The following is a 72,089-nucleotide window of genomic DNA, read 5'->3' on the forward strand; positions in this document are numbered from 1 at the left end:
ACCAGTTTTAACCCGCAAGAGCGTGATCAAAACATAATTTATATGAATTAAAATTTGGATAGAGTTTCGGTATAAAGATTACGCAAAACAAGGATTAAGAAGGAGTAGAAATACAGGATAATCCAAAGCGAGATGTTATCTCTTTCCTTAAGACAAATTGCCCCGCTACGGTACCCACGGTGAATGACACTTGTCTCCTAAGATACAATGGATTCACAACTTGTGATAACAGCACTTCAAACCACAAGAAACAGACAAACTTTTGACAGAACTTCCCCTCTACAAAGGAAATGTATGAAATGATATAGAATTAGAAAGAAGAAAATTGCAAGAGAAGAATGAATGCTCAATACAATTAGTGTATCCAAAATCATGTCCATAGGGTTCTATTTATAGATGTAGAGAGGGTGCAAATGAAGTAGTGTGAGCTAAAACATGCATCCTTTCAAAAAAGTTGCAACACTTGGCCAAAACCTGCACCTTTCGAAAAGTTGCAACACTTGGCCAAAACCTGCACCTTTCGAAAAGTTGCAACACTTCATTTCTTCCAATTTTGGTCCGAATTTCTCATTCATCCGGAATTGATTTCGAGATTCCAAATGTTCCACGACGATCTACTCAACGAGTAGAATAAGTTGATATATTTACTTTTATAATTTGACCATCGGATCAAGTCCTAATATTTGATCGAAGTTGACACGTAGTCACACCTTTTCATTTTCCATTTTTTACACACATTTTCATTTAATATTTGAACCAATTCCTACAAGAAGTGTGTGCCACCGTTGAAAGTCTTACTTTCCTGATTGGTTGTTGAGGTAGGCCAAACATGTCTTTTATGATGCTATTCTCTAGCTTCAGCGTTAGGCAATTATGCTAGATACTGAGTAATTATTACTCGCTTGTAATTGGTTCAAAATCAGATACTGATGCCATGGTTGCTACGTGTCATACTGGGAGTGGTTGGTCGCAAGGTGTGGGAAGTGTGGTAGTGATTAAAAATCGTGATGTCTCATAAATTACAACGACAATTGTCAAATCTAATTTCACTACTATGGTGTTTGATCTTGTAATTAGTACATGAATAGTTTTCTGAACTATTTATTTAAGAGGCACGATGTCAAACTTCAACATCTTTAATTAACAATACGTGCTCTACTTGATTAATGTTTACCAAGAGTTTTTTTTCACTTTGATCCCCAACATTTAAAAGTAATACTCACACCTCAACTTTAGGTCCTTCATGGATGATTTTACCATTTATTTTTAAAAATAAGAATATTGCGTGGTTTATATATATTTTTTAATATTTTGATAATATAACAAAGGAGAGGAAAGTGTTTTACCATTCATTCAATGACTAACAAAATGCAACATACATGAAACGTTGAGGATCTCCATTGCTATATTCCCAAAAGTAATTTGACTTCGTTATAAATGATTCACTGTATTTACTATTTACACATATATTATTAATAAATCATGACTTATGAGTTATGAGGTTACCTTGTCACATAACAAAATTGAAATAAATGGTAAGTTTGCAATATTTAAATTGCTCGATTTTTTATTTTTGTTCTAAATACTAACTAATAATATTTTTCTTCACCAAATTATCAATATTAAACCAACAACTTTAATTGCCGACTTCGACCATAAATAAAACACGTGCATTACACATCCAACCAACTGTTATTAATATGAGTCATACTACTTGTATAAAATTGGTTGACAAAGATGGTTTAAGAAACAACATCTATACCAATTATTTCAAAAACACTTTTTTGAATAATTTGAAATCAAATGTCAAGAATCTGCCAACACTTGTTTTCTCAACCATTTTTGTCAACTTGTTTTGTACGACTAGATTAATTGTATTAATACATGCAACAAAAAAGAGCTATTTTTTCATCATCTTTTCTCTCAATCACATTATAATTTTTTTAAAATTTTTTTTGAACAAGTATAAAAATTGAGAAAAAATATTTACTATTATTTACTTGTCAAATTACTAACTTTAACTATGTCGTTTAAGCAGCTTTATATCTATTTCATTTTATTTTTATCCATTTTGGTATTAAACAATATTTTTTATTTAATTTTTATCAGTCAATGACGTTTCTATTTCTGCAAATGCTTCTTCACCTACTACCGTTAGTTTTAAGTTCTAGTTGAGTCATGCTACACTTACAAAGTTAGATTACAAAGTTGGATTACAAAATAACATTCACACCAATCATTTCAAAAATAAATTTTTAAATCATTTCAAATCAGTGGCCTACATTTTGCCAACACACTTGGTATCTTCACTTTTGTAAAACTACTTTATAAGAGTAGCTTTATTCTAGTTTTAATGAGTCAGATTGTTTTACCTAATCAAAAGGGATGAAGAATGAATTTCGAGATAGATTCATGAATATTATTACATTATTATAAAATATTTATGTACCATTAAATCTAAGAGAGAGATCATATATCTATTAGATGGATAATTCAAATCAGGATTGTAGCTGTACATTAATCTCCTGTTTAATTCTCATTATTTTAAAACTCTTTCTTTCTATAGAATCATTTTAATCACACATTCATACAACATAATATTCTGTATATAAATCTAAAAAAATTTCTAACTTTTTAACCATACATCCTCTTAAAAAATACCATCCAAAACTCTTTAGAACAGAAATAATGACCACTAAACATGGGCTAAATTTGTTGGAACCGATATAATTGACAAGATTCGGAGAAATACGTGCCACACAAGTATAATAGGATTCTTCAATTTACAATATCTTAAGTGAAGAAATCCTCAAAAAGAGGAAAAAAGAAAAGAAAGAAGCACGCACCATAAAGTTTGGGTAGGAAAATTTGTTTTAGAATAACATTCTCCTTGAAATAATGAAATTCGAAAGATCAAATTCACTATAAAAGTGAGTTTTACACACGCCGATTGAACATAACCAGCCCAAACAACATTTTCTTAAATACAATGCGTACGAATTTTACTTGTGTTGACACATAAAAATTCAGCCCAAATTGAACAGCCCAGAGAATAAAACCCAATGGGAGGATCCCCAAATCAGATAGCCCAAAGAACGAAATCCAATTGAACGAATCAAGGTGAATGCCCAAATAAGGGGCCCAATAGTGCGGTAACGCCATCGTCCAAGTTTGCAAGTCGCTCAGAGTCTGAACGAATAGAGTGGCATACGGTCGTCCAAAGTCTCGCCCAAATGTTCAAGTCGCCCAAGGTATCAACAAACATAACGCATTATGATGCAGTTATTGAGACAGTTGCTAAAGTAACTTTATCACGTTCCACGACTCGAGGGGTTCAATCCAAAGCGGTTAAACGATGCAAGATAATGATAGCAGTTAAAAGGACAGTTGCATGACAAAATGGCCACTACAAAAAAAGTGGGTAGTTATAGGGCGATCAAGCAGTTTTTTAGAGCAGTTAATCACAAAGGGATCGCCTATGAAGTATAAAAGAGAGAAAGAACTTAGAAGAAAAGACCGAATCCAAAACTCTCGAACAGAGAATATGTAATTTTCATTCCTTTAGCTTTTAGACTTAAACATTTCCTTTTCTGTAACTCGTGTGCTTGCGCCCCTTGGAGGCACGTTGTTTTCTGTTTCCAATTGTAAAGTTCATCGCCAATAAAAAGAACACCCATTTTTGGGACTTTGTCTCAAGAGGTTTCGTCCCTTACACAATCGTCTGATTCTCTTTAATTGTTAGCGAATTAAACCGCGCGAAACAACTTGAAATAATTGTTCTTGACTATTACGAATGAATGAAGAAATTCAAGAAGGAAAGTTTCCCATCACAGAAGCCTCTTTTCATGCCAAGAAAAGGATAGCTTTTAAATACAAACTATTGTTTTCTTTATTTCCATTATTATTACACAATGAATAGAACTAACAATGGCCATTAACTGGCTTCCAACTTGTTTTACGGTCTTCCGTGTTCTTGTTTATAAGCCACCATTTCTTTTTAGGTTCTAATACTATTTTTCAATCTTGTTTGCAACTCAATCCATGTCTCTTTCTTAGTTTTTAAATATAAGTTGATTTATATACTAAAGAGTACAAATAATGAAATTTAAAATAACATTTGTTACGTGAAAGAGAAGATCAACAGTACGTTTTTCAGGCTCAATTCCTCTAATCAATTAACACCAAAATTAAAAACGTTCCAAAATCCATCAACCACTCTGCACTTATTGTTCATCTTTTAACTCGAGTAGATAGTAAATACTCGATTAATGTTCAAACTTATTATTCTTAGCACTTGTTTGGAAGAAATTTTCAACCAAATTATTATCGTTGGCAGCAGAATTCTTCTCGTTGACAGCCACTTTAATTGACTGATTGTGTCTTGTGTGAGATCCACTTTGAAAAAAAAGGTCAAAAAAGTAGGGACTGTTCTTTTCGTATTTCAATTTTGTAGTTTTGAGTATCTGTTTTGAAAATGCTGAAAATGCGTTTTTTTGTTGTTTTGGAATCATTTCCCGTGTTTTAAATTTTTTTGAATTTTGTACTGAAAACGCTCAAAGCGATTGCGTTTTCTTCACAATTTTTTTTTCGTTTTCGAAAACGAGAAAAAGAACGCGTTTTCACCGTTTTGAAAAATCGAAAACAGAAAACGGCTCGAAAACGACAAAGAGAATACACCCGTACTTTCTTGAATTTAGAAAATTACAACCAGACGACCTCTTTTAAATAGATATTGTTCAAGTACATACATCGACTTACTTATAAAATGGAAAAGAAAAAGAAGAAGAAGCGTAAACCGAAACCAACCGTGTATATTGTTTTCTTGGACGGTAAAAAAGGAGTCTTAAAGGTGCATCTCTATAGTTACATTGTTAGTTGCAATAGATACAGCTGTATCTATATTTATCATTAATATTTCAGGGTCTCTGTTTTTCCATCTCACACACGGAAAGCGATACCTGACGATATAACGAATCGTTGGGGTTTGTCGAAAAGCGAGGAAAATAACTCGAACTTGGGGTTGATCCGCTTCTCAACTCACCCCAGATTTGCTTTGATCCGAGAGGTGCAACTTTTGTTTTTTGTTTTTTGTTTTTTTTTGCTTTAATACTTATCTGGGAACTTTTGTTTTGATTTATTATAATAAGGGGTTTTGTCCAAATTTTCGTTTAGTTTGAATATCAATTGTCATTTTGGAAACTAGCCGTGCCGTTTAACGTGTTTTTATTATTATTATTATGGAAGAAATCTTGCAATGCTTTTGTAATTTCTTCTCATTTTAGTTATTTTGAAGCATTTTTATGATTTTTTTGGTGTTTTGGAAAAGTAAAGAGAAAGGGCTTTTGGATTTATTGTCGAATTAAGTGTCTTAGCTGCATTCAATATGTTGTGTTTATGATGCATTTCTCATTTTTCTGTCAATTTGAACGTATAGTTTCTGAATCACAAATTCATAATTTCCTTTCTCCGAAGTCCCACCCAAGGTATGAATTCATAGTATCGATAATTTATTATGATACAAATCATGTACCTTCACGGTTTCGATGATTTTTTCTTTGTTCTTTGCCACGGGAATTTGTAATACTAAACACTGTGACGCAAAATTTTTTGTCCAAATCTGCCTGTTCTTTTTGCTCACACTTTCTTTTTCTTTTTTCATTTTTTGTTTTTTGGTGAGAAATGAGGATTATGAATTTTACTGCTTGACATCCGGAGGTCAACAATTTCTTGGTTAATGTGATGTATATATTCCCAAAGCATACTGAAAACTATTGGTTGAGAAGAAATTTAATAGTGGGAGGAGAAGTTTTCCACTTTATCTATGTCATCTGAGTTTTTGAGAAATATTTGCTTAAAATTTCCACGTCTGAAGATCAGCCTCTAACAATTTTGAGTTAGGATTTGAAATATCTTCATTGACGGTTTTGAAAGATCTTTTAGGAATTCTTACTATAACATGTAATGTAATTTTAGCTATTTCCAACTTCATTGGGAATATTGTATTAAATAACTTACTCCGAAACTCTTCTATAGCATGCATTGTATTGTGGTGCTCTCCTTGTAGTCTAAAACAGGAAATTCACTATAAAGTTCAGAGGATTTATCACTCTCATTCAAAGATCACGCCTGTTGTATAGCTGGAAGTTTGTTTCCGTCCCCGCTAAACCTTTTTTTACACATTCTCCAGCCTCTTTAGCACTCTACGTCGTCTTATGATGCGTATGCAAAAAATTGGCTGTTTCTCCATAGCTTTCAATTTTCTTTACTATTCCTTGCACCTGCACATTCATGTGATTTTCATCTAAAACGGGCCTGACCGATCGGCAACTTTCATGAAAAGGAGACATCTATCAGCATATCCAATTACAGACGTCACTATTGAGTTCTGTAGTGCTGCATGCTTCTTCCTTTTTTTGCATAAATACAGAGAGACTATACCTCATATTTTAATAACAATGGATTGAAGTTCAGGCTGTTTCGTTAATACAATAAAGGAGATCATCTAAATCTCAGGATGAAGGCTCTAATTCTAGTTGGAGGGTTTGGTACTCGATTGAGGCCATTGACACTCAGTTACCCAAAGCCTCTTGTTGACTTTGCTAACAAGCCCATGATCTTGCATCAGGTATCATATTCCGGATCCATTTCTTTTTTCAGCTTTGCATATTTAATTGTATCTACTCCTTTTTATAGTCATCTTTTCATTTTCCCATTGACCTTGCTAAAGAATATATATTTTTATATGCATATTCCAGGTTTACTAATCCTGACTGTGAACAAATTTCAGCACAGTTTGCCAATTTAAACATGTTATATGTATATACTATAACAACCTATGTCTCCAGTTTCAAATTTTGTGAGTGAAATTACTTTCTCGAACCAGCTGCTAACAGAATCAGAGGTTAATCAATATCTTTAAAAATAGACTAATTTTCCAATTTTTTAAATTGTAGTATAATTTCTGGTTGAGAATTTTTGTGAAGAAACATGAATATTACTATAAACCTTTGGTCTGTGTCAATGATTTGGTGTCTGAGTTGTACATCCTGTTCTCGTGCAAGAACATTTTATGCCGAATCCCCTTCATCACCCCCACACCTAACTTTGTGTATGTCATGTTAGCTATTCTATTTTTCATTGAATTAGATAGAGGCTCTCGAGGCTATTGGAGTGACTGAAGTAGTCCTAGCTATAAGTTATCAGCCAGAGGTAAACTGCTTTACATTCTCATTCTCTTCTTGCACGTTCACTATAGCAATACTAATTATAGATCAGGTAAAAAAAGGAGTCGCCGTCTTCTTCTTTTGCAGGGTATGCTGAACTTCTTGAAAGAATTCGAGAAGAAACTTGGGATCAAGATTACATGCTCCCAAGAGACTGAGCCACTTGGAACTGCAGGTCCCCTTGCTCTGGCTAGGGATTATCTGGTAGATGGTTCGGGAGAGCCTTTTTTCGTTCTCAACAGTGATGTTATCAGTGAATACCCACTCAAACAGATGATTGAATTCCATAAATCCCATGGAGGTGAGGCTTCCATAATGGTGACCAAGGTAAGGTCCTGTTTAATATTAGTCCCTAGTTAAATTTTCTGAAGCGTTATTTTTGAAGTCAGATTTAGTTGAAGTTAAAACCTGTTAATGATATAGGTGGACGAGCCTTCAAAATATGGTGTTGTTGTTTTGGAAGAATCAACTGGGCAAGTAGAGAGGTTTGTTGAGAAGCCAAAATTATTTGTGGGTAACAAGATCAATGCTGGCATTTACTTGCTCGATCCTTCTGTTCTTGATCGTATTGAATTACGCCCCACATCAATTGAGAAAGAGGTGTTCCCAAAAATCGCAAAAGAAAAGAAGCTTTATGCAATGGTCCTTCCCGGGTTTTGGATGGATATTGGACAACCAAGGGATTACATCACTGGCCTGAGACTATACTTGGACTCCTTGAAGAAGAAATCTTCTCCTAAGTTGGCCTTTGGACCTCATATTATTGGCAATGTTCTGGTAGATGAGAGTGCCACAATTGGGGAGGGATGCTTGATTGGACCTGATGTCGCAATCGGGCCCGGGTGTGTTGTTGAATCGGGTGTTAGACTGTCTCGATGCACGGTAATGCGTGGGGTCCGCATCAAGAAACACGCGTGCGTTTCGAGTAGCATCATCGGCTGGCACTCAACTGTTGGGCAGTGGGCTCGAGTGGAAAACATGACAATCCTTGGAGAAGATGTTCATGTTGGTGATGAAATTTACACCAACGGAGGCGTGGTTTTGCCTCACAAAGAAATAAAATCTAGCATTTTGAAGCCAGAGATTGTAATGTGAAAAGTTTGTCTTAGTAATTTAAGATATTCTGTATTTGGGATGGTTTGCTCTTTTTTCCAATTTTCCTCAACAATTGTAAGGTATGAAATTGCAAGGAACTCTTGAGCCATAAGACTGCAGGCAGTTATGTATATACAGTCACTGGCGTGGATCGTTTAACCTTTTTTAGATGTGACTTGTGAGAATAAATCACGAGTTGATTTATTTTGGAATTTGCCGATTAATATTTTTTTTTAAAAAGTGAAATTTTCAGATTTATTTCCTCATTTGATAGGTATGAAATATTATCTATTAATAGAAGAAAAAGAACCCAGAAAGCTGTGTACGGAATTTTTTTTCATAGAATGAAAAATCTTGAAAATGAAGCTCAACTCCTATTCATGATGAGTGACTGAGGACGCCAAGCCTATGTTTGGCTATGTTAATAAATACTCAAATAATTTTTTATTCATACATTTTAAGAAATGCACAAGTATTATTCATTTATTTATCACATAAGCATGATGAAACATCTTGAGACGAGGATGAATGTTATAATTGAACAACAAAAGTAGATTGTACAAGCAATCATCCTCAATGACCGGATTGTAGAAATGATAAATCCATACGTACAGGGTGGGTTTTCACAGGATGTTCACAAGTCACCCACATGAGAGGTGGGTCCCACGTTGGACCCCATGTAATAGAAAATTGCCAAAAAAAAATAAAAAAATGCTAACACATTCTATCGTGTGAAGCCTGTAGAGATTCTGTACAAAAAATTCTGACATTGTAGTAGCCTCCTCATATAAATTCTTTTGATTTATTTGTTCAATTTATTTCTAGTTCTACCAAAAGATTCAAGACAACTAAATATTTTACTATATACCATCTTTGCTTTGGTCGATCCTAAGAATTTATCATTAAGAGCTGACTTTGGATTGGATGAGGATGAGATATCACATGACAAAGTACTTTCATACTTAATACGTATCATGTCACTTAATAATTTAGCCCTATTTGATTTTGGTAAAAAGTTAGATTTTTAGTAGATTTTAGTAAAAGTTGATGAAATATGTAATTAAAAAATTGATAAAATTTTTGGATCCCATATAATATCGAGTGAAAATGAGTCTTAATAAATGGAGCAAATGGGGTTTAATTAGGTTTTCATATTGACCTCATTGCTTTCCTTCTACAAGTCGAAATTCCTACAAAAAACAGCAGAGGTAAATTTTATTTTATTTTTTTTCGTTTTCAAATTATCCATTTAGAGCCAAGTTTTTCCTAATTATTTCTTTGTCTATTAATAAAGAGCGCTAAAAAAAATTGTGGGATCTGGCCCTTGCCCTTGCCATATAATTTGAAAAAGATAATAAATTTTGTTATGATATGACCACAAAAACATCAAATTATGCCACTATTTATAAAAAATTGTATTTTTAGTTCTCAATCTTTTTTAAGCGTAATTCATCCATAACCTTTCAATTATTTAGCAAAACTCACAATCCCTTCATTTTGGCCATTTAATGACGAATTTTTCAATCTCATTAAATAAACAAAAATAAAAGAAAGTAGCTGTTTCGCGCGGGTTAGTCGCTAACAATTAAAAGGGATCAGACGATTGTGTAAGGGACAAATCTCTTGAAACAAAGTCTCAAAAAGGGGTGTTCTTTTATTGGCGATGACTTTACAATTGGAAATTAAAAACAAAGTGCCTTCAAGGGGCGCAAGCACACGAGTTACTGAAAAAAGTGTTTAAGTCTAAGTTAAGGAAATTAAAATTACATGTTCTCTATTCGAGAGTTTTTGATTCGGTCCTTTTCTCTATGTCTTTTCTCTCTTTTATACTCCATGGATGATCTCTTTGTGATCAACCGCCTAAAAACTGCTTGATTGTTTTACAACTGCCCACTTTCCTCGTAATGACCATCTTGTCATTAAACTGCATTTTTTAACTATTGCCATTACTTTTCGTCGTTCAACCGTTTTCGATTGACTTCCTCGTAATGACCATCTTGTCATGAAACTGTATTTTTTAACTATTGTCATTACTCTTCGTCGTTCAACCGTTTTCGATTGACTTCCTTGAATCGTGGAACGTGATAGGGTTGCTTTAATAACTACTTTGATAACTGCACTTCTTGATAACCACAACACTTTACGTTTGCTAAGACCTTGGGCGACTTGAAGGTCTGGGCGAGAATAGAGTAACAGTTTTGGGCGACTACATGGCACTCCATTCGCTCAGATTTTGGGCGACTTGCAAACTTGGGCGATGGCGTTACCGCGTTCTTGGGCCTTCCTATTTGGGCCTTCATCCTGAATTGTTTGATTGGGCTTCGTTCTTTGAGCTATCTGATTTGGGGATCTCCAATTGGGTTTCATTCCTTGGGCCGTTTGATTTGAGCTGAATTTTTATGTGTCAACAATTACTCCCAATATGGCAGAATTAATACCAATTATTAAATTTTGCCATATTCACTTTGTGTTTCCAGCAACATTCGAAATTCCCAAGAATTTCAATCATTGCTTTCTTCTATAACTTGAAAAGGTGCGTCGTTTTGCAAACCCTTATAACCCCCAAACACGCCATTTCACTGCACCATTAAATCACACCTCAATTTTTTGCGTCTGTCCCACGATTTACTGTTTATCTTTTGCTTCCCTACTACGTAACTTTGAAAAAACTTCGTTCTATCTCTAATGGCTACTTCACAATCTCAAACTGGTGACTCCTTTAGTTTTGATGACTTTCAGAAACTTATGAGTCGTCCATACATAACTCCGAGTTTTCTCGCGTCCGCCAATGTCAAACTCAATGAGTTCTACCTAGGTCCTTTCTTCAACAATGCAGAGGCAGTCAAACAGGCGGCGGTGGGTCAGCTGTTTCCTTGTACTCAAGGCCTTCCATTTCTAAACTATCTGCCGCTGGGGCCACTTCGCGAAAGAGGTATTTACACTTGGCTTTCCGTATGTGGCATGCTCGTCTTCTTGGCCATGGTCCTACTAAAACACTTTTTGATAATGCTAGGATTTCTGATTTGTTAGAAATCTCTATTCGACCCCTTACTTTTGATTCAGCACTTTTTTCGATCGCTTTGAGTTTTTGGTCTTCCGAGTTTAATACCTTTATTTTCCCTCTTGGCCCCTTGTCTATTACTTTAAGGGATGTTGGGGCCCTAGTGAATCTACCACCTTTGTGCGATACCATTTTTCCTGGTATCTTGGTTTCTGGTAGCGCCCCAAAGTTTGGTAAAAACTACACCGAGTCTTATTCAAGCCTGCAAACCTTTCACAATCATTAGAGCGCTGAGCCTTTCCATACTGAGCGAGTGGTTTTTCTTCTAGTTTGGCTTTGTAAATAAGTTTTGTGTGTGCCAAGCATAAAGCCCTCCCTGAGTTATTTACCCATAGCGCACGAATTAGCGGGTGACAAGCCTTTGAATTTATGTTCTTTCTTTTTGGCTGCCCTTTATAGAGGCATGGCTTCTCTTCAAACCCAATTGAAGAATGGTGCATCTCCCACTAGTAGTGGACCTCTTTGGTTCACTCAACTGTGGTTGAGATCCTATTTTCCATTGCTTGGTGCTCCATCAGTTTCTCGCTCCTCGGCTAGCCATTGAGCCCTTGGCTCCTGTAAATATATGTAGAAGGGACATTTTTTCATTCTTTTATTCTTTGGATTCAATCCCTTCCTTTTCCTCCTTTTTTAACTCCAAACTATGTGCATCTCTCCTCCACTATAGACAGCGCGAGCACCTCCCTGCTCATTTGGATCCAGTTTTTAATCGGGAGGGAGCTATTTCATGATATTTTAACTGAGACCAACGCCAAGCAGGGGTAGAAATTTATGCTCCTCAATTTTTTGCTCGCCAACTTGGTTTCGGCAAAACTTGGCCTGTTCCTCCTTGCTATTCAAGGAATTTGATTGACCGCTTTCATATTATTAATAAGGCTGAAGCAGAGGCTATAAATGCTCGCAATCTTCTTTTAACAAGCTATTTTCCTTAGCCCCCTTCAATTCTAGCCACGCCATCCATCCTCTTTTTGAACAGCTCTGGCCGTCAGTGAAGCGCGGATTGTTTGCGACTGATGCCAATCGTGCCTTTCATTCACTAGACCAACCAAGCATTTCTTCCCCTCCTCCTGTTTTAGTCACTCCTTTGTCCATCCGGAGTCCTTCTCCTCCTCGTCACGCTAAACAGTCTGCTCGTCCATCTTTTTCTCTCCTTGCCAAGCCTACTACAGTCAAGAGTGCCCCAAGCCGCAAACGGCCAGCCTCAGCATCTCCCATTCTGGAGGATGATGTTGATGATGATGATGATACCCCTCTTATCATCAGGAGGAAGGTAATTAAATTGGTTTACTCACAAGCATACTTTTCATACTTGAAACTTTTCTAGTGTGCTGATAATTTATTTGGACTTCTCAGAAAAGTTCAGCCTCTCCTTTAAAGGCTTTGGCATCGACAGCTCCTGTTCCATCATCCTCCGCTGAGGCTGCTTCATCCAAACCGGTTGATGAGGGGACCACGCTTAAGGAGACATTTTCAGTCCCAGAATCCTCATCACAACCCATGGATGAGCTACCTTCTTCCCAGGGCATCGACCCCCCAAACATCGAAGAAGAAGGTAATTCAGTTTTTTGATGCCTTACCTTTGCTTGTGCTATTGGTTTCTGATTTGTTGCTCTTGAGTTCTGCAGATACTTCTATGAGTCTGCCCGTTGTGGCAACATCTTTTCGCTCAGACAAGGAGAAGTCTTCACAAATGGAGGAGTCACAGGTAGCAGACTTGGCTGAGGATATGCCATCTTCCACGATTGTTGATGAGGTAATATTTGCTTCACTTTTATTTCCATCTTGTTCGTTGTAGTGAGAATCTTCAATATTGGCAATTTTCTTTGCAGGATGCTGACAAGATTGTGCGTTCTATCCAAGACTTGTTCGCTTCCTGGGGGCAAGTCAAGACATCTCGCCCTGCTCCATTTGATCGTCATGCTGCTTCTTCAGAGGAAGATTTAAAGTTCCTCAAGCAGTCAATATTTGAGTACGTGTCCTTCATGGATATGGACATTGGTAGGGCTAGTGCTGCTAGACACAAGGATAAACTTGAGTATTTGAATGCGAAGTTGGGACAAGCACTGACACTTCCGTCGCTCAATCTTTCTGCCGATTTTAAAGCGACGTTGAAAGTTATCCACTCCGAGGTCCTCTCCTTGCTGGCCAAGAATGTTGAACTAAAGGCCAAAAGTACTCAATATCTTCGAGTTGTATCTGAGAAAGAGTCTTTGCGTCTGGAGATCAACAAGGCTGAGGACGAGTTGAAAGAAATCTCTTCTGAAATCATGATTGAAGACTCTTTGATGGTTAATTTGGCTGCTCAAATGAAGGTACTTCAAGCCAAAATGGACGACTACAAGGCGAGAATGGCTGCTAAAAAGCGCAACGCCTCCCAGGGAATTGAGCGAACTAAGTCTTTGGTTGAGCAGTACAAGAAGCTGGAAGTTGATAATAATGTCGTGGTCGAATTGAAGATCACTTCCTCTCGGAGGAACGAGGATTGGGAAAAACTTAGGGAGCGAATTCGTTCAGTGTGGGGTGGACTGTAATTAAGACATATGACACCTTTTTCTTTTGTAATTTCGCATTTGATTTTCCCCTTTGTAATCTCATCCATCATTAATGAACATATATGTTAACTTCTCATGCATTTATTTGACGTTTATCTTTTAATCGTCAATTCTTTAAGCATTTAACTGTTTTGTGCTAAAAAATCTTGCATATTTTCTTTTGAATTTCCACCTCTTTTTCCAAGACTTTGGGCTACTTAATTCCATTTACTAGGCAGAATGTGGCTGTTCATATTCTGTCTCTTCATCTCCACCCCCTTATAAATGTACGTATGTTTCGCACTTTCCATCTTCCATCTTCATCTTCATTTTCTTTTTCGAAACCAATTTGCTGCCATTGTTCGGCACTCTGACAATCAATCCGATCCGAAACCTTCGTCTTTCTATAAAAATGGATTGTTTAGTCCGCCCATTTTACTATTTGCCTTGATGTCACCTTTGGTGTGGGAGGTATAGGAAATATTTTTTGGCCAGCAACAAAGTTTTTACCATCGAAGTTCTTCCCATCGTCTCTTTGTCCTTTACAAGGAGTCGATGATAGAGGCAATTTTTGGGATGCTTGCGGGTCACCTTACTTACTGAGAGTGCTTCTCAGCCTCTTTGCCCACCATTGCAGCGATGTATTTAGGAAGGTGGTGAGGCCAGTCCACCCTCTTACTCGGCGATCCCACCATTGCAGCGATGCATTTAGGAATGCTCAGCGATCAACTGGGAGATTAGCTTACTTTTAATTGTAGTTTGTACAGCATCCATTATTTGTATTTTTGTATCTTTATAATGAACGTTTGATAATAAAGGACTTTATTTGAACGTATTTCGCTCTGACCTTGTTATCCTTAATCGTTCAACATATTTTGATTATACTTTTATCGGTTCACATTCCCATAAAAAAGGAACATATTTTTTCAAATATTTGCCGTTAATGAATCTCACGTGCTTGGTGCCATCTAAATCTTCCAAGTGATACGCCCCATTCGGCAACACACTGTTTATTTTGTATAGTCCTTCCTAATTGGGCGACCACTTCCCGTACTTTGGATCCTTGCTATCCAAAGGGAGTATCGTCTTCCAAACTAGTTCACCCAGGCTGAACGACTTGGCTATGATTTTTTTATTATAAAACTTAGCCATTCTTTATTTTTGAACTTGCAATCTATCTAAGACGTCCAACTTTAATTCGTCTAAACCCAATGAATTTTGAACTAGTGATTCGGCATACTCATCATCATTCAACTTATGTTGCAAGCACACTCTAATCGATTGCACATTGATTTCCATAGGCAAAACGGCCTCCTGTCCATAAATAAGTTGGAAAGGAGTACCGAGGTGATGTTCTATAAGCCCACAAGGCATTGTTCAGAGATTCATGCCAATTTCTGGTATTTTCATCTATCATCTTTCTGATGATATTTTTTAGAATCTTATTAGAAGATTCTGCTTGTCCGTTGGATTGAGCGTAATATGGTATGTAGTTTACTAATTTAACCCCAAACTCGCTCAAAAATTTGTTCACTTGATCCCCATTCAAAGATGTTCCGTGATCTACCATTAACGTTTGTGGAATTTCAAACCTATAAATGATGTGATCACGGATAAACTCTGTGACATTCTTCTGGGTGATCTCTTTCAAAGGTATCTCCTCTACCCACTTGGTGAAATAGTCGGTTACAACTATAACAAAAGTATGTTGTTTGGACGATGGGGGATAAATTTTCCCTATCAAGTCTATCGCCCAACCCTTGAACGGCCAAGGTTTAATAATATGTGTCATCTCTCGTGCTGGCGCCCTTTGTATTGGACCATGCTTTTGGCATGCTAAACAACTCTTTGCGTACTGAACGCATAATTCTCCCATCTTTGGCCAAAAATATCCACTCCTAATAATTAACCATCTCATCCTTTGGCCAGCTTGGTGAGCTCCACATATCCCTTCGTGCACCTCAGCCATGATCGTCTTGACTTCTTGCAAACTTACACACTTTAGTAATACACCATCAGAGCATTTCTTAAACAACTCTTCATCTATTAGTGTATAGTTCAGCAAACACAGCTTCATTTTCCTACTAATCCCTCCATTAGGTTCTTTAAGGAACCTTTTAATCTCTGTTCTCCAATCCATTGCATCTCCATCTTGTATGCAGTGAAGTTCAATCTTCCTTGCCCTTCTTTGAGTCACGGGCAATATGATTCCATACTCACAAGTAGACTTCTAGTTCAAAACCTTTGAGTACCCTGAGGTTATTTGGGCTAACTCATTTGCCACGTCATTATATATCCTATTAACGCATTGAAACTCTACTTGATCGAATTCTTCTAACAATTCTTGGGCGATCTCATATTGACTTATAATGGAATCACTTTGACATTTAAAATCACCAATCAATTGGTGGATCACCAATTGAGAATCGCCCCTAACGATCACATTTCTTACTCCCATATCTATCATTAGTTCTAGACCTACAATTAAGGCTTCATATTCGGCCTGATTGTTGGTGCACATTCTGTCTAAAGTGAATGCAAACTTGTAGCAAATCCCTAAAGGATTAATCAATGCTACTCCTACTCCTGCACCTTTAGAGGTATTTGACCCATCGAAATACAACACCTAAGGTTTTAACTCAAACGAATTGATTTCTAGTTCAATATCTTCAGGCATGTCAAGGTATGGATGATCGGCTAGAAAGTTAGCCAAAGCCTGATTTTTAACTGCCTTTTGAGATATATATTGTATCTTGAATTCTGATAAAGCTAGTGTCCAAAGGCCTATCATTTGGTGTAAAATAGGGCGCGAGAACATATACTTAACTAAATTTACTTTAGAAATTAAATAAACGGTTACGGACCGTAAATAAGCCCTTAATTTTGTACACGTGAAATACAATGCAAGACATAATTTTTCGATAGCAGAGTAATTACATTCACATTTCGTTAACCGTCTACTTAAATAGTAAATTACCATTTCTTCACCAAATTGGTCTTCCTGTGCGATCATTCCAGCTATTGATTCTTTTTCAAATGATACATACACTTTCATTGGCCGTCCTTGGATTGGTGACACCAACACTGGTGGACTTGATAAATATGTCTTCAGGCTTTCAAAAGCCTTTTGATGTTCTTCTTTCCAAACGAATTCGTCCTATTTTTTAGCTTTAAGAGCGGCGAAAAGACTTTAGTTCGCCCTGCACAGTTAGAAATAAAGCGACTTAAAAAGTTTATTTGGCCTAGAAACCTTTGCAATTCTTTTTTGTTGTTAGGTGGTTTGGCCTCTAAAATGGCTTTCGCTTTATTTTCATCAAGTTCAATCCCTCTCTTGTGTACTAAGAAACCAAGAAAATTTCCTGCATTAACATCAAATGCACATTTCAAGGGATTCAACTTTAACTTATATTGCTTCATTCGCTCAAACGAACATCTTAACTGTTCGAAATGGTCCTCTTCTTTAATGGACTTGACTACTATGTCATCTACATACACTTCAACAAACTTGCCTATCATATCATGAAAAATTAAATTCATTGCCCTTTGATAAGTTGCCCCTGCATTTTTTAGGCCGAAAGGCATAACTACCCATTCAAAACATCCTACAGACTCAGGGCATCTAAAGGCAGTTTTGTGTATGTCTTCTTCAGTTATATAAATCTGATTGTATCCTGAATACCCATCCATGAAAGAATACATGACATGTCCGGCAGTCAAGTCTACTAAAGAATCCACCGTGGGCATTGGATACTCATCTTTGGGTGTAGCTATGTTTAAATTCCTAAAGTCTATACACACCCTTAGTTTACCATTCTTTTTTAGTACTGGCACGATATTGGACAACCATTCGACATATCTGGCTGTTCTAATAAAACTTGCTTTCAATAATCGCTCTATCTCTTTCTTAATCTCAGGGAGCACATTAGGAGCAAAACGCCTAGGAGGCTGTCTATGAGGTTTAAAATTAGGCTTAGTTGGTAATCTATGTTCCACCAAGTCTCTATCTAAACCAGGCATTTGTTCATATTCCCAAGCAAAATAATCTTTATACTCCTTTAACAAAGCAATTAATTTATCACTAACCTCTTGATCGAGCATCTGGCTGATGAATGTTGGACGGTCTTCTCCTTCATTGCCAATGTTTACTTTGATCAGAGGATCTTGTGCTTGAGCGTATCCAGGTTTGATGATCCGCATCACTTCGTCATCCAATTCCCTTGTAAGTACTTCTTCTTCTAAATAGTCCACCTTGTTGACTTCTTGGCCAATGCTTTGTTCTAACTCGAATACTGCTAATTTGTCCTTCAGTGCTTTCAGGGCTGTCTCTTCTTTCACCTTGCCATTGCATTCCTTATTGAAAGCCATCAGTCTGGCTTTGAAGGCCTGAATATCGGCCATTTGCTTTTCTAACTTAGAATCCATTCAAAACTCCTTGATTATTCTTTGGCCAATTACTGGCTCTTCTAGTGCCACTATATTTGGCCTCATCTGTCTGGACATTTCAGTGAGTGCGTCCACTGAAAATAGCTTTTCGCTTTGCGCGACAATTTGAGTTTCTTCCCCATCTTGTACTACCCCGACAGGTCCATAGTTTCCTTCGTACATGAACTTTTCCACCGAGTTTGCTTCTGCGACAAAGGGCATATGATCGGCCTATACCACCTCTGCTTCGCCTTTGTTATTCTAAAAGATCAGGCATTGATGGAGCGATGAGGGTATATAGAGACTTCTGTGTATCCAATCTCTTCCTAGTAGCACATTGTAACTAGTAGGACCATCTATTACAAAGAAGACAGTGGTCCTAGTAGTCGTCCCTATAGTTATGTCCAATGGCATAACTCCCTTAGCTGAAGTTGCTCCTCCATTGAAGCTCGTAAGGATGACTTCTATAAGAATCATGTCACCCTCTGTCTTTGAGAACTTCCTTATCATCCTAGATAGAATGGTGTTTATAGCTGCTCCATTGTCGACAAGCACTTTTGCCATTGGGATGCCGTTAACTAGAGCTTTAACGTATAATGGCCTCAAGTGTTTAGTCAATTTCATGGCTGGCCGTTTAAAAATAACCTTTTTGACAGCCTCTATTTCTACTTCCTGCTTGTTTTCTGTCGAATTATCCCCCTCTGATAAGTCGACGTGCAGCATATCGTGCTGAGCCTCTGTCTCCTGAATTTCTTTCTTACTGTTTTCTAATGCTTCCTCATCAGTTACCCAACCTGTGGGAGGGAGCATTATTCTTGGAGGTGATCCATACTTTTCAGAGCGAGGCACTCTCTTCTTCCTTTTGGGTGTCCCGTACAGTACGTAGAAATCGAAAGGACGCCCAGATGGCTCTCCCAACAAATCTACTTCGCGAACTCCTTCTCGATATAGTTGCTTCAACAGAGTATTGCACGATACTCCTCTCTTTCTTCCTTCTGCTTCTAAGTCGATTTCTTCTTCAATGTCTGTCATCCCGTCATCCTCTTCATCGTTGTAGGCCTCTCTAGAAGTCTGGTCTTCTTCACATTCCAGCACGCAAGCCTCTCCTTCGTTGTCCTCCCTTTCTTCTTCTTCTTTTTCTTTATTCTTGAATTCATTGGCCAGTAAGTAATTATTGGCCACTACAGGAGGTAACGTACCGAACTGGATAGTAAGGGGCTGATCTGAATCTTCTCCATCCCTTCTGTCCCGCTCAAACTTTGATCTCCCAGAAGAAGTTTCTGGTAGTTCCTTCATTGATTCATCTGTACCGATCTCTTCACTATCTTTGAGAACATTTTTATTGGCTACCTTGAGTAGTTTAGGCGCTTTAGGATGTGGTACTCCCTGTTGCTGCCTCATCATCCGTCCATAGTTTCGTTGGAAACGCCTTTGTTGGGTTCTAGTCATCTCATCGAAGGGTATTGCCCTTCCTGCATTATACTGGAATGAATGTCATACATTTGGTCGGCGAGGTTGCGGCCTGAATGTTCTTCCATTATCTGCCGGCATGAACTGCCTCTCAAAAGGCGGTCCTCTATAGAATGATGTACCTCGCCCTCTACCAGGCTGAGTGTTTGGGAAGAAAGTAGGGCGATGGGGATGCTGCCATATCCCTGGTTTCTCCGTATTTCCATTCACTTCTCTTTTACATCTTACACACAGGACGTCTTCGTCCTTTTTTGGTTCTTTCCCCTTGATTCGTTCAAAGACACTGAGATGTGGTCTAGGATCCTCTTCTCCATCATCTACGACCAACTTGAATTTTGACAACTTGTTTTTAAAATTAGACGTCACCATGTTCACTCCAAGTAGCTGTGGAAAAGGATTTTCATCCACTGCCATCTTCTTCTTATCGTCGAACGTAATTTGTCCTGATTCAATGGCATCCTGCAATACATGGCGAAAAACCAATCAATTGTTAGTCAAATGTGACCATGCATTATGCCACTTACAATATTTTTTACCTTTAATTTGTTCAGGGTTTGGCAATTTGTGCTTATCGCTCAACTTTATCTACATATCCCTATATAATTTGTCAAATATAAGGTCAGCTTTGGTTACATCGAACGAGAACGTTCTAGCCTTTATATTGCCATCTTTTATGGGCTCATCTTTGCCCGATGGTCTAGGCTTGGCCATTATGGGACAAGTATACGTATCTCCTTTGACCAATTCGGCCAAACACATTTCGGCCTGATCGTATGACTCGTCACTGATGGTATGAACATCAAAATTTGGGTCTTTGTAATAAGTCCCTTTACTAGAATTTTTCATCTGTTCTTCCTCTCTTATCAGTCGTTCATACCTAATCACATTCGCACTCAACTGGAAAAGGTCAGGAAATTCCTTGTCCTGAAATTTCTTTTTTAAATCAAAGCTCAAGCAGCCCTGAGCGATTTTGACAAATTCTTTTTCGGGTAGAGGTACAAAACACTTGCTTCTTGCTGTCTTGAACCTTTGGAGAAAACTTTCTGCCCATTCGTTTGGCATTTGACGTAGATTCGCCAAATCAGCCAAAGTGACTTCAGACTCAGTTTTATAAAACTGAGCGTGAAACAACTGTTCTAATTGTTGTCATGTTTGAACAGAGTTCGCTGGCAAGTTGATGAACCAGGAGAAAGCTACTCCTTTTAATGAATTAGGGAAAAGCCTCATTTTATGGTAATCGGTTACATCACCACTTTGCAATGTGAATCGCCCTATGTGTTCTAGAGTAGACACCTGTCCTAAACCGGTAAACAGTGAGAATTCTAGCACTTTATACCCTCTAGACCATGGATATGCTTGGTCTACCCAATCAGGATATGGCTTTGTGTAAATCGGCCTAATGACGGGACGCACCCCAAAAGCCATCTAATCCTGTACGATTTCCATAATCTGATTCCTCAACATGACGTTGGGGTCATATGGAATTCCTACAGGTTGGTTAACCGGTTGATTTGCATGAGGCCTGATGTTTGGTCCTTGATTGGCAACAAAGTTACCATGATTAGGGCCATTACCATTAGCCTGAACATCTATTTCCTCATTAACACGTAGGGTATTCTGTCCATTGTTTAGGACATTATCTCTTATATTTGGATTACCCCCCAAGTTAGGCATACCACTACCATTATTCTGATTTGGCACTGCAGTACCCCCTTGGTTTGAAGTAGAGGGACCAGAAAGTGGTTCTACTCCTTGGTTCGGATTTAGGACTGAGGGATTATGTCCCACAATTGTCCTAGTTTGAAAGTGATTTGCAAGAGGTATAACCGATTGACATATTTGGCCTACTAACTTATTCATTGTTTCGTTCAAAGTGTTTAGTTGTTTGGGCATGTTGTCATAGTGTGCATTCCCATTTTGGGTAAATCTTTTCATATTATGAATACTTCGAAGATTTACCTGTTCAACGACGTCTTGTGTGAGTTCTCCAAGTAATGCACGCATGGTTCAAGTACTCAACTCCGTCATTGGTTCGTAACGACTGTTACTGCTCTGATTCTGTCCATCTGTTCGTGGAGAGGCATGCTGCTCCTCATATCGCTCGATCACAGACTGGATTCCTCCCTGACTTGCTGCTTCCTTATCGGATCTCTGAGGCATATTGTTTCACCTTTTGTATTTTCAACACCAAACACCACTGTCCCACTGGGCGTGCCAAATTGTTTCGCGCGGGTTAGTCACTAACAATTAAAAGGGATCAGACGATTGTGTGAGGGACAAACCTCTTGAGACAAAGTCCCAAAAAGGGGCGTTCTTTTATTGGCGATGACTTTACAATTGGAAATTAAAAACAAAGTGCCTCCAAGGGGCGCAAGCACACGAGTTACTGAAAAAAGTGTTTAAGTCTAAGCTAAGGAAATTAAAATTACATGTTCTCTGTTCGAGAGTTTTTGATTCGGTCCTTTGCTCTATGTCTTTTCTCCCTTTTATACTCCATGGATGGTCTCTTTGTGATCAACCGCCTAAAAACTGCTTGATCGTTCTACAACTGCCCACTTTCCTCGTAATGGTCATCTTGTCATGAAACTGCATTTTTTAACTGCTGTCATTACTCTTCGTCGTTCAACCGTTTTCGATTGACTTCCTTGAATCGTGAAACGTGATAGGGCTGCTTTAATAACTGCTTTGATAACTGCACTTCTTGATAACCACAACACTTTATGTTTGCTAAGACCTTGGGCGACTTGAAGGTCTGGGCGAGAATAGAGTAACAGCTCTAGACGACTGCATGGCATTCCATTCGCTCAGATTTTGGGCGACTTGCTACCGCGTTCTTGGGCCTCCCTATTTGAGCTTTCATCCTGAATTGTTTGGTTGGGCTTCATTCTTTGGGCTATCTGATTTGGGGATCCTCCAATTGGGCTTCATTCCTTGGGCCGTTCAATTTGGGCTGAATTTTTATGTGTCAACAGTAGCAATACAAGTGTTCTAAAATGTGCGCATATGCTTCACACATGTCAGCATATTCTTGATACATTTTTGAAACCTCGCATATGGGGTATGTACTGTACGTGAATACGGTCAACTCAATTCGTTGATAGCATATACATGCTTATAGATGTGTCAAAGTTAGTATGGCAAAGCCCAACCCATAGTTACCTTTAAAAAAAAATAAAAATGAAGAAGCAAATTGAGCTTAGTAAGTATAAAATTAGCCCAAATCATCCAAGTCCATGGATTATATATAGCAATATGCCAGGTTTTGACATTTAAAAAATCAAAACAAAATTTTCATAAAGTTGCAAATTATTTATGTCGGACCTGAACCTCCCTCTTCTTCCATCTTCCACTTGTTTTACTAGCGAATGATGCAGTTATGCGCAATCTTGAATTGTTGATGATTGCGATGATGAGGAGAAGGTTGCCAGTAATATCTTGCCATCTACAATAAATAGTATAAATTTTTAAATTGAAATGAGAGAGTATGATGAAGATGATTTGTATTGGATGACACGAAAGTTGACTTCTATGAAGAAGATGAGATTGAATTAGAATCCGATAAACAACTAGACACGATTTAGAATTTTTAAGTCAATATTCGTGTCTAATCTAATTGTAGGAATTGATTACTGAGTAATTGTAGTATTTATGATTTTGAACAATATGTTTTTGTAGAAAGTTTGAAGAACAAATATAAAGTTCAAGTAATTGTAGTGTTTATAATTTTGAGAAATATATATATTCGGAAATTTGAAGAACATGTATAAAGTTGAAATAATTCATTATTTTATTTATTTATTAGTTTAGAATATTTAAAATAATATTAAAAACTAGAAAACGCATAATTACAAATATGTTTCCCATATGCTTGTAATGTTTAATGCTCGACATAAAGCTATTGTCACGCATTACATATTTTAGAACCTTGAGTAAAACAACATAAATAAGAAAAAAATTGTAAATGAAGTCTCGCAACTTTACAAAAAAAAAATAATAATAATAAATCTCACAAAAAAAAATAAACAAATGAATTTTAAAAAAATTAATCTTTTGCAACTAAGCTCACCCATCCACCGTCAAAATTCTCCCACACCACTTCTGCTGTCAAACTTCGGCATGATATAACCCCCGTTTAGCCCTCATTAATTTCTATTACATTACATTACATTATATTTTTCTTTCACTTATTTCCAACAACACAATTTTCTATAAAATAATATTACACGTAAATCAAAAAAATTTCTTTCTTTTTCGACCACCCATTTTTCAAAAAAAAAAAAAATATTCCACTCATTTTCAATTCTACAAAATAGGGGCCAAACAGGAGCATAATATAAAATGGATTTTCCTTCTTAATAATGAATTGACTTCTTTTTTCTTTTATCATGTCAGCAATTTAATTAAACTAGTTGTGGCACCTATATACGTACTTTAATATTGATGACAAATTGAAACATCTATAATATATTAAAATATCATATAAAGGAGAACCATTTTTGGATGATATTAAAATATCTCATCAAAGGAGAATCATTTTTTGGACGATTTTAACCCTTTTACAATTCAAATATTTCAACAATAAATTACTTTTCGTTCTTTGATATGTAATAAATATTACGTAATTATTGCCACTTTACCTAGATTCAATGAATTTTCATTTGATGAATCTTGAATTATATGAATCTGAAGTTATTATAGATAAATTTATTCATATTCATGTATCTAAAAATTTCAATGGTTGTAAGGGAAAATCAATTTTTAGATGATTTTTGTTAGACCTAGAAGGATTGTAATGAATGAGATTAAATGATGATGTGAAGCAATAAAGATCACAACAAGAAACAAGATCAAAGGTAAAGAAATAAACAAAGAGAATTTATCGTAGTGGAAAGATGTATTATAAACTGACAATATGGAGAGAAATTACGGATACTGCAATAATGCTTAAACAAAACTAACAAAGGAGCCTTGTATTTATAGACCACGTTTCAAACCCTAGAAGAGTCCTAAAAAGCAAGAAAACATATTACAATTAGGAGACTCAATTTCAACGGGATTCTGTTTCCTTATTGTTGAATGCATTTAGCCTCTTTTTCAACATCAACAACACGCGATTCAAAACTCCTATTTGAATCACAACTCTAACAATCTCCACATTAACTCAAATTTCAGTGCGACAAGTGGAGCTCCGCAAAATATCTCCCCCTAAGAAATAAACTCATTTGCATCGAAATGAAAATAGCAAATGTCCTCAACGTAGTAACCAAAACTCTCCATATAAATCATCATCCTCTACACGGTATCCACAAGCGACATATGAACCCTACTTTCAATTTCCCAAAATTTCACTAAGGAATTAATACTTACCAAAAGGGTCGAAGCACGCCCTGTAGCAAAAATCATACAAAATGCCTGAACAGACGGCCCCTTACTAGAACTGTCGTCTTTAACGTCGTCGAAAGCATTACAAATAACACCACGGTACCTACGTTCAATGGATCCAATCCTAGCAACTGAACACAGTGCAACCGCTGAAATTGGTGGCAAAGCGAAATCACTAACACTTCCTCGAGCAATGTTTTGAACTGATCCAGAGCCCGTCACAAAAGGTATTGTACCAAACTGAATATCCACCACGGCACTGAACTTGTTCATATGTCTCTTAACTGGTTATATGCTCCACTGTAAAATGTACAATTGAGAAATTCTCTGTCCCTCTAGTACAACCCCGGACATCATTTCGGATCGTCAAGACTCTATCTCTACCAGAGAACTCCTTTTGCATCTAAAATACTAAGCAAGATGAGATTCTTTTTCAGGTCTGGAACATGTCGAACCCGATCAATTGTTCTGACTGTCCCATCCCATAACCTAAATCTGACTTGACCAATCCCAGCAATACGACAAGACTAGTTGTTTCCCATTACAACTCAACCTTGTTGAACAATCACATATGTCTAAAAGAAATTTCGATTGGAACACATATGATGCGAACATGCCGAATCAAGAACCCACTCCTCGTCAGGCCTAAATTCCACGTCAGATACCACAATCAACATCACATCTCCGCTGTCTAAAAAATCCTCAACTATATTTGTTTCATCTGAAGTCTATGCAATCCTTCCGAATATGTCCCTTACATATGCAGTAGAAGCAAAACAGATTGCTGTTATTTTTCAATCCGTCCCTTCGTCAACCACCATGATATACAAAAGCTTCTTTATCCCTCAATGTATCTCCAACCAAATGTTTTAACTTCTCATTTGAGTGCAAAGCATCATAGACATAGTCTATAGTCAAAATATCACGACTATACAAAATGGTGTCCCGAAACGAAGCATACGAGTTAGGCAACAAACACAATAGGATCAAGACCAGATTCTCTTTATTGTACTTAACCTCCAACGTCTCTAAATCTGTAACTATTTCCTTGAATACGGTAATATGGTCTTCCGGTGACCCTCCTTCCGCCATGCGATAAGAACATAGCTTCTGCTTTAGAGCCAGTTTCCTAGTGAGACTTTCAGTCATGAATAACTACTCCAATTTCAACCACAAAATAACCGTTGTTTTCTCCTTCAAGACATTCTGCAGAATATTGTTGGATAAATGAAGATGGAACTTCGATAAAGCCTTCCGATCCATCCGTGGTTTATCTTCCATTGTCCAGTCAACTGACATCTTCTCAAAATCTTGCAGCGCATCATCCAAATCCAATTGCGCCAGAATAGCCATCATCTTTACTTGCCACAAAGAAAACCTTGTATTGCAATCCAATAGCGGAATGTCATACCTCATGGTAGTCATCTCTGAAAAACCCCAACCAATCCACCAAAGAAGAACCAAGCTCTGATACTACTTGTTGGACTCGAAGAGATTGTAATGAATGAGATTAAATGATGATGTGAAGTAATAAAGATCACAACAAGAAATAAGATTAAAAGTAAAGAAATAAATAGAGAAAATTTATCGTAGATGAACGATGTATTATAAACTAACAATATAGAAAGAAATTACAGATACAGCAATAATGTTTAAACAAAACTGACATATGAGCATAGTATTTGTAGGCCACATTTCAAACTCTAGAAGAGTCCTAAAATGTAAGAAAATCTATTACAATTAGGAAACCCAATTTTGATGGAAGTTTGTTTCGTTGTTGTTGAATGCAGTTAGACCCCTTTCCAAACACCAAAAACACGCGATTCAAGATTTCTATTTAAGTCACAAACTTTAACAATTTTAACCCTGTTACAATTCAAATATTTCAACAATACCTTATTTTTTGTTTTTCAATATATAATAAATACTATATAATTATTGTCATTTATGAAATTTGTGTTATTAATTCTCAATTAACTAACATTCATGTTAACCTAGATTCAATGAATCATTTGATGAATCTTGAACTATATGAATTTAGAGTTATTATAGATGAATTTTGAATTATATGAATTTATATAGAGCTTGTTTGTTACAGCTCTTAAGCCAATTAAAATTAATTTTTTGACTATATTTTACTATTCTAACCATCATTTTTGAATTATTCTCTCACAGGTAAGACTCACTTTATCTTCAACAGTCAAAAAATCAATTATCAAAATTCCTACCAAACAAGCACATATTCAAATTATTTCGTTAACTTTAAGATGTATGACTATGACTAATTATATTTTTTCTTTGTTGCTTTTAAATAGTTTATATGCTATATTTGATTAGTGAAAATGAAAAATAATTAAGTAATGAATCCTCAACCATATAGGGATCATGACAACTTTATTTTCAGTGATGATTAGTTCAAAAATAAAGTGAAATTCAGTAATTGATACCGTTTAGTTTGTAATTATTAAGTTTTTTAATAACAAATTTTTCCCCATTTGGCAGGCAAATGGAACCTCGAGGAGAAGGTATGTAAATCAACCTAACGACACATGTCTACATAAAGCTTAATGGTTGGCATTTTTAGTACGTCGGCAAAGTGAATTCCACAATTTTAAAGAAAAATTTATATTTTTGTTATGTTTTCGAAATACCTCGTATATGGGGTATGTACTGTACGTGAATACGATCAACTCGGTTCGTTGATAACATATGTACGCGTAAACACCAAAATGCACATTTGTATTACGAATGTGTCAAAGTATGGCAAAGCCCATCCCATTGTTACCTTTAAAAAAAAAATCAAATTGAGCTCAGTAAACATCAAATTAGCCCAAATCATCCAAATCCATGGATTATATAGAGCAATATGCTAGGTTTTGACATTTAAAAAAATCAAAAATCAAAACAACTTTTTCGTGGAGTTACAAATTATCTACGCCGAGCCTAAACCTCCTTCTTCTTCCATCTTCTGCTTGTTTTACTAGCAAATGTTGCAGTTATGTGCAATCTTGAATTGTTGATGATAGTGATGATGATGAGGTGGTTGCCAATAATATCTTACAATCTATAAGAAATAATATAAATTTTTAAATTGAAATAAGGAAGCACAATGAAGATGATTTGTATTGGATGACACGAAAGATGACTTGGATGAAGAAGATGAGATTGAATTAAAATTCGATAAATGACTAGACACGATTTAGAATTTTTTAAGTCAATATTCATGTCTAATCTAATTGTAGGAATTCATTACCAAGTAATTGTAGTATTTATGATTTTGAGCAATATATTTTTGTTGAAAATTTGAAGAATAAACATAAAGTTCAAGTAATTTTAGTGTTTATAATTTTGAGAAACATTTTTGAAAATTTGAAGAACTTGTATAGAGTTTAAAGAATTCATTATTTTAGAATATTCAAAATAATATTAAAATTTGAAAAAAGCTTAATTACTATATGTTTTGCATATGCTTGTAATGTATAATGCTCGATCTAAAACTATTGTCACGCATTACACATTTTAGAACTTTGAGTAAAACAGCATAAACTAAGAAAAAAATTGTAAATGAAGTCTCGTAACTTTCCCAAAAAATAAAAAATAAAAAAATCTCGCTTAAAATAAACATAAAAAAATGAAGAGGCATTTTCAAGAATGTCCAATTATAAGGGTTGGAGTTGAAAAGTGTACTTTTTTTTATAATCTTTGCAAAAATGTCCAATTTTTAGATCAAAATGTCTACTTTACCCTCATGAAAAATTTAATCAATTTTATATCACTTTGGCACAATTTTTAAGAAGAGCAAATAACTTCTACGAGAAGGCACAATAATGTTACTATTACCTAGGTGAGTCCACTTGCTTATATTTTTAATTATATTTTAATCAATTATTCTAGAACAAATGAAGAAGAAGCAAAAATTCCATTACCATATACGAAGAAGTATATAATTCCAACTTCAAAGAAATTATTTTAAGAAATTTACTGTGGTAGAAATTTGAAGCTGATTAGGCTTTCATCATTTGTCGGTAGAAGGTATATTTCTTTGAACTCTATTTTTTCGAACCCTCATTTTTTTTGATAAGTTTTATTTAGTAGTTGTTGTTGTATATGTTCAAATCTCAATTTTTTGATAAAGTATTTTTTCCCTTGGACGAAATTATCCTGAGTATATATTTTTCGTACCATTCATCTTAAATAACTTAGTTAGATAATATACTTCTATATTTAGAATATTATTTATGGTGGAATAAATTCTTGCAAAAATGGTGGTTGAAGTTGAAGAAGATGATAAATGCATGAAACCCCGTCATTTCATTCTCGACATTTTATAAATGTCAATAATGATTATAAACGTCGAGAATGATATTTATACTATCATTCTCGACACTGTTAAATGTTGACATTAACATTAAAAATTTGAGTAAGTTGGTAAATTTTCGTGTAGAGTGATTCACATATTGCATGCAGGTAGCATTTTCGTTTTCGATTTTCATTAGTGGTTGACAGTATTGTTGTTTATGACTTGCAGTTATGGGAGATGTTAAGAGATTTGTTGTCTCGTATGGTAGTAGATTCGTCAACATTGGAAGTGGTTAGGGAACCGAACAATATCAATTGTTGTTCGACATGATATTACATATGAAGAGCTTGTACATAAATTATTCGAGAAGCTGAATGTTGATAGAATGAAGTTCCGAATTCAATTGAAATTTACAGTTCCAAACATGAATATACCCCCAGCTAATGTAGCCGACGAGGAGGAATTGCAATGGTTTATGTCTGTTCACACAGAAGCGGCGTTGTGTGTAATTGCAGATGAATATAATGCTGGAGAGCACGAACTGCATGTCGGAGTTGAGCATTTGTCACCAATAGAAGATGCATTGTGTGGACGCGATGAAATCGGTATGTGCGAACTACAAGAGCCACAAACGATTGATAATATGAATGAAAGTTTAGGAGAAGGCAATTTGTTTATTCGAAATGCAATTGAGTCGATTGATGAAGAGGACATTGTGGAGAATCAGATATTCTTTAGCAAACGACAGTTAGACACAAGGCTTCAACTTAAGGCTTTGAAAGAGAAGTTTCATTTCAAGGTTAAAAAGTCGAATCCTAGATCTCTTACTGTGTGTTGTGTCGATACTACATGCCATTGGCTAGTACGAGCTTCTGAGATAAAAACTTCAGAAATCTTTACGATTCGAGAGTACATACCTGAGCACACATGTTCTCTAGATGTTCAACGAAATGTACAAATTCACGCAACGAGTGCAATAATTGGGCATCACATAATGCGAAGGTTGGACGATGCAAACCAATCATACGTTCCTGCGGGTATTATTGGGGATATGGAACGTAAGTTTGGTGTACGGATTACCTACATCAAAGTGTAGAGGGCTAAAGATAAGGGACTTCGATTTCTTCGTGGTACACCCGAAGAAAGTTTCCAGAAATTGCCATCATATTGTCACATGTTAACCGAGAAAAATGCAGGAACTATTGCACATATTGAACTCGACTCGAATAATAGGTTCTTATACTTCTTCTTAGCGTTCGGGCCTAGTGTACGTGGTTTTCGAGAATACATGAGGCCAGTAATTTGTGTTGATGGAAGTCATTTGAAGGGCCAATATAAGGGAACACTACTAGTAGCTGCAACGCAAGATGCTAACCTACAAATATATCCTCTTGCGTGGAGTGTTGTCGATGGGGAAACAAATGCATCGTGGTATTGGTTCTTTGCAAAGTTGAAAGATGTCATTGATGATTCAAACCAGCTAGTGTTTGTGTCGGACAGAAAGAAGAGTATTAAGCGGGCAATTACGAGGTTGTTCCCACTTTCTCACCACGGTGCCTGCATCTGGCATATCGAGAAAAATCTTATTGCAAGGTATAGCAGTAGCAATGTCATCTTCTTATTCAAGCGGGCAGCGCTAGCATACCGCGTATCGGAATTTGATCAGTTTATGACACAGATAAGAACCATTCGACCATCAATGGCATCTTACTTGGAACGTGCCGGTATATCCACCTTGTCACGGGCACATTGTGTTGGTAATCGGTACAACGTTATGACGAATAACATTGCGGAGTCACTGAATTCAGTCCTAAGGCAACAAAGAAGTTTCCCTATAACCTCGTTAATCGAAAATATTACGTCATTGATGCAACGATGGTTCTACAAGAGAAAAAGTGCATCCACGAAATGTAGTACGACTGTGACACCAAAAATTGATGATGAATTGAGAAAATCATTCGACGCCGGTGCAACTTTACCAGTATGAAATTTGGACGAACTCGTTTTTGAGGTAGGTATAGCTACCGAACTTTGTACTGTCGACCTTATAGGTAACACATGTTCATGTCGAGAGTTTCAGATGCGACAAATCCCATGTTCACATGCATCCCGAGCTGCTTGCGCAAAAGAAAAATCATTGTATGATTTGTGCTCCTCTTACTACACCACAGAATATTGGCGAGCTGCGTACAATGAAGTTCTTCACCCCATTGGCCGAGAGTCAGATTGGGTTGTTCCTCAGTCTATTCGTTCCGTCGAAATTTTGCCCCTGAATATACGTAGAGCACCAGGTCGACCTCCTACCCAACGTCAACGATCAAGAACTGAAAGGTCGACGTTGAGACGAAAATGCGGCCGATGTGGGGGTTCTGGACATAACAGGCAAACATGTCAGAATTCGACATCTTTAAGTGACACGTATACTTGAATGACATTGTGTATTCTGATCGTCAAATGCCCTGATAACATGAATTATCAATGTTTTGAATTTTTTTTCTTTTGTATTACTTGCTTTCTACCTCTTATTTTAAATGTTATTGAATATATTTTTGACTTCTACTTCTTTCTGTTTCTTTCTTCGTTCTCTCTTGATATCACTTATTTGCAATTGCTTGTTGTAAAATTAAGTTTGTAATATATTTTGAATCCTTTATATGGATTTCTCCCATTTTTTGTGATTTTTCTCTTATATTATTCTAGTCGTTCAAAATTTTATAGCGCACAAATAGGAAAATTCGTATGGGCATTCACTAAATGCAAACAACATTTCATTTTTGAATGTCATACTGGATACAAACAAGAGAGGCCAGGTTTGGGGTATAACTACCAACAAGGGAAATGGTGCTTACATATATTCTTATGAACATTTCACTACGATATCATTTTGTTCATCATATAAGTGAATAAGTATATATCTATTTCATCACTGGGATTTTCTTAATCATTGTAGACACAATGTGGTAATGGATACAAAAGCAACCCATGAATGACTCGTTCTCCTAAGTCATTGGAGCAGACAAAATGGTAATCATAACAAAAGGAAGCCATAACTCCAATGCATATCGTAGACAACTATTATACAAAATGGTGATCACCCAAAAAATTATCCATCACCTATATGGATTTTATAGCACTACTATATGTACGTAAATATTTCACTTACGAAGACTGCATCTTCTACATATCCTCCACGACGGACAAAGAGGACATATCACTGTCGTACTCCTCGTCGGAGCTTATGATGATCACATCTTCATTTTCGACGAGAACTGCTCCAACATTTTCATCCTACAACACATGATGTGCTTTCGGTTGGACCGGTACTGGGACGATCTCACGATGAACTTGAATTGGTTCAATTTCGTCGATTAGATTCGGAAAAGGGATTGGTTGAAGGCAAAACCTACGATGGTGGTTCGAAGGTTGACGAACATATAGAACAAAAATATTGCGTTCATCATCCGAGTCCGAGTCAATGATGATCGGGTTGTCCGCGGACGACCCAGGGGAGTCGAAAGTGATAGTAACATCAAGAATAGGAGTATGTTGAGTTGATGAAGACATAATCAATGGAAAAACTAACTAGTGCTATGATTTTGTTAAATTCTCGTATGTACATATTTAAGTAAAGTCCAACATTTTATACTGGAGAAACACTTGTCCGTTGAATGCACGATAAGATATCTCACCAACCAATATGGTTGAAGTCATTGATGGTCATTATTTTACAACTTTTTTTCACATCAATATGGTTGAGAACGTACTTGTGCTTGGCATACCAACTTTAACTGCTATAGTAATTATAAAGCTGCTTGCTACAGTTTTCGCAGTTATTACACCATTTGGTTGCCTTCACTCTTAGTTAAATTTGGTTGGATCATATTTATGTTGACATTTGATGCCTTCTCGACATTTGTAATGTCGTTATCGACATTAAATAGCTGTTAATCTCGACACTTGACATTACAAATGTCTAGAACGACACTTGGACCAAAATACGATATTTCTCTACATTTCTTCGATTTTCGGACGTTTGATATGTCGTTCTCGACATTACATAGCTGTGAATCTCGACACTTGATATTTCATTTGTCTAGAATGACACTTCGAGAACATATTACATACCACCATATAAATCGAAATATGCAAACCACTGTGTAAACCAAAATACATTTTACGTGCCACCACATAAAACCAAAATTCATGTTATGTACCACATAAAGCAAAATACATATTGCAAAAGGCGGTATCATGAACCGGCTGATCATCAACAGTTACACAAGCAAAGTACAGCTAAGCCACTACAATTGTTTCACTATCAGGGATAAAGAAAGTATTCGTTATTCAAAAAATCGACCGCAATCTTTCTTCTGTATATTGACATTCTCTCTGCTGAAACTGATTCTATTAGATGCCGGAGAACGAAGCATTCTATATACTTGAGTACAAACATTATGCAATTTGGCCTGTACAATAAATGATTTTTCGTTAGTTGAAATTAGTATATACAATAGATTAACTACGGTAGTAAATAACAAGAGTTGAAATGCTCACCCATTGTTCGCACACGGTAGATAAGGTATAATCTCCATTTTCATTGGATCATCTAAATGTTTTTTTATATTTCGTCTGGTGGACAGGGGTTCACACTGCAATAATGTTTGAACGACTGTGCATGTTGCTTCTACATGAGCCTTGATTGCATCAGGTGTGTGAACATTATTGCTGCAGTCGTATATGTAGAATTTCCATTCACGAATATTGACCAGAAACAGATAACATTCATTGCCTGGATATGCACTTGAAATTAATAAATACTTGCATCCCATCCACGAACGACCAACTACAGGCAATGTACCGTTGACATAGCCTTGTAGGCGAGTTCCATCTGATTCACCTGTCTGGTTATATTCCATGTGCCACCTCATTTGCTGACAACACTCCTCTTCAAATTGAAAATCCAAAATTGCATATTTTTTATTGACGAGAGTACAATCTTCATTCATACGCTGCCTCAATAACTTCAGCTCCAGCTCAATATGCTAATGCAATAAATATATGTAACATATATTATACATATTAACTACGAAATTAAATTTATTGTGATTGCAAACCTTCACTCACCACAATATTCAGATCCTTCGTCGGATCCATTAAACTTTTTAGCATGTCTCTTCCATAGACATTGCCACGGCCATCGTCTAAATATGCACTGTATAACATAATTTAAATTACTGTCAAATAATTCAACAAATAATTTTTTACATAGATATAATAATGTGTAGCATTCGGACTATTCAGAATGAGTTACATTTGTTACCCAAATTGATTTCTCGATATCCAATTCCTAATGTCTTTGTACTTGTTCATATCGTAGTCTTCTAAGGGACGGCCTGTGGATGATAAAGTCTGTGTGTATTTCATCTTCTTTTCCCTTACTCTTCTCCGCATGTCAACACTTTCTGCTGGTTGAGACGTTGATGTCTCATGCGGTTGAACAGTAGGAGTTGGACTTGCATGGAGAGGAACATCCTGCTGCATGGAACCTATAATGGCTTCCATGTTGGATTCCCAGTTAGATAATCTGTTTAGCATATTCTCATTCTTTTCGTCAATGTAAGATCTGACAGAACATAAACTTGTATCAATATAAGACTGTATGTGCTCCTGTTGCTGCTGAAATAATTCTTCTTGTTTTCGAAGAATCGCCTGATAATGGGCTTCTTGTTGTTGCGATTCCTGGGCCATTTGAGTGCTAAACATATTTGATAGAGAATTATCCATGTATGACTGCATACCACATAGCATGTAATCTTGCATCGATTTGTTATGTTGTTCGAACAGTTGCTTTTGGCTTTCAAGGATATCCTGGTTCAGGGCTCTGGATTCTTTAACAAATTCTGCCTTCAAGTTGCCACACAGACTGGACACATCTGATATCGTATGTTGCCTGTACATACCCAACATTTCTTCCATTCGATCTTCAGTTACATATCTGGAGGCACCAGAAGCAGAACTAGGCCCAACTCCAGTTGAAGTTCTCGATGTGCCACGACTGGTCGTTTCTTGCATACGGATGTTATCCGGTATTTGTGGTACTACATTATCTATTTCTCCAATGACAATGTCATCTAATATATTATGTTCATCGTCAGCCGGCAGAGAAAGATTTGTGTACCAAGGTGTTTGTAATTCTTCCTCTGTAGGCTGCAACACTGCAATGACTTCTATCTGTAATCATAACAAACTATTAGAATCCATTTGTTTAATTGAACTTATTAATAATAAAATGCGAATGTCATTGTACATTGAAAATAAAAAATTCATACATCTTGAGTATCCAAAAATTGCTTAACAACCGATTCCTTCAGTATAGTATTAGACCTCCAATTATAGATTCGTGGAATCTACACCGTTCTGTGTTTACGGTGACTAAACTTTTGTCCAATTTGTGGAAACGCTTCATATATCCAATACTGCAACGTAAAAAAAGAGAAATGTGATGTATAAATTTTATTCTTTGTACAAAGAAATTATACATAATACGTAAGTAATTAGAATAGGAACATAATACCTGAAATGCGAGTGGATAACCTTGTAATGCATACTTACATTCTGTCTGTCCATTCTGTTGCATCCTTATTATTCTTTCCAATTGTGACTCTTTCAAATAATTTAACAAAACGAAATATGCTATTTGGCCCCACGGATATGTAAGGAACTCATTCAGATGTTCAACCATGCCCAGAATTCTATAATCAACTTGTCGTGAAGTCGGTTTCAACACACACTCAACCAACATAATTAATCCCAATTTAAATTTATCTTCTGTATCTTCACACATGTGGAAAGTTTCAAAAAGCATCCTTTTGCTAATTTTTTTTGTGCCATTGAAGTATTGATTTCTAAGACGATGGTTATTATAATCAATTTCTACGGATGGTTCATGACAAGGTAGTCCAGTAATGAGGCAAAATTCTTGTAAGCCAAACCTAGCAAGATGGCCATCTAACCGTACCCAAACTTTATTATTTTTGCCACAATGCACAAGTCTCATTATAAATTCATGTACCAACTTGCTAGTAAATTGTTCTTCGTCTCCTTTGAAAATAGCTCCATATATAAATCCATAAAAATTACTACACATCAAATAACATTGTTGATTTGCATCTATGAAATTTATAAAATCTTGAAAGTATTGACGATTTGGATACTGAAGGATGGTAGCAGAAAACCATTGTTCCAGAGAGAAAACATATTCTAAAGATATCTGCATCAATTATACAAGAATTAATATTTTTAAGGAACTGTAATAATTTTTTCAAGAATTTATATTTTCATTTGATTGTACACATCTATTATAGTAAAACAAATTACTGTTAATTGTACAATTAATTATTTAAGAATTAATATTTCCAAACAAATATAATTTTTTTCACGTCTTTATACTAAACAAAATTAAAATCAAAAATTAATATTTTAAACAAAATGTGATATTTTTGTTTATAAAACATATTACAAAAAAAAAATTCTGCTAGAGAGTGTCACGGAGCAAGCTGCTCCGTGACACTCTCATATTACAAAAAAAAAAAAAATTCTGCTAGAGAGTTGCTCCGTGACACTTCGAGAGTGTCATGGAGCAAGCTGCTCCGTGACACTCTCGAAGTGTCACGGAGAAGCGATCTCCGTGACACGGAGATCAAGTTTTTTCGAGTAAATTGTAGTTGAAAAATATTTTTCTTTCAAGATATTCAACTAACTGCTAAGTAGCACAAATATTAAATACAAATTTTGAATTAATTACATTTTCTGATCAAATTAGCGTCTTTTTTGAGTGAATGTGGAAAATGTTTCCGGCTAAATGAATGTGAGAATGAAATTTGAATTAAAATGTGAAGAGAGTGAGTGAAGGAGACAAATAATTGTAGCTAAATATGTGGATGGGGGAGCGAATGAGAAGTAGCTAAAATTAATTAAAACGTGTGAAGAGTGAGTGAATGTGACAAATAATTGTAAGTAAATGTGTGGATGGGAGAGTGAATGTGAGGATAATGAGTGAACGAGAAAAAGTAAATTTCATAACCATTTTGTTGTGTTACAATAATTGATCATAAGCAAATTTCCCTGTTCTAGTTCTCACTCTGTTTTGGGGACCCTCCTTCACTATCTTTCCCTTTGTTTCCATATATATATATATATCAGTGGTTTCTTTAAACTTTCTTGTGTTGTAATTTGACAAATTATAAATTTCTTTTTAATTCATTTTGTTCCATTAAAATTTTATATTCACAAAAAAAAAATATATTAACGTTTTGTACAATTCAAATTTTATATTGAAAAAAAAAATGATCGATAAATTTCTTTAATTTATTAAAACTGATAGAGTTAATCAATTTTTCCTCACTAACTGCTAAGTAACACGAAGTTTATTTTATTTCCACATACATGATCACACAAAATGACACATATGGTCACATATTATTGAAAACAAAAATATAAGGGACGTTAACATTTATATTGAAACAATATATTTCTTAACATTTCACTCATTTCTTGACATTTGACGTGTAGTTCTCGACATTAAATGTCTGCTAATCTGGACACTTGACAGTACATTTGTATAGAACGGCATTTCAACTAAAATATAGGATTTCTCCACATTTCATTTGAACATTGACATCTCCTACTCCACTATATGAGATAATAAAGTTATAAACTATTTTCAACCACCGGTTTACATCCACAAAATATTACATACACCATATAAACAAAAATATGCAAACCACTGTCTAAACCAAAATACATTTTTCGTACCACGACATAAACCAAAATACATATTGAAAAACCATCATATAAATCAAAATAGGTAAATATCTAAATTCTACGCATCCCTCTTACCCCTCTTGCGACCAGATCGTGTGTATGGCGTCTTTGTGTTTACACTAGCCTTCTTCAACCTCAACGATCGAGGTCTACGTGTAGGTGGATCAGCTGCCATCGAAGGTCCAGAAACGATGCTATCATGAACCAGTTGATCATCAATGGTCACACCAACTGTAGGTACAACGGCTGGTGCCTCTTTCACAATATCACAAGCAACATATATTGACCCAAGTACTCCAACCCCACCTCCTGACGTTATGGACACATCAGGGATATTGCAAACAACTGGTTCGGTTGCCTCTCCGACATCCTGTCTGTTTGCAGAAATATTGGGAGTGAAAACATCATGTCGGGGCTCGTCTCCACTACGATCGTCATGACCAAATCCACCATACTCAGTACCAACATTGTGTTGTCCAATTTCTGTAGCAACTTCATCAAACCTTCGTCGAAGAATATTCATCTCATCAGTGACATGATTTCTCAAACCACACACATGACCTCCCAGATCATTTTGGAGACTAGCGAATCTTGTGTTTATTTCTTTCCTCAAATCCCCCATCTTGCTCTCAAATGCCTCCCGTTGCTCATTCAAGATAACTCTTATCTCATTTAAAGACACATGTCTTTCAACGATGGGATCCCCATACTCTTCTTCTCTGCCTTCAACCAGATGCAAACCTCGATGACGAGGTCCATCTTTGTTGCCTCTCTGGGATTTATTTGGTTGATGGTTGTTGTCATCGTTTCGTATAACATCATCGTCAACTGGACAAGCTTGTATTTCTATTGATTGAGCAACAAGATCATCTAAAACGGGGTCGGCTGGGTCTTCCAACGGAACTAGATCGACGAAGTACGGCTATAATTCTTCTGCAGCAATTGCTCGCAGCGTAGCCCACAAATGCACTTACAGGAGAAGAAAAATAGGCGAAATGAAAAAATATATATTGCGGAGTGTAAGGCAATTAAGTATGTAAATCGCCTACATTTGTCTTCTCAAAAAAATCTGAATATGTTCGGGAATGAGGTTGTTTCATGCCAGACCACCACAACATCCTCGGGACATCGTCACAAGTCTTACTCGAGAATCGAGCTCCCAACTCCGGAATTGCCTCGTACGTCCAAATCTGCATGACATTTGTAACAGTAATAACCATATTTGGAGATAAATAACAATGAGCGATGAGAAGAACTGAAATGAACCAAAATAGATGTATACCTGGACAGCAAGAGGGAATCCGTACAATGTGTAAGTCATCCTATCACAATCATTCACTTTTACCATGTCCGCCTTTCTTCTCCATCCACGTAGTAGTGATTTGATGAGAAGTTGAAAACATACTGTCCCCCATGGGTAGGCATTGAAAAAATCCAAGTCGTCAACGATAGAAAGAGTTATCGAATTTATTCCTACATTTCGATCTCTTGAATAAAATACCCCTTCAATAATTAGTGCCAACCCAAGCTTGTAACGATCGTTACGGTTGGCACATTTCAAAAAAGCTTTCTCCAGGTCGCTACACGTTATCCGGTCCATATTAGCAAATATTTTATCTTGTAGACGGGTTTTCTCTAGGATTTTGTCAACTTCGGCACCTTTAGGCACTGGACTGCACTTCAAGCCAGTAATTAGTGCGAACTCCGGTCGTCCAAATCGTGCAAACCTTTGGTTCACCTTGAACCAAGCCTCAAACCGCTTTCGGCATACCACCGATCTGTTTACCATTTCATGAATTAATTGAGCAGATAGTTTCAACTCCGGTAACTTTGCAACATGTCCTATACAACTATCCTCCAACTAACGCTTTTGCTGTGGATCCAATTTGTTGAGGACAACTGATATATATTTTGTATTGCTCACTTGCGACACATGGGCCGGAACATGTTCTTCCTCCGGAATATTATATCGGTGTGTCATACTCATCTACAAATGAAAACAATATTTTAACAAATACTATGAGAACGTACAAATGAAATCAAATATAACATTCTTGTTAAAATGCAGTGCAAGAAAAATAATTTTTACAATACAATGGTTTGATAAAATATTATATCTAAACTAAGTTGTTTAATTGTTGAAATTAAAACAAACCTGACTTCTGATCTGAAGCTACAATGTAACCATTTTATAGTTGATCACCATTCAAACAGTTCAAAAGTATATACACAATCTTCTACAATTTCATTAAGTTAATTGCCTAATTTAGATATGCAAGTAAGTCGAAAATACAATATTCTTTAACAAAATAAATAACAACAACATAGCCTTGTATTAAATAAATTTAGAGCCAACTACAACAGACCATACGCAAAATCAAGTATACATGTCGTAAGATTTGACAAAGTTTTCTATCTGTTATCAATCTATCACAGTCTTCCTCCATAAGAAACCATCAATATACAAATGCAACCCTTAACAAGATGCAGAACAAATTTGATGTGAAAATGAAGCCATTTAGTTGCTGATGAGCATTCAAACAGTCTTAAGAGTGTATAATAGCAACACAATCTGTGTCATTTCATCATGTTTATTGCCTAACTCAGATGCGAAATATGCCTCAAATTGAGTATTCTTCACTTCGTACTAGTGTTATTTATCATCCAGCAACATCAAATTTAGTTCACATATAGATTATATCTCAAAAGCAAAAATACAATAACAGGGACAACAGAAAGTACAATCATTTTCCTGATTTCTTTAAACACTTTACCTCTTTAACCTTTTTGACAATATCTCACATGTATCACTTTTTATCTCAAATTGTATCAACAGTTCGTATTTGCTCGCCCAATAGAATAGAGACACTCAGTGACCTTGACATCAGTTTATGTTAAACTAGCCAAATCTTAGGATTTAGGAAGAGGGGAGACTTGGGGAAGTGAAAAAAATAACGAAATAAAAAAAATAACGAAATAAATTTACTCTATAGCACTGGACTCTGAAGTGTGGTGGGCAAACGGCAACTAGGAAAATAAGAGAGAAATGGACATGCTCGTTGTCGGGGAGTTGGGTCAGAGTGAAGATTGAGAGACTGAGAGTTAAGAGGACTTAGTTTAGGGCTTCTTTTATTTTTTCATTCCCCCGCCTTCATTTCTTTTTTTTTTTTCTTTTTTTGTATTCGGGTCGAATTATATCAGGTTTTCCATTTTTTACCCATAACTCGATCCAACTCGACCTGCACCTACTTAACCCATAACCCTACCCACACCTATCCAACCCAGGCATTTAATGTTGATTGACATTTCTACGTTGATTGACATGAATAGTGATATGGAAAATTTTGAATTCTTGTGTGAAAATAATATTTCTAATAGGGGTATTTTCGTTTACATAATTCGAAAATGGACATTGACAAAATTGTGGACATTTTGGCAAATGACTCGCTGAAAATGGACATTACGTGAAATTTCCTCAAAAAATGAATTTTAAAAATTTTAGTCCTTCGCAGCTAAGCTCACCCACCCACCGTCGCCCACCACATTTGCAGTCAAACTTCAACATGATATAATATAAAATGGATTTTCCATCTTAAAATAATAATGAATTGACTTCATTTTTCTTTTATCATATCAGCAATTTAATTAAACTAGTCGTGTCACTTATACATGTACTTTAATATTGATGACAAATCGAAACATTTGATTAATAAGGATCATCAGCATATATACAAATCGAAACATTTGACTAATAAGAATAATCAACATTGAGGTGCTGTTTGGCTGTGGGGCCAAGATTAATCAATTTTGGGGGCATTATTGGAGATAGAAAAGTCACCTGCACTCATTATTCAATTGTCAAAATGTCAAAATTACATCATATGTTACTAATTTTTTTTTTTTTTTTTGAATGGTTTCATTATCAACTTATCTGCACTTGTCTGTCCAACACGTGTGTCGTACCTAACTCATAATAATGCGGCAATTTCTCATTCAACCGTATGTAAAACGATTTTTCTGTTCAAACTATGCATTTATAGAAGTTTTACATTTTTTTGCCTGTTATGTCAATTGTTAGTTTAGGTCCCGTTTGGTCATATTAATGTAAAAATGAGAATGAAAAATATAGTCATTATTGATCTCATACAAGAGATAAAAAGTCAAAAATGGTGGTTTGATGTGATGGATAACGATCATATTTTTTTATTTTAATGAGCAAATAATAAAAAACAAATGAGGGCTTAGTTTATAAATTACACAGAGAATATAATAATGATCTTAGTTCTTTAGTAGATAGGAATGCTTAAATTAAAATTTAAGTTGTGAATTTCACTTAATGTTGGATTAAAGTGTCTCAATTTTTTAAAATTTATTTTTAATCACATATTTAAGAAGTCCATAACTATTATCAACTTTTTAGTTATATATTTTTATCAAAATTTACAAAAAATCTGAATTTTAGTTAAACGTTGAAATAAATAAAGGTAATGGGCATTGTGTCCTACACATTGAAATCCATTTCTTTAAAATTAGTATGAATTATACAACAAATTATAATATATATATGTTTTTTTTTTTGATATCTAGGTATCCGCCTTAGAGTGACTAAATCTTGGAGTCTACACCTTGACCCCTCAAGTTGTAGACAGGTTAAACCGCGGATTGTGCTCCAAATTGACCAGTGTTCAAGAGTCCCAACTGATTTGCCAAAGTGTTAAACAAGTCTTTTCCCATTTTTGCACCTTGTCTTTCAGTAGAGCTCCTGCCTTCCAAGAGAATATCTACCGAGCCTTTCATGAATCGAATTCATAACTTCTGATCCACCAGCCTTGAACAACATATTATAATACAGGTTTATAATATATTTGACCGAACGCATTGAGTCCGCCCGCATAAAGAGACTTAGGTGGACCCCATATTTTGACAGGCTCAAAATATTGAGAGTTTAATGATTTACTTTAATATTAAATATTTCTGATGAATAAACAACCCAAAATATAACATATCGCAATCCAACCGTTAGAGGCTGATTGGATACGTTGTAAATTAAATCGACCAACTCCTGACTTTCCAATATTTTGGTATTTCAAGAAACTAAAAACCTACCAAGACAAATAATATGTTTGTAGAATAATTCATTGCCATTTACAATTTTCTTTGCTTACACTTGAAGTTGCGTTTAATTATTCATATTTTTCATGAAAAATGTCATTTTTCACTAAAATTTCCACTTTTGGGCGATTTGATTGATTTTTTTTATAAAAAATATTTTCCTACTTTTGATCATGTGACAATATTTTCCTTGAAAAAAGATTTTTTTTAGGGGGAGTATGTTTTTATTTTTCAAATAATTCTCTCTCTTTATCTCTCGCCCACCCCATTTCCTTCTTATCTACCTATTAATAAAAAATGGACAAGCGCAACATTTTGTAGGTTAAAAATTAAATTAATCAAAAATATTTTAATTGATAATTTTCATGCAAATATGTTCTAGGTAATTCAATTGCCTAATTTTTTATATTTTTTTTTCCATACTTGCAATCAAATATGCCATAAATGGAAAATAGTTACACCAATAATCCTAAAACTAAGGAGTATGTATTGGCTCCATCTAACCCACAATCCCTTAAAATAGTGTCTAGAAATTTACATAACAACTCGCTTCTAGCACTTAGACTAACTCAAAAAAAAAAAATAAAAAAAAAATGAAATACAATAAAAGGTAAAAACATAATATGTTCGAATATTTGTGTTTCATCTTTGAGATCCACCAGCCAATTATAGCAAGAATTTGATTCATCAATTCTTCCCTCATAATCTCGACGTATGGACTCGAGGTCAAAAGGTTTCTCGATGTATGGACTCGAGGTCGAAACGTGAACTCTTTATTTATCGATCTTGAGGTACGTCTAGAATTTCATATTATCTTATCCAATCAAATGAGTAACACGTAATAAATTGAATAATATATTTCATTTTTCAAACTTCAATCATTCCAATCCCAACCTCCATCACTAATATCTCAACATGCATCAAATGCAACTATACCCAATAAGTTTCTAACGAGCTTATAATTAAGCTTAAATACTTGTTTGGTAGGATTTTGATAATTGATTTTTTTATCGTTAAAGATATAATGAGTCCTACTTACGAGAGAAGAATTTAAAAATGACGGCTGAAATAATGAAATAAAGATCAAAAAATTAATTTTAATGAATTTAAAATTTGTACCAAACAAGCACTAAAACTTATTTGGAAGTGTCCCTGTTATTTAACACAAAAGTATCTACATTATTACATATAAGATTAAAATAAAGAGACAAATATTCATTTTTACATATAGGCACGGAAAATTTGTTTCTATAAAAAGGTAACTGCTCATCTGAAAATCTGAAATTCCGGTGACATTCCCCCACATTAACTTATCTTCATCGTTTAATGCTAATGTAGAAACCGGAGGCCGAGATATCACTGGTTTTCTCTCACGGTACTCCAACTCGCACGCCGTTGTTTATGGAATATTCTTCTTCTGATAACAAGTCCCGTACTGAGTCAACTCGGAGCGGTGCGGTAGTAGTTCAGCAGCGCTCCTACCAATTGTGTAAGTATTAAGTTACGAGATTAGCGTAAAGAGCTATGACGACGAGGACGAGCCTTTTCAGCCATCGGACGATAAGGCAGGGCGCGATCTCAGCCGTCGGATCTGTAAAGATTAAGCTGTTGCTCGCCTGTTGCATCGGCTTAACGTTATTTGTTCTCGCCGGACGTACGGCGTCGTTCATGGGATGGAAGCAAGGCGCGGCTTCTTTCCATCGATCTTCTCTACCGGGGTAAGTATTACAGTTCTATACTATCAAATTGCGTGTATTAATATATTTATGTTTAGTTAAGTTCGTTAATTGGTTTGTAGTAACGTGAGATTACTTTTTTGGATCGAGATCTTAAGTGATCTAGGATTTCACCATTTGTCCGGTCATAATTACTATGCAATTATTGCTTCCATCTATAAATCGTAATTGCCCTTTTTAGTAACAGCACTACTGAGTATTAATTTCGCATTAAAGTCGTTTTTGTTACCCAAATAAAAGGAAAAGTTAAGAGAAGTGAAAATGGGAACATGAGAATCAGGAGCAAGTATGCATAGCAGCATCGCTTTCCTTCTGTTCAATCGCTTTTTAGTTTCCCACGTTTAGCTGCTAAAAATGGTGTATTCAATTTCCTTTTGGCAATTTAAGTTAGGCCCTAATCTTGACAGTTTTTGAATTAGCACAGAAGCAATTATTAGTCATTATGTTCTGTGAAATAAGCAGAAAGTTGGATATTGTTAGGCTTCATGGCCACTTCCACGCCCTCTTGTGTTTCTCTCTCTTTTTGGGCAGATTGCAAATCACTCGTAGAAGTTTCTCTACTACTGTCTAGTTTTTATTAGAGAATATGCTTCTTATTGTCTTTGCTTTTCTCTTATCTGAAGCTCCAGTATGCACGAGAATTTTGTGGACCTAAGTGGGCTTTCTCGGATGGATTCCTATTTTTGCAATATGAGGCAGAATCTTTGCTAAAAAGTAAAAGAAAATTAATTCCCTTTGATGCCATTTGTTTAAACTTAGAGAAAAATATGGCACTAATTTTGTCAGGTTGCCTTAAAGAGTTCATAATTCATCTACCTTGATATTTGACAGTTTGTTGCTACTTTATTTGTGTTTTTCTTTCTAAAGTAAAGAGGAAAAAGCTCCACCATGTTGTTGAGTTTAAGATATTGTTTTCTATAGTTAGTTGAAATTTTAACTTCATGCATTAGGTTGAGCTTGTATTTTTAAATCTTCAAATGATTTACCCAGAGAAGAGAAACTACATTCTAAAAAAATATATAGAAAGTCTAAAAGTTACATACGTATGTTGGTTATCCATGATTTTGCAGGAAAGGATATGCCTTATTGATTAACACATGGAAGAGAAATGATCTGCTGAAAAAGTCCATTTCGCATTATGCATCATGTCCTGGGCTTGCTTCTATACACATTGTATGGAGTGAGCCTGATCCTCCTTCAGAGTCTCTTAAGAAATTTCTAAACCACATTATACACCTGAATGGTCGAGTAATTGAGTTAAAATTTGATATCAACAAAGAAGACAGTTTGAACAACAGATTTAAAGAAATTACGGACTTGAAGACGGATGCAGTTTTTTCAATTGATGATGACATCATATTTCCTTGCACATCAGTGGAATTTGCTTTCACTGTCTGGCAAAGTGCACCGGATACAATGGTTGGATATGTACCACGTATTCATTGGGTTGATAAATTGGTATGTGCTTTTGTTCTGTCCACTCGATTTCCTTAGTTCTACATCATTTAACTATCGTGTAGGTCAGACAATCCTACAAAATAGGCATCATTTTGTACTTATTTCATACTTGCATACACAGTTTAAAGTCCCTACTCTGAATCTCATTCCTTTGTCAGTGATTTTTTTATCGTTAAAGATATAATGAGTCCTACTTACGAGAGAAGAATTTAAAAATGACGGCTGAAATAATGAAATAAAGATCAAAAAATTAATTTTAATGAATTTAAAATTTGTACCAAACAAGCACTAAAACTTATTTGGAAGTCCATATGCTGATGAATTCGTAGGAATATGACAAACCTTTTTTTTACCTATGTTCATGTACTGCAACTACAAAGTATTGCCTGGACTTTTTCTTTGATGTACCTTCATCATATGATAATATTAACGACAAAAGTCTATGTTTAGTTAATCAATATATACACCTTCTATGGCTCCATTTGTCATATGTTGCTTAGCCTGTCTTATCCTGTTCCACTATCAGCTCTTGAATTAGAATAAAATGTTCTTTTCCTCTAGAATCATATTTTATATTATTTGTTTAAGTCACCTTTTGAATTTGTCTTGATGTGTATTCTTGCACAAGTTGATAGGCAAGGATTGAATCCAATATATGGACAGAGATCTGCCGATGTTGAAGTGTTCAAACTGATTTCAAGAAACTATCTTGAAATCAGAGGAAAGTTTTGTCAACAAAGAAATAATTACCTAGTTGGTATAGCTGTTGACTGAAGTAACTTTCCTTGGCTGTAGTGTAAAGTGACTTGCTCTAAAGTGAGGGCGACTTGAAGTTGTAATTGGATAAACCCGCCCCCAACTTGTGATAGTATTAATTTCGCATTAAAGTCGTTTTTGTTACCCAAATAAAATGAAAAGTTAAGAGAAATGAAAATGGGAACATGAGAATCAGGAGCAAGTATGCATAGCAGCATCGCTTTCCTTCTGTTCAATCGCTTTTTAGTTTCCCACGTTTAGCTGCTAAAAATGGTGTATTCAATTTCCTTTTGGCAATTTAAGTTAGGCCCTAATCTTGACAGTTTTTGAATTAGCACAGAAGCAATTATTAGTCATTATGTTCTGTGAAATAAGCAGAAAGTTGGATATTGTTAGGCTTCATGGCCACTTCCACGCCCTCTTGTGTTTCTCTCTCTTTTTGGGCAGATTGCAAATCACTCGAGAAGTTTCTCTACTACTGTCTAGTTTTTATTAGAGAATATGCTTCTTATTGTCTTTGCTTTTCTCTTATCTGAAGCTCCAGTATGCACGAGAATTTTGTGGACCTAAGTGGGCTTTCTCGGATGGATTCCTATTTTTGCAATATGAGGCAGAATCTTTGCTAAAAAGTAAAAGAAAATTAATTCCCTTTGATGCCAGTTGTTTAAACTTAGAGAAAAATATGGCACTAATTTTGTCAGGTTGCCTTAAAGAGTTCATAATTCATCTACCTTGATATTTGACAGTTTGTTGCTACTTTATTTGTGTTTTTCTTTCTAAAGTAAAGAGGAAAAAGCTCCACCATGTTGTTGAGTTTAAGATATTGTTTTCTATAGTTAGTTGAAATTTTAACTTCATGCATTAGGTTGAGCTTGTATTTTTAAATCTTCAAATGATTTACCCAGAGAAGAGAAACTACATTCTAAAAAAATATATAGAAAGTCTAAAAGTTACATACGTATGTTGGTTATCCATGATTTTGCAGGAAAGGATATGCCTTATTGATTAACACATGGAAGAGAAATGATCTGCTGAAAAAGTCCATTTCGCATTATGCATCATGTCCTGGGCTTGCTTCTATACACATTGTATGGAGTGAGCCTGATCCTCCTTCAGAGTCTCTTAAGAAATTTCTAAACCACATTATACACCTGAATGGTCGAGTAATTGAGTTAAAATTTGATATCAACAAAGAAGACAGTTTGAACAACAGATTTAAAGAAATTACGGACTTGAAGACGGATGCAGTTTTTTCAATTGATGATGACATCATATTTCCTTGCACATCAGTGGAATTTGCTTTCACTGTCTGGCAAAGTGCACCGGATACAATGGTTGGATATGTACCACGTATTCATTGGGTTGATAAATTGGTATGTGCTTTTGTTCTGTCCACTCGATTTCCTTAGTTCTACATCATTTAACTATCGTGTAGGTCAGACAATCCTACAAAATAGGCATCATTTTGTACTTATTTCATACTTGCATACACAGTTTAAAGTCCCTACTCTGAATCTCATTCCTTTGTCAGTGTAATCCATATGCTGATGAATTCGTAGGAATATGACAAACCTTTTTTTTACCTATGTTCATGTACTGCAACTACAAAGTATTGCCTGGACTTTTTCTTTGATGTACCTTCATCATATGATAATATTAACGACAAAAGTCTATGTTTAGTTAATCAATATATACACCTTCTATGGCTCCATTTGTCATATGTTGCTTAGCCTGTCTTATCCTGTTCCACTATCAGCTCTTGAATTAGAATAAAATGTTCTTTTCCTCTAGAATCATATTTTATATTATTTGTTTAAGTCACCTTTTGAATTTGTCTTGATGTGTATTCTTGCACAAGTTGATAGGCAAGGATTGAATCCAATATATGGACAGAGATCTGCCGATGTTGAAGTGTTCAAACTGATTTCAAGAAACTATCTTGAAATCAGAGGAAAGTTTTGTCAACAAAGAAATAATTACCTAGTTGGTATAGCTGTTGACTGAAGTAACTTTCCTTGGCTGTAGTGTAAAGTGACTTGCTCTAAAGTGAGGGCGACTTGAAGTTGTAATTGGATAAACCCGCCCCCAACTTGTGATGAATGTGCATGGTAGTGTGCAGTGCTCCTTTTGCACAGCACACTCATACAATGAAATGTTGTTTCCAATTTATTTATTCTTTTTTCAATTGGCTCTTTCTCATGAACAAGGCATTGGCTACATTTTGTAAACTAAAAAGTCCGATTTTGCATTCAATTGGACGTTGTTGGTGCAGAAAGGCAATCAGGATACCTATCTCTATAGCGGATGGTGGTCTGTTTGGTGGACAGGAACATACAGTATGATCCTCTCTAAAGCTGCCTTCTTTCATAAGAAGTATCTCAGTATGTACACTTACGAGATGCCATCTTCCATTCGAGAATATGTTACCAAGAACAGGTTCTTGTCATTTCTTTCTCAGTCTCCTCTTTCTTGTTTCTTTTTAACCATGACCAAATTTTAATTTTTCTATGGATATATCTACTAGGAACTGTGAAGATATTGCAATGTCTTTCCTTGTAGCAAATGCAACTGGTGCTCCTCCCATTTGGATAAAAGGTAATAATCTGTTCTGTTGACCTTCTTTCCACTTTTGATTCTATGATTTTTTTCATTATTGTATTCAAATTTCCACTTAGGTGAACGCTTATTGTTTTTCTGTTATCACTTATCTGGTTATTTCCAGTTCTGAGTCTGGTTCTGGACACTGTTTGCTTGTCTTAAAGATAGGGTGAAAGTGTTAATGTATCCTTACATGGGCTAGTTGTAACTTGTAAACAATCCAAGTTTTGGAAAACGGAACACGCTGCATTTTCTAGAACTAGAAAACATTTTATTACAAAGAATTGGGGAAGAAAGTGTCAAATAACATGATTAACATGAATCTTTTTTATGAAAGCTCTGGACTTAGTGATGGCTGCGGCTACAATAGATCTCTTTATTTGTACATTACTTGATTTGGAAGGAAATCCATGATGAACAGGGCAGAGCCACGATTTTCTTCTGGACTGAGCTAAAACTTTAAAAATTTTATTATATTAATAAAATTCATATACAATTTGGAAAAATCAAAATATGACATTACCTACTAAAGTATCAATGCTCGAGCGAAGCGTAATAGGTAATAGCACCATGAAATTAAAAGGAAATCCAAGCGAAGTACCTCTGTGTAGCTCGTAGTGCCTTCAAATTGTGTGCGACATTGGAGCAAACAAGTTTGAAAATAGAGTAATAACAAAATATATTACAGTCAACAAAAAATTACAAAAAGGTATATATACATTAAATTATTAATTATTGAACACAACTATATAAATAGAATAATGCTATTTGTAGTCATTCACGATCGCAGTCGTTCTATTTGGCATACGTATGATGGTTGGTGATTTAATATTTGAGGCAAGAAAAAGTTAACCGTCATGTAGTATGTTATGTAGGACGACTACCGTAATGAGCGACTATGAATGACATTACTTGTATAAATAAATAAAAAATATATAAAAGGTACATTTTAGTAGAGGCAATGCCTCTGCTTTCGTTGTTGGTGGGTCATCTATACTAGTTGATGGTAGAGTGCTGAAATTGGAGAACACTATGGACGAATCATGGAATCAACAAAAAAAGGTTACAAAAAAATATAATATTGATGCATATTTTAGACATTGAAAAAAAATTATATCATATTAGCAATAAGTTGATTGGAATCTAGTCAAACTAAAATATGTAATATCTTTTGATGAAATATTATGCCATAATTCTTCTCACTTTTATTGAACAATTATTTATTTATTTTTTTAAATCATTGGAAAGCTTGGAAAAGTGAACAAATTTGGACATTGAAATTAAATTGTGCAGACAAACTGGTGAGGGCAGACTTGGGCAATTGGGCTATATCTATGGAAAAAAATAAAAATTCTTATGTTTTTTGAAAATGGACTGGAGCCCAGGCTTGTCCTACGTTATATCCGCCCTGATGATGAACTCATGTTCTCAACATTTGTTTATAAATCGTTTGTTGGCACAACTTATTTGGATATCATTTTTCCTCAAACTCATCTTTAACTCCACTTTTTCCTAAGAAAATAATTTTGCATGTGGATTCCTAATTTTTCCATACTTCTAACCACACATTCTTAAAAGAATTAATTTTGACTTCAAATAATCTCTCATAAAGGAACACAAAATATTTTTATTTCATGCTTAAAAATTATTGAGATTGAAGAATTTTTATAATCTACATCATATATTTGAAACGCCACGTATGCTCTTTTGCACAATTATACAATGAGGGAAAAGTTAAAAACTCATCAAGGTTCAGTAAAATAGTCAATTCTCTTCCACAATTTTTGTTATAGCTCAATTTGTAGAGTCGTCCTATAATTCGATTTGTTGTTATATACCCAGAAATGACCCCCGTGTATCCCATTTCAATTATATTGAAACTTATGGTTTGGCTTATTTCAAAACAAAAGAAAAATGAGCTCTTTGGTTCAAATATTAATCAAACAAGGGGCTTATTGTAGTTGGTGAGAATATAATAGGTTTAGATCTTCTAGTAGATCTATCAAACGGAGAAAAATGGTTCATGTAATTGACTCCAAATTTATTGAGAATAATCATTGATTTGTTGTTGCCGTAAAACTTCAAACGAGCAAAGACATTAGTAATTTTCCAATCTTGCTTTTCTTTTGGTACTTAAGAGAAATGTTGGAGCGACTTTGCCAATTGTTATGCCAATCGAATTAATGACGCAGTTGCATTTTTTTCTAAATTTACGTATGATAAAGAAGATAACGTGGACTTTGACTTCTATGATGTATGAATAAAGCAAAATAAATTTTTTATGCAAGTTATTATTGATTGTGATGTTTATGCAAGATACACAAATTTAGTCAGTTCAATTCCTTGTACGTTATGACAAAACTGCTATTGATCAATACCATTTCTATTTTGAAAATTTAAGTTTCCCGAGACTATGTTCTTTTACTAGGCTAGTGGTTATTTGCTTTAATCAAATATGAGAGGAAATCACTGTTTAACTGAAACCTTGGGAGCCTTTATTGCGAAAAGTACTATAGAGGGAGAGCGTTACAAGGGGATCTAATCTTTTGTTAATTTGTTCATACTATAACTCTTGTTGCGTAGCCTTTTCAATGGATTGTTCTGTCACGGGCTCTCTGTACTAGAGTAATGAAATTTATTGATATTTAAACAAAATATATATTTCTGGCAAAAATAATTGCACATCTGTATGTCATACAAATACACAATTTAAGTATATCCTGCTGGTGTGATAATGTAGGTAAGATATTTGAGATTGGTTCGACTGGAATTAGTAGCTTGGGAGGTCACAGTGAAAGGAGGACCCACTGTGTGAATTGGTTTGCATCTAAGTATGGACGAATGCCCTTGGTATCAACTTCAGTTAAGGCCATAGATAGCCGAAGCAGCTGGTTTTGGTGAGAAATGCGAGTTTTGCTTTCACCAATTTTCCACTCAAATCAGTTTAGCTCACTTATTAGTATTCTTATGAGTTCCCAGGTTGTGTAAATATCAAATTACCCAGCATTTGTTAGTCTGGTGATAGAAATGGAATTACCACGTTCACTTAGGCTTTTAGTCTTGTACCTGTAATATGATTCACTTGGCTTGTTGCAATGTTATGTTCTCTCTTTATCAAAAGGCTTATACATATGTTCAGCCCTTCACAAGTTATTATTGATTGCAACAAACATGTCGAGTATTTTGTGATGACAATTTATGAACTTTTATAATTTTGTACGAGAGTTTTGAATCAATCTTTTGCATCCTATGCATTTCCTCACAAGTTACATGTATTTGAGGCCGTAGTTTTTGGAGCACAATAGAAAATTTATCCTGGGATTGCATTCTTGATCCTTTACTTGGATAGTTCAAAATGACTAGGATCACTGTTAGTTCTATTCTAACTTTTTATGAACAGGTTCTTCAGTTCCTATCAATTTCAAGTACTGAACTTTAGCCAATGTTATGGTATTGTGGAGAATTTGCAGGCTGTGTAGATATAACTAGGCTAGAACTGGGTTTGAACTGCAAGCCATCAAGGAACTCTCCGAACTTCAAATAAAAAATTACATTTGGCTGGGAAATTGAGGATTCATGAAGAATGATCCCAGTGACAATGGGTGCCTAGTCTTGACTACTCATTACAAGCCCATATTTCATCGCTAATGGCATGTTTGTATAAGTTAAGAGTAGACAAGACTGGATATGTGTCCTTATTCCTTAATCGAGTCCTCTAATTCAGCATATCAAACGTTTGATATGTTTTTATTGGGTATTGCCTTCTGTTTGAATCTCTATCAATTCTAATGACCATCAAAATTTCTTCTTGCATCAAACTAAGCTGAGAAACATGATTTAAGCGGGCGTGTTAAAAATCAAGAGGGTAGGAGAAAGGGCGTGTCTTCGTTGCAATTCCATACTTGCCGTGATAATGATCCACATGCCCATACGTTGTCCAACAGACAGTTGCACAGAGACTGAAAATCAGGCCAAGGCTTATGTCCAAGTTCATACCAGAAAACCAGGTACCTCCCCTCCCCACCAAGAATCACGCCCTGTTTAATATATCCAACCTAAAAGGTCGGCTAGATGGTACAAGTGGTTGATTTCAGAGGACAATAAATAACACTGCAGCTGAAATAATACAGATTCTTACTGGAGAAAACATGGGACAGTTTCTGCAAGGGTTGATTCGAATTAATGGCATATAACTAGGCTATGCTGCACCATTTCTCTATGAGTTTGTACTTCTTGTGCTGCTGTAGGAATTATCGAGCGGAAAACAGGTTTCTTCGCTGCCAGTGCTCCACAAGAAACTGGCATATCTAGAAGAATGATAAGAATTCTCTGGCTAGGCAGCCAAGGCTTGTAGAAATCTTTCTTAAAGTCCCTATTTGCTGTCCATAAAAAGTTGGCTTACTGGCTCAGAGACTGCGCATCTGGTGGCAACACTTGAACTGCCCGCTTGTAGCACTTCTCGGCCCTGTTGAAATCAAACTGAGGCAAACTACACTAAAAAGCGCATGCTACTACAAAATTGACAGTATTTGTGATAAAATAACATATTTATCTCGCTATATTAGACCACTAGAGTGCTTACTCCAAAATTTACCTGGCATAATCTTGTGCAACGAGGTGCAAGAATTGTGCATAGTTGCAAAGTAGAAGTTGACTATTCGGCGCATAAGACGACAACATCTGGTATAGGAGATCAGTCCTAAGATATTCCTCGTATTCATCAGGTTCGTGCTCCACAAATACTGGGGAAACAAAATGTTGCTCCACGTCTCGATGAAGAACCTCATCCTTCTAACTTAGGTTGAACCCTAACCTTGAGGGTCCTCACCGTCCCGTCCTTAGAGCTTTGTGAGGGAGGTAAATCGCGGGATGTGCCCCAATAGGTCAGGGAACAAGAGCTACCTGTACACTACGCCTACAAGGAGTTCAATTTCATGTCTCAGGAATCGAACCCACACACTGCGGCCGCCAACAAGGCGTGAGATAACCTCACTCCTGTCCTTTGCACCACTGGACTATGCCCTGGGGGGCGCCTCATCCTTCAAACTTGATTGCATCTTTATTGCTTCACCCCATGGAGTCCCACAAATTCGCCTCTTCTGCACTTCTTCAATCTTGCTCACTACTCTTTGGTGAATTGCCAATTTTCATGTTTCCATCAATTTTTCTTAACATATCCATCTTCCTTAACCAAAATTATTTCTCTTGATGAGTCAATTTGTGGATTGTTGGCTATTAAAGCCATTTTTTGATGACTAAAGGATTATGCATTAATTGTTATCTTGGGCATTTTATGCTAAAGAGAAAAATGCATGCCTAGTACAGCCGAAATATGTACAGGTAATGCACAGCCAACTTTTGTATGTTTTTGTTGAAATTCTGGTTCTACAATTAATTAAGGTGGTGAAATTTTCATTATAAATAGGAGGTGCACCTTAAGAGAAATGCACAGCAAATTCATAGAGAGGATTGAAAGAGTAGAGAGAAAAATAGTGAAGCGGAGAGATACATAAATTATGGGGAGAATTTTTTTATTTTCTTCTTAATGTTTTCTACTTAGTTTTTTCTATTACGAGAGGGATTAATTGTTATTATTTTCTTGTATTGAGAGAGAAGGTTATTTCATTTCCTTCTATACTTGCTCATGGACGTAGCCTAAATTCGATAAACCAACGTAAATATTTGTGTCCATTTTAATCTGCAAATTTCTCGTTCCAGCAAGCCTACTTTGACCCACGTTTTTCTTCAATTAAAAATCCATAGGGTACTCCCATTAACGAGGTCTCTGCAAAGGAAACATTATGGGACGCAGAATAAGACACTAAAATTTGCTTAAAGAATTTTTTACATGAGAGGCCCTGAGGATGACAATTTGTCCTGTCCTGTGTAGAGGAAAAAAAGGAGGGTGGCAAATGGGGCAAGCCCTTGCCCCATCCTGCTGGGGCGGGGTTTGGGTGTGCCCTGCCCTGAACCTACCCCGTTGCCATGAGAGGGTTGAAAATTCGAACCCTTCCGCATTTATTCATAGAAGAAGATGAGGTATAGAGGGGTGATTGGACTGATGGAGTAAAGGTTCGAGGACAACGTGTGGAAATTCACGGGATGGAACATCTAGCGTTTAGCCTCATGGTTTGTCAATCCCATTCCCAGAAAAAGGCTAAACAGGCTAAAAATGAAGAAGATTTAGCAAAAAGAACAATGATTGAGCAAGAACAAAGGTTGGTGGCTAAATATAGGGATAATTAGTAGAAGAAACAATCAACATCTGATAAACTCTGTCCAAAGAATTTTGCTAATTGTACCTTGAAATGTCACAGATAACAAAACCCTTTTGGAAAAAAAATAAATAAAACACAATGATTCTTGTTTTTAAAGCTAACACAAAAACACGAGCTTCTCTTTCAGTATAATAAAGTTTCTTATATACCATGGTATGGTGTACAGCCCTCTCACAATGAGAAGAGTTCACATGAATATTATATTTGTGGACCTCGGTTTATGGGTGCTGTACACTCTGCACAACTGCTTTCAGAATATAGATTTTCCAAGTTGCAACACAAATACTGAAATTCTTGTAGAACTAAACAGAGTTTTTATTTGACAAAAAAAAATGATAATTTTCAAACAAAATCAACTTCTGCTTGTCTATCTCGGCCTATTGTTTTACAATTGACCACAGATTGATGAGTACCCATAATTAGATACTTTTATTCTAAAACAATAAAAATAGGGAAATTTCAAAAAACTAACAAAGATCCTTGAACGTACCAGAGTCTCCACAACTGAAGGCAGAAAGTCTGAAAAAGTGTGTATTTTAATGTATTTCTAGATGATAATTTTTTTACTTGGAAAAGAAATGAATATTTTTACAGAGAAGAAGATAACTCTGGATATCATATGAGAAGATGACGAGTCGCGTGCACTTTTACGACCATTAGCATGAGTTTCAAAAGGATGTACGTCAAACTCGTCCAAATATTATCTTTTTTCTAGGTATACCTTTTATAAGTTTTAAGATAAAATAAGACAAGCATTTTCACTTGTTTGTGCTGAGTTGTGTTTCATTTTCTTGTTGCACAACATTTGTAATTACAAATTTTAGAATTTAAAACATAAAATCTTCTATAATTAGTCCCCGTTTGGCACCCATTAAATTATATTTTATTTTTCTCTCTCAAATTTTTAATTACATAATCTTCCATAAAATAATATTATACGTAAATCAAAAATTTTTAATTTTTTTTCAATCGCTCATTTTTCAAAAAATCACTATTCCATCGATTTTCATTTCAAAACATGAGGGCCAAACGGAGGCTTAAACTACCAACAGCCCACAAGTTCAAATGAAATAATGGATGGATAAAATACCAATAAGATTATAATAAAAGTATGAAATAAAGAATTTGACTTCGTTAATACTCACTCCATCCCATTTATAAAAGTTGATTTTATTTTTCACGAGGATTAAGAAATATTATTTAATGTTATTAAAAAAGCAATTATTATAAAAAAACTTTTCTAGTTACAATTTTAAGATTAAATAGATAAATTGGTTATAACTAAACAAATTAAATAACAATCTATTAGTAAATAAATAAAATAAAATATTTTCGATAAAGAAACCCGACTATATAATTGTGACACGAAAATAAAGAAAATTAGCCTATATAAATAAAACAGACGGAGTAATGGGTACAACATTTTTCACACCCACTCACAAAGGTGGGGTCCATGATTATGTTAATCGTGGACTTCACCCACTTACATGTGTGTGTGCTATGAAAAAAGATGTGAAAATTCAAAATTGATGTACGTGTAGAATGGTTGTAACTTGAATGTTACATGGTGCAGGTGGAAGCCAATATAGTGAAGGCACATATATGGGACACGACTAGCTATCATGAGTGCTCACTATAGCAGGAGACAATGGCGGCACTTGTCATGTACGACATAACCAAGAGGCAAATGTGTTAGAGAATGTGTGTTGGCGGTTATGATAATAGATGGGCATTCCGACTTAAACATTGTGATCTTGATGGCCAACAACAAATCTGACCCGAATCACCTTAGAGCAGTTTCAGAGAAGGAAGGGCTATTGTTTCTTGAGAGCATGTAATTAATGGCGGACATGTCAAATCAAAAGAAGAAAAGCATTGGCTATGCAAAACCTTAACAATATTTCAAGTCATGGGGTGTTGGGAAATAAAATGTTCGATGTAATATATATAACACAATATGAAATATATGATTACAAATAAATAACAATATAAAATGCAAAGAATTAATTGGTAGAGGAATAGAGTATTTTATTCAATTGACTAATATGCAAAAAACAGATACAATAATTTGTATCTACACAATTATTCTATATTTCAGTAATAAATCAATTTGTAAAGAAGAGCCGACTATATATAGAGGACATATAAAAATTCTAACAGTATTTTTAAAGATGGACACAATATAAAAAATGTGTGGAATAGATGAAACAATATTTTGCCAATAAAAACGCGTAGAATAAAGGAAATAATATTTTTCTAATAAAAGCAAGTGGAATAAATAAAACAATATTTTCCCAAAAATTTAACATAATTTGAGTCAAAAAATCTAACAATCTCCACTTTGACATAAATTCGGATACAACAAACAAAGTTTTAAAATTTATTCACCTGAAAAAATAAATCTGGCTGCAATAAAAAATCCAAGCTCTTCAATAAGAACCAAGCTATTTCCAATATAAAAAGACTCCTCCTCTTCCACGGTATCCAACATGGATATATGAACCTAAACACCGAGTTCCCTAAAATTTACAAAGAATTAAAAATTATAAAACAGTGCTGAAGCATATCCTATAACAGAATCAACTCCCAGTACTTTCACAGAAGGCTTCTGACTAATCTCAACACCTTCATGTGCAACCAAATTAGCATCCACATATATCTCCAATGAGTTTATCCTTAATAGTTGAATACGATGGAATCACATATAATGATTGCAAAGTGAAATTACCCATATCCTTCAAACTCGATTGAGTAGTATTCAGCAATATGGATCCCGAACCAAATTCCAATGGTACAGTATCCGACCTTGCAAGATGTTAACGCGGACATTTTTCGCCTCTCCAGTACAACACGAAAACCATTATGAATCCTCAAAACTCCTCTAGAGAACGTGTACCTTTTTGAATCAAGAGTACTAAAAAAAATGATATTCTTATTCAAGTCTGGAATATGTTGAACGTAATTAAGTGTTCTACATGTTCCATTCACCAGCTTTAATCTGACTCTATCAATACCAGCTATTCGACAAGGTTCATTGTTATCCATGACAATTACACCTTGTGTCATCGTTTCATATGTTTCAAACAAATCCTGATTTAGATGTATATGAAATGCACAAGCTGTATTTAAAATTCACTCCTCGTCATGTTTGGATTTAATGTTAAAAATCATCAAAATATCTTCATCACTCAAATAATTCTCGATCATGTTGGTCTTGTATGAAGTATTTGATTGCTTCCCATGATTTACAATCAAATTACCTTTGTTATGCAATTTGTCACAATCTCTTTTAATGTGTCATTTTTCTTTTTACAATAATAACAAACTTGATTATTGAAATTTAACATTCACTTATCCTTTCTCCGATTACCATGAACAACAAGGCATTCTCTATCTCTAGCCTTAGACCCTACTAGATGCTTCATCTTCTTTTGAAAACAATGCATCACACACATCTTTAATGGTGAGAATATCACGACTATACAAGATCGTGTATCTAAACGAAGTAAATAAAGTGGGCAGCGAACATAAAATGATTAAGGCCAAATCTTTTTCATCATACTTTACTTTTAAAGTCTCAAAATTAGTGACTATCTGCTTGAACATAGTCAGATGATATTCCAAATATTCGTCTTCTATTATGCAATGAGAATACAACCTCTGCTTTAGATTCAATTTACTTGTTAGACTTTTAGTTATGAACAATTGCTCCAACTTCATCCACAACGCAGTTGCTATTTTTTCCTTTAAAAACGTTTTGAATAATATTGTTAGAGATATAAAGATGGATCTGTGAAGGTGCTTTTATATCCTTTTGTTGTTTCTCTTCCATCGTCGAAATTGTGGGCATTATTCAATTCTATCTACGCAAGTACAATTTGAAATCTTCACTTGTCACAACGAGAATCATGTATTGTGATCCAAGAGCAGAATTTTATACTTTATGACTGTCATCAATAGCGAAAACCTCGAAGAAATTACTATCAATTGATCTGATACTACTTGTTGGGAAATAAAACTTATCGAATTAATATATATATAACATGATATGAAGTGTATGATCATAAAACAAAAATAAAGGCAAAAAATTAATTGAGAGAGGGACAAAGCATTTTATTCAATTGATTAATATGGAAAAAAAAAACAAATACAATAACTGTACATACATAATTATTCTATGTTTTAGTAATAAATCAGCTTGTAAAGAAGTGTTAACTATAGATAGGAGACATATGAAGACCCTAACAATATTTTTAAAGATGGAAATAGAATAAAAAATGCATGGAATAAAGGAAATAACAATTTTCAATAAAAAACGAGTGAAATGAAGGACGTGATGTTTTTCCAATAAAAGTGTGTAAAATAAAGGATATTTTCCCAAAAAATCCAATCTAATTTGGGTAAAAAAACCCAACATGGGGATTATTTTGGCAACTTAAAAACCGAAGGCATTGTTCTAATTAATGAAATGATGAACAGATTCTTCCATATCCGGTTCTTGCTCCATACATATCGCAAACAAAGCCGAAAAGGAGAGATATGAACTTAGAGTATTCTTGAGTCGAACCACTCGATTGACCTGAACCCAACAATAAGATTTGTCACATTATTAGGCAAAAATGGATTGGATACTATGCTACAACTTCTTTTTATTTATTAATACTATGCTATCTAATTTTCCTACTAAAACATGTTAGCAGATTATAAGACCTCCCAAAATTTACAGAAATATTTTCTTTTGTCTTCTTTCCCAACGATACTGTTTCAGACATCACTGATCACATGTAGGAAACTGAAATACTTGATCCAAAATTCTAAATTTGGAATTGAAGCAGTTGAGAAAATGATCTCAATACATGATATTGAATAGAAGACTGTGTTGCACCATTGGAGGTGTCTTAGCCCATGTTTGGCCCCATTTTATATTTTTTTTTCACAAACTCATTTCTATCTCATATTTTATGGGATCCACAGCTTTTATTAATTTTTATCAAAATCTTCTAAAAATTTGATTTTTGTTTGTCCGCTCCTTCAAGTAGTTACGGAATTGCTTGTATATTATGAATTGCCATCGAATCCAAAATCCAACATAGACTAGATTGCATTCAATTGGCATGTTGTGCTCTTTTTGTTAAGCGAGAATGCTATCCTTGTTGTTCCCACTTAGGTTAAGTAGTTAACACTGTAAATGCCCAGAATTTAAAGTAGATTAATTTTCATCACAATACTTCTCACACTTGTGCACGTCTAAAACGTTAACCAAAAGAATAATATTATTTGCGGTCAATCACTATTGCAGTTGTCCTACGTGACATACATGTGCGGTTAGTGATTTAATGCATAAGACAATAAAAAACTACAACATTAATATATCAAATTATAAATCGTCATGTAAGGCGACTACTGCAGTGAATGACTATGAATAATATTACTTTAACCAAAATGTCAAAAAAGAGAAACTATACACAAGGATAGTATAATCAAAATGATCATCAAGTTGAAAAATTACAACGCGACATCAAAAAATCTTTAGTCAAACAAGTTGAACAACACACTATATATAAAAGCACGGTTGAAGAGATGGAGTCCACTCCAGCTAGGGGAATGGAACAAACAACATTCATATTCTTTTGTTTTATGCATAGCTTGCAGGTGTGGCCGACTTATAGTCGGGATAGTGGGGCAGTTGCCTCCAAACTAAATTTGAAATCCAAGATTTTTCATAAGATTTTTCAAAAAAATTCTTTATAATTTTCAATTTTGCCTCTCATAATTAAATTTTTTTAAAATTTTCCCCTACAACTCAACAATCTTAACTCCGCCCCGGCTTATAGGACGTTTTCTGGGTTTTTGATAAGGCAAAATGGGCGATTTGAAGGACTTAAACTACTTATCAAAAAGTAGCTTTTAAGCTACTTTTAAAGCTTGGTCTAACATGCCTGTGAGAACAAATAAAGCTACAATATGAGAGGGAAAGAGATTCTTGCTTTGGAGAATCTGAATAAGGAAAATGTGAAAGGAATGAAATGGGCAGCGAAAGGTGAAAGTTGATTAGGAATTGAAGAAAGCGTCTTGAGAGAGCTCATTTCAAAACAATATCTCGCGAATATGTTCCTTACCCACCCAAAGTGATTTTGACCTTTTGTTTTGACACTAGCTCGGGTTCAGGGTTTAGCAAGGGTTTGACTTTTTCTTTTCTAAAAGTCACAATTAGAAAAGTGTTCTTTTCCAACTAATGTATAATTAGCATGCATGTATGACTAGCCCAATTTTAATAGTTAACAAGAACTTTCACTTAAAACTCGATAAACTAGTCAGACAAGGCTCGCTCTTAGTTATGTTTTCATCATTCATTCATATTAGCGATCTCATCTTTCCAGTCTCTAGACAAAGACTTGATCTCATCTTTCGAGTCCTTGGACAAAGGCTCGAAAAATCTTGTTATGATTAGTGAAGTCCTTTTCCAACTTCGTTGAATGATTTCACTACTGACTTGATTTGGGATTCGAGGTGGGGACAGAATTACACGCGCGCGCACACACACACATTTATTTCATTTCCTTTCAATGTCAAAACTTTTAACTTCAAAATAATTTTGCCTTGACACAATATTTCTTTGTGACAATGGCTGCAAAAGTAATTTGTGATTTTATTTGTCCCTATTTAACTTTCATTTTTTAGTACTCATTTGTTCCCCTAAATTCATCATCAACTACACATTAAATCAATTTTTATCAAAATTTATTAAAAGTTTGATTTTTAGAAAAACCAAATTGGAGCTTAGATGGTGAATTGTGAGTTGAAGTATGTTGATCTAGCACAGTGGTAATGAGGCAGCATTGATTTCACTTAGCCACTCTTTGTGCTCTTTTCAAATGATTGTTTTGGAGAAAATGTGCTTTAAAATAGTGACTTTTTCTGAAAAATAAGAAAAAATTTTGAGTTTGTAAATAATATTATTTTATATAAAAATATACGATTGAAAATGATTTTTTTTTTTTAAATATATAATTTTCGGAAAATGGAGACCAAACCGGCTTGCATTCGATCAAGAGCATTAGGTTTGCTAAAATGTAAAAGGTTGAGAATCAAGAATCAAAAAGTGAGGCACCATTTACACAAAAGACATAAATTAGGAACCTCCATTATAACTTTTCCGACCTTTGTGATCAAGTCCAAAAGTCAAGGTTAAAAAATGTATTTTTAGTATATATATATTTTTTTCAAAGATTTAAGTGTATGTTGGACAACCATTAATATATTTTGTTATTTATTACAAAATTATTTTCAATCACACATTCATATAATAAAATATTATATACGTATACCAAAATTTCTTCCTACTGTTTAATTATACTGTCTTCTAAAATTACTATTCAAAACTCATTTTTTCCCAATTAATGAGAATCAAACAAGCTCTGAAAACCTCTACTTGCTCGTTTAAAAAATACACATGCACAAAAAAAAAAAAAATTCAACTTGCACAATTAATTATTTTTTGGTGTATATTTTATATTTATAATAAGGGTAATTAGCACAAAAAGTCCCTAACTTTCCATGTTTTTGTGGAAAACGTCCCTACCTTTCATTTTTTGGCGGATTACACCCTTACCTTTACCTTTTTTTGCGCAAAACGTCATTCTGTTAACTTTTCGTTAAAATGCTCCGTTAAATAAAAAAGGTAATTAGCACAAAAGGTCCCTACCTTTTAAAGTTATTGTGCAAAACGTCCCTACCTTTTATTTTTTAGCATAATTAGCAGAAAAGGTCCCTACTTTTCAATATTATTGTGCAAAACGTCCCTACCTTTCATTTTTAGCATTTTTATCCCTACATTTCACATTTCATTGCGCAAAAGGTCATTTTCATCCATTTTTTCAATAAAATGACGATTTTACTCTCCTATTCAAATAAAACAAAAAGAAAAGATGAATTATCAACTGCAACCATAGTCCTTAAATTTTTAAAAAATTACAAAAAAATCATAAATTCTCAACCACCACCATTTTCACAACCTATCAAGCTGTCAACTATAAATCCACATAATACCACCTTTTGGCCACCATGTCCACCGGACTCCACCACCGTAAATGTGGTTGTTTCAGATAGATTGATGACCAATACTATGGAGGAGGATATTGGGGAGAGTGAGGCGATGCTGGTGGTGGTGGAGTCCGATAGGTGTTGTGGTCAAAAAATGGTGCTATATGGATCTATAGGTGGTGGCTTGGTGGGGTTGTGAAAGTGGCGGTAGTGGAGAATTTATGATTTATCTGTAATATTTTGAAAGATTTAGATTATGATTGCAATTAATTAATTATTTTTTTCTTTTCTTTTTGTTTTATTTCAATAGGAGGGTAAAATCGTCATTTTATTGAAAAAATGGATGAAAATGACCTTTTGCGAAATGAAATGTGAAATGTAGGGGTAAAAATGCTAAAAATAAAAGGTAGGGACGTTTTGCACAATAATATTGAAAGGTAGGGACCTTTTCTGCTAATTATGCTCAAAAATAAAAGGTAGGAACGTTTTGCACAATAATTTTGAAAGGTAGGGACCTTTTGTGCTAATTACCTTTTTGATTTAACGGAGCATTTTAACGAAGAGTTAACAGAATGATGTTTTGCGCAAAAAAAAGGTAAAGGTAAGGGTGTAATCCGTCAAAAAATGAAAGGTAGGGACGTTTTTTCACAAAAACATTGAAAGGTAGGAATGTTTTGTGCTAATTACCCATCAGTAAAATATTCTTTTCGAGTAGCCCTTACAAAAAATGTAAAGTAAAAAATTCTAAGAGTATAATCAACTGCGTTTATTGGAAACTTTCTTTCATTTTCTCAAACAAACATCATTCAATTCTTCGTCCCTCCACTTGACCCAATAAGCAAAACCCACAAAAAAGTTGAATTGGATTTTCAGTTATTATATATTGTACAAAGTTTGACGATCCAAAAGAAAGGCGAGGGGTGTAGCAGGGGACTAATGGACCCTGCAGTACTGGACAAGATAATTGAGAAGCTGATAGAAGTAAGATCCTCAAAGCCAGGGAAAATAGTGCAATTATCGGAGTCTGAAATCAAACAGCTTTGTGCTGCTTCTCGTGAAATTTTTGTTAGTCATCCCAATCTTCTTGAACTTGAAGCACCCATCAAGATTTGTGGTATTTTTCCCTTATCATATGTAGTTTTTTTTTCTGTATAAAATTATTTGCTTTATGTGATTAACACAATAATTTCTTGGCTATGAGTGGTTTCCGGTGCTACTGGATGATTTTTAATTTTTTCTGTCCATGGGTATTATTATCATTTTTAGATGGAATGGCTTTGTTTCTATGGTGGATATGTTCGATTTTTATATTCTTCGATTGTCTATCTTTGTGTGTGTGTGTGTCTCTTCGTTTAATGATTAATTTTTATGGTGCTTGAATGAATGTGAAATTTCACTGGATATTTATATTTTAGGGTTTTCTTTGGTGAGTCTCAATTCTTTCACGTGTGATCAAGTACTCCAAATTTGTTTTTCAGTGTCTATTATTTATTTAATTAGTAATCGATTTTATGATCCTTTTGTGGCTTGTGATAACTAACCAAGAACATATTACAAACAAAAAATGTAAAATTTAAGGCTGTTGTGGATAAAATTGGTATCGGCTGCATGAATCCTTTTTCTGCACTTAGTTCAAGTCATTAAGCTGCTGAATGGTTAGCAAGTACAGCAGATCATATTAGTTTTGGTCTCATCCTTCCTCTTTTGACTTGTTCTACCCAGATTTGAGAATAGAGGTCTATACGAAACAAGTCATGACCATCTAAATCATTTTATCCTTAATTAACCCGTAATATATGAATATCTAAAAAATTTTAGTTGCATCCTCCTTTTCTTTCTGACTTCTCAGCTATATACTTGGAATATGAATAAATTTTGAATTTTATATGTATTCTTTTTTGGTTCTGTTGGCTTTGGCATTACAGCTTGCATATGAAGGTGCCAGATTTACCAATAATGTGCAGACGATTAGCAAGATTCTCTTTGTTAAACTAACAATTTAATCCCTCATACCACTGCATAAATTTGACTCCAATTTGTCTGGTCCTTTCAGTACTTTTGGGGACTGATATCAAGCTCGCTACCTTCCTAAATTGAAATTAGTCATGTGTAGCAAGCTTTTGATAAAAATCACATTTTGAAACAACTCATGAAACTCAGTGTCTTTCATTACAATAAATGCACGTATTTGATTTGAATCCCCCAGCCTTTTGCTTTCAGTCCTTTTGGGGATGATATGAAGTTTGCAACTTTCCTTAAAGTCTCACACCCACTTGTAGGAAAAATCCCCATGAGACTCAAAAACTTTTATTTGTGATAGTATATGTGAACATTTGAATTGAACCCGCCCCCTCCCAAAAAAAAAAAAAAAATTCTTAATGGTTTTGTGATTTTTAATCTAAAATCTTTCTTCCATTGATTGGAAGGAGTATTAATCCCTTTATCAACCGGATTACATTGATAACAACATACGGTCACCAAGCCTTACAAATAACTCTTTCTGTTGACTCAGCTGTACAGATGGACGCTTAAAACTGTTAGTGTTGGGTCTCCAACAGATAGACAAGTTGCAGTTTCCTTGGTTTTCTGTGTTGATCTCCTAGCTGAAGATTTCCCTTGCAATATTGTATTCTGTTCTTGGCTTGGCAAGACTCTTGCAGTTATTTTGAAATATTCATATGTTTCTCTCCCTCATAGACAAGCCAAAATGTGGTGGCAATATCTATGTGGTTGGAAACCATACCTCATTTCCACTCCAGCTTCCGAACACACACCCAAAAAAAATAATAATAATAATAATAATCTAAAAAAAAATGTAATAAGGGGACAGAAAAAGAATGGCTAAGAGAAATCTCTGCATGACAGTTAATTACTTTTGTGTACGATTGGTACATCGTAATGTGGCTGAATTATTCCTCTCTCTTATTTGTTACGTGTTATTCCTTCCTTTCGTTTTTGTTGTGTGTCCTATACTCGGTGCAGGAATACGTATGTTGTGATGCCTTATAAGCTTGAACTATGTGCCAAAACAAAGTTCTTGACGACTCTGCACAGATTAATTTTTTCATGGCATGCATTACTTTAAAAATTACAATGTATTATATATTCGATTGCTTGATGCATGTTTATTGTCCTACCAAGTTTTAGGATCCAGTAGTTATATTTGTACTAATCTTTTCTTTGTTTTAATTCCTTCCTTTTCATAATTGAAATAGTAGGCATTTCATTAGTGAAGTTACAAATTAAATCATCTAGAAAGAATTAACTTAGATGCTTATTTCCTATAGATGCACTCAATTGTCAATTTGGTATTATCTCTATACATTCATCTTTTACCAAAATATTGTTAGTTCAAATAGCACTCTGAAAAATATGGTGGATTGTAAGAGTCGGTAGAAACTATTGTAGTCTTGCCATTAAAATGTGAGTTACACCATACGTGCTGTTAAAATCCACCACTTTACAGCCACTTTAGAGAATGAAAAGATAGGCGTTATGAAAAACTTAAACTTAAACTAAATACACTGCTCAATCCTTCCCTCCTCGCTTCTCTCTTTATCTGTCTTCTCTTTCTATTATCTCTTTGTCTTCCACTTCCACTTCCCCTGTCCCTGTCCCCGCCCCTGCCCCTGCCCCCGCCCCCGCAATTCTGGCTATAGCTGCTTTTGAAAACTTAATTGCAGTGTTTTTATTTAACACTTCTACTCTTACCATATTTTTCTAACTGTAACTTCAGTTAATAATATTTGGTAAACAGCTTCTTTGGACATAGCTCGATGTTTTCCGTTGTCTTCTAAAATGAAATATATTTTCGTTAATTGTAATGATGACAAATTAAAACCTATTTTCGAAAAATTTAAGGTTGGTGACATGACTCTCTTTTTGTTGTTTCTTTCAGTTCAAGTCTTATCTCTTTAGAATGGCAAAGAAATCTAGTCTTTGCAACCACCCTTACTAATGATAATTTCTATTTACTCCTCCTCCTTTAGATTGTTTCTCTTGATTTTATTGCTCTTGTGAATGAGTTTCTTTAGCTATGCAAAAAAAATGCTCCACTGTCTAAGATATTATTTCTTAAATTATCTTCAATCTGTGCCAACCCTCATTCTTGTATGTGTATTATGGATAAGACATAACTTGTATAATAACCGGTCAACAAAACTTCCTTTAGCCCTTGTTTGAGCCCCAATTTTAGTGGAAAATGTATTTTGTAATAGTGAATGATATTTTGGAGATTGTGTGGTTAAAAAATAAGGAAAGTTTTTTATTTACTTGTAAAATTACTTTATTGTAGAATGTGTAGTTGGAAATGAGTATTAAAAAAATAGGGGCCAAACACAGGCTTAACTTCAAATATATCTTTTTATCACATAGAATCCCTATAACAATTCTCCATTTCTTCTAATATGCTCCAATGGGATCATGATCCTTTATTTTGATTTCTGTGTCATTCTATGACTAAAGGGACATTCTATTTATTTATTTTTATCTATTTGACCTAAAATATTTAGATTTCAAAGTATGCCTACAACTTTTTAACTTATGATTTATTCCCCTAAAGTCATATAATCAGCTGAAACTATGTTATCAATGAATAGCATACAACCAAGGACTTCATCTTGGATATTTGTCGTCCGTGAGTGAAGTCTTTCCATAAGGATCTAAAGCGGAAACTTAATGTAATATTATTTTACTAGGAAATTCCTTAGTAGTCCTTCCTGCTAGATTTCACACTTGTGATTGCTCCCTTGTACAAATTCTTAGACTATTGATACATTTAATAGATTTTTTTTCTTGACCTACCTGCACTTCCCTAAAAAACATATCATATTGCTTTTCTACCTCAATGAAACCATATGTAAGTTTTGTTTCTTTTATCTGTAGTTATACATGATAATGCTTGTCTCCGTATGCATGGCCTGAATACCCATGTTAATAACATGGGGAAACCATTGCTCTGCCTTTCTTTTGCATTTGCAGCCGAGTTTCTTCTGCGTCTTGAAAAGTTGTATAACTTTTTGCTTTATTGGTTATTACTTTTTAACTTGAAAGCAATGGCTGGCTCATGCTGAACCTTTGAACTGATAAAACATTACCTCTACAGTTCTATGATCTTTTAAGCTATAAACTAACCACGTCCTTTTTTTACTTGGTTGTTTCAGGTGACATTCATGGTCAATATAGCGATCTGTTGAGGCTTTTTGAATATGGTGGTTTTCCTCCTAGGTCCAATTACCTATTTTTAGGCGACTATGTAGATCGAGGAAAGCAGAATTTAGAAACAATATGCTTGTTACTTGCATATAAAATCAAATATCCAGAAAACTTTTTCCTTCTTAGAGGAAACCATGAATGTGCTTCTATAAATAGGATTTATGGATTTTATGACGAATGTAAACGCCGGTTCAATGTGAAATTGTGGAAAGCCTTCACTGATTGCTTTAACTGCCTTCCTGTTGCGGCACTTATAGATGACAAGATATTGTGCATGCATGGAGGACTATCACCAGACCTCACAAACCTCGACCAAATTAGAACCTTACCCCGCCCAACTGCTATCCCGGATACGGGTTTGCTTTGTGATTTACTCTGGTCGGACCCTGGTAAGGATGTTAAAGGATGGGGAATGAATGATAGAGGAGTTTCATTTACCTTTGGCCCTGATAAAGTCTCAGAATTCTTGGCAAAGCACGATTTGGACCTTGTCTGTCGTGCTCACCAGGTAAAGATTCTTCTATTCCGTCCTTGTTATAGTTCATGCTGTTTGCCTGATTACTTGTTGTGTTTCAGGTTGTGGAGGATGGTTATGAATTCTTTGCTGACAGGCAGCTGGTCACCGTGTTTTCAGCCCCCAACTACTGTGGTGAATTCGACAATGCTGGTGCAATCATGAGCGTTGATGAAAACTTAATGTGCTCTTTTCAGATTCTGAAGCCTGCAGAAAGAAAAAACAAGTCCATGACGTCCACAAAAATGTGATTGGTGCGTCGCTTCTTATTGGTTTCAAGGTCATCTCAAACTGATTTTTATGTCATGTAATTTCTAAGCTTTTTTTGGGGATGCTTCCTCTTGGCTTTGTATTGGCATTGGCATTAACATTGGCGTGGATTATTAAAAAGGTTCTTCCCTATGGGAGGTCAGTTAATGTTTCACCCAATCTTGTAAGTCCGAATTGAGAATATATCATAATTAGTCCCCGACCTTTAGCCGTGAGAATAATTTGGTCCATTTAGATAGAAACGGTCAATTTTGGCATTAGAGAATGATATGGCAATCACATGCCAATTTATGTGTGGGACAAAAATGTCTCAACATTATTCCTTATTTTAATTAAAATTAACAACTTATTAAAGGTAATATAATTAACACAGAATGAAATAGAAAGCCACTTCATCATCTTCTGCAAAAACCGGATCATCTCCTTTACCAAATCCGTTTCCACTAGGCCACTGTCAATTTTAAGGATAAAATTAATCCACAAAATACACATTCCCCCGCCTTAAAAGCTTTCCTCGTTCAAATGCAAAACGCCTTGCCCCAGCTCTCACCATTAAAAACACTCCTTAGGGCATACGGTTATGGATTTTTGCCTTCTCCGTTTTCATGTGTTTTAATAGAATTTGCTCTGGGAACACTTTATGATGACATGTTACTGAATGCAATAAAAAAGTAAGTGTCATTGCGATCTGTGGTATAAATGCTAATTTTTGACATTTCTTCATTATAAATATGAAATTAATCAGTTACTGTACCTTGCAAATTGCAGCATTTTTCGTTCAGTTTGTGCCGTTAAAACTATTTGTTTCTCCCTGTGCAGGCACCATTCTCTATTTTGAAGAAACCACAGTTTCAGCTCCTGTGCATCCCTCTGACCAAGAAATAAGCACTCTGCTCACCTTTACTTATCTTAAGAATGTAGTATGGTTAAGAATGACCTTTATTTACTGCTGGTCCTGTGGAGTAGCATGAACTATTAGCTGTAAACGTCCATTTATCCCTCTATGGAAGGGCTATTCCATGTAGGTATAATTTGTTTGGAAACTCCAGTTGGCCATTTTTACCGTGGAATGTTTTTTATTTTGCGAGCGAGTTTCCAGACTGCTGTTGAGGACTAAATTGTGTGTATTTTGTTAGTTGAAGAGAATTTCTAAGTAGAGAGTTGTGTTAATGGAGAGATTGGTTGTTGGAGTTTGATTTTATTGTTTTTTGAATTGGTGGCATGGATATGAGCAAGCACCTTTCTCTACTGGGATTGAACTGGATCAAAGAGAAAAAGCATATAAAATAATGAAATTGTGCTAGTGTTGGGAGTGTGTGTGTGTGTGTGTGTATATATAGGGACCGTTTAACATGGCTTTTGTTTCCCGTGGAAGAACTTTTGAAAAAAGCTACCTTAATTTTTGTTAGGAAACTAATTTCAAAATAACTTCTTATTCCTGAACCCTTTTTAGAGGAAGTTATATTGGATCAACTTCTTCTACAATCTCTTTTAACTATCAAAAACGCTTTCATAAAATTAGTCAAATTGATCAAAAAGCAGCTTTTAAATCTGAAAAGTTCCTTTTGACTTTTTGAAAGTCATGTCAAACGGGTTGTTATTATTGTTATTTGAGAATGAAGTAGAGTTGAACGAATGATCTAGAGTTTTTAAAAAACAGTTGGAGATTCGTAGGAGGATGATTGTGTATCTTGTAGACTTGTAGTGCATTCTAGGCAGTTTAAGCAATGTTAAGCAAGATGGTGGTGTACGTCCAAAGATGTTTTTCATTTCAATCCTTTTTAAGTCTTGTGGGACAAAAAT

General features: G+C 35.1%; 4 protein-coding genes across 7 annotated transcripts; all 4 read left to right on the forward strand.

Annotated features, from left to right (window-relative positions):
- The first annotated feature begins 4,889 nt into the window (after positions 1 to 4,889).
- Positions 4,890 to 8,530, forward strand: LOC111377842 (mannose-1-phosphate guanylyltransferase 1-like). Of its 2 annotated transcripts, none has more exons than XM_023000973.1 (5): positions 4,890 to 5,065; positions 6,514 to 6,625; positions 7,147 to 7,209; positions 7,311 to 7,550; positions 7,647 to 8,530. In XM_023000973.1, the coding sequence occupies exons 2-5, from the start codon at positions 6,515 to 6,517 to the stop codon at positions 8,316 to 8,318; spliced, it is 1,086 nt and encodes a 361-aa protein (XP_022856741.1). In that variant the 5' UTR covers positions 4,890 to 5,065; position 6,514; the 3' UTR covers positions 8,319 to 8,530. The 2 variants fall into 2 exon arrangements, with proteins under 2 accessions (XP_022856741.1, XP_022856740.1); XM_023000972.1 differs by having other exon boundaries at positions 4,891 to 5,065; positions 6,472 to 6,625.
- A 22,242-nt stretch (positions 8,531 to 30,772) lies between these two features.
- LOC111377846 lies at positions 30,773 to 32,474 on the forward strand. Its single transcript, XM_023000978.1, has 3 exons — positions 30,773 to 31,465; positions 31,565 to 31,866; positions 32,435 to 32,474. Exons 1-3 carry the CDS (start codon positions 30,773 to 30,775, stop codon positions 32,472 to 32,474), a joined length of 1,035 nt encoding a protein of 344 aa, XP_022856746.1.
- Positions 32,475 to 44,596: 12,122 nt separating this feature from the next.
- LOC111377843 (glycosyltransferase family 64 protein C4-like) lies at positions 44,597 to 53,203 on the forward strand. Of its 2 annotated transcripts, XM_023000975.1 has the most exons (6): positions 44,597 to 44,677; positions 44,758 to 45,137; positions 46,226 to 46,613; positions 49,642 to 49,805; positions 49,894 to 49,964; positions 52,708 to 53,203. In XM_023000975.1, exons 2-6 carry the CDS (start codon positions 44,944 to 44,946, stop codon positions 52,866 to 52,868), a joined length of 978 nt encoding a protein of 325 aa, XP_022856743.1. In that variant the 5' UTR covers positions 44,597 to 44,677; positions 44,758 to 44,943; the 3' UTR covers positions 52,869 to 53,203. The 2 variants fall into 2 exon arrangements, with proteins under 2 accessions (XP_022856743.1, XP_022856742.1); XM_023000974.1 differs by lacking the exon at positions 44,597 to 44,677 and having other exon boundaries at positions 44,684 to 45,137.
- Positions 53,204 to 65,062: 11,859 nt separating this feature from the next.
- On the forward strand, positions 65,063 to 71,485 carry LOC111377844 (serine/threonine-protein phosphatase PP1 isozyme 3). 2 transcript variants are annotated; one of them, XM_023000977.1, is made up of 4 exons: positions 65,063 to 65,402; positions 69,451 to 70,010; positions 70,079 to 70,296; positions 71,106 to 71,485. In XM_023000977.1, the coding sequence occupies exons 1-3, from the start codon at positions 65,225 to 65,227 to the stop codon at positions 70,265 to 70,267; spliced, it is 927 nt and encodes a 308-aa protein (XP_022856745.1). In that variant the 5' UTR covers positions 65,063 to 65,224; the 3' UTR covers positions 70,268 to 70,296; positions 71,106 to 71,485. The 2 variants fall into 2 exon arrangements, with proteins under 2 accessions (XP_022856745.1, XP_022856744.1); XM_023000976.1 differs by having other exon boundaries at positions 65,066 to 65,402; positions 70,079 to 70,270.
- The last annotated feature ends 604 nt before the right edge of the window (positions 71,486 to 72,089 follow it).

This window comes from Olea europaea, unplaced genomic scaffold, assembly GCF_002742605.1.
Source record: "Olea europaea var. sylvestris unplaced genomic scaffold, O_europaea_v1 scaffold1731, whole genome shotgun sequence".
Taxonomy (NCBI): Eukaryota; Viridiplantae; Streptophyta; class Magnoliopsida; order Lamiales; family Oleaceae; genus Olea; species Olea europaea.

Coding starts and splice junctions, on each gene's coding strand:
- LOC111377844 (XM_023000977.1), top strand. CDS start 65,225: ATGGACCCTGCAGTACTGGACAAGATAATTGAGAAGCTGATAGAAGTA. Junction 65,403..69,450: donor AGCACCCATCAAGATTTGTG/GTATTTTTCCCT, acceptor TGGTTGTTTCAG/GTGACATTCATGGTCAATAT. Junction 70,011..70,078: donor TTGTCTGTCGTGCTCACCAG/GTAAAGATTCTT, acceptor GTTGTGTTTCAG/GTTGTGGAGGATGGTTATGA.
- LOC111377846 (XM_023000978.1), top strand. CDS start 30,773: ATGAGGCCAGTAATTTGTGTTGATGGAAGTCATTTGAAGGGCCAATAT. Junction 31,466..31,564: donor ACGCCGGTGCAACTTTACCA/GTATGAAATTTG, acceptor CGAGAGTTTCAG/ATGCGACAAATCCCATGTTC. Junction 31,867..32,434: donor GGGGGTTCTGGACATAACAG/GCAAACATGTCA, acceptor TAATCATTGTAG/ACACAATGTGGTAATGGATA.
- LOC111377842 (XM_023000973.1), top strand. CDS start 6,515: ATGAAGGCTCTAATTCTAGTTGGAGGGTTTGGTACTCGATTGAGGCCA. Junction 7,210..7,310: donor CTATAAGTTATCAGCCAGAG/GTAAACTGCTTT, acceptor CTTCTTTTGCAG/GGTATGCTGAACTTCTTGAA. Junction 7,551..7,646: donor CTTCCATAATGGTGACCAAG/GTAAGGTCCTGT, acceptor TTAATGATATAG/GTGGACGAGCCTTCAAAATA.
- LOC111377843 (XM_023000975.1), top strand. CDS start 44,944: ATGACGACGAGGACGAGCCTTTTCAGCCATCGGACGATAAGGCAGGGC. Junction 49,806..49,893: donor GAATATGTTACCAAGAACAG/GTTCTTGTCATT, acceptor TATATCTACTAG/GAACTGTGAAGATATTGCAA. Junction 49,965..52,707: donor TCCTCCCATTTGGATAAAAG/GTAATAATCTGT, acceptor GTGATAATGTAG/GTAAGATATTTGAGATTGGT.